This window comes from Mixophyes fleayi, chromosome 5 (assembly GCF_038048845.1).
Source record: "Mixophyes fleayi isolate aMixFle1 chromosome 5, aMixFle1.hap1, whole genome shotgun sequence".
NCBI classification, from domain to species: domain Eukaryota; kingdom Metazoa; phylum Chordata; class Amphibia; order Anura; family Limnodynastidae; genus Mixophyes; species Mixophyes fleayi.
In genome coordinates, this window is record NC_134406.1 from 178,641,215 (window position 1) to 178,713,303 (window position 72,089).

Genomic DNA, 72,089 nt, shown 5'->3' on the forward strand with positions numbered 1-72,089 from the left:
TGGTGATGGTGAAGGGCACAGAGGTGGTGATGGTGATGGGCACAGAGGTGGTGATGGTGATGGGCACAGAGGTGGTGATGGTGATTGGCACAGAGGTGGTGATGGTGATGCGCACAGAGGTGATGGTGAAAGGGCACATGTGATATTGTGAAGGGGCAAAAGTGACAATGAAGGGGCACAGTGTGATGATAGAGGGACAAAAGTGACAAGAGCACATACTTGGATTTATGCATATTATTTTTGCAAACAACTTAAGTAAGTATTTCTGCCCTGACTTCAATATTTATTAAGTTGTTTTGACCCAACTACTTAAAAAAACGGGACTGCTTGGTAATTATTTAGGGGTGCCTTTTTCTGCAGCAGGGTGGCCTTGCTCTTTTCACATGTTAGGTACGCCCCCAAAGATGCAAGCCATGCCCACAGAGTGCTGTAGAAGGAATAATTCATTTGTTCGTTCTGAAATGCAGGCAAAGAGCGTGGTAATTCAGGAGGCAAAGCATTTTCCTCTATCATCATACCAATTTTAAATAGGTGGCTTTGTTTGTATTCAAATGTGGTTCAGGCTGCTTTCCTGCGAAAATGCTTCTGGGATGGGTACCGTATTCCCTGGCACCACCTGCGTAGTGGGTAGGTTTAGCGTGTCCTCCTTATGTTTGCAGATGGTAGAGCCTGCATAAGGGTCCTTGCTGAGACATCCCTGGCCCCAGCCACTATAAAAACATATCATGTGGCATGGTTTCGTTGGGTAATGTTCCAGGCAAGACACCCCTCCAACTCCTCTAACACTGCTGATGGTATGATTGAGTTCTTGTGGGAATGTTATCAGGAAGAAATCTCTAAAGCCACTGTGGCCTCCACCTTAGCAGGAATCTCTTTTATGGCCAAAGTTTTAAGTCCAAGGTTATTCAGACCCGACTAAAGCATTTATCATAAACAAAGCCCTCAAGGGTTGGGCCAAACTCCACCCCACCATGGCCGACAGTCGTAGGAAAATTGACCACACCATACTATCCCGACTAATAGCAGCCTTGACGGACATTACCAGGGATACCTACAAAGCTTTGCTCTTCAGCGTGGCCTTTTCTATAGCTTTTCACGGAGCTCTTAGAGTTAGTGAACTGGTTGCAAGCTAGAGAATCATTAGGTACCGCACTGTTAACCAAGCATACTATATGTGTACCATCTATGGTCAAGTGTAAGATAGCCAGCTCCAAAACAGATCAGGGGGTAAATGTATCAAAGTGCGATTTTGCAACTCCAGCGATTTTCTCGGGAGAGTTGAAACTCGCATATGTATGAAGCTGAGATTTCATGCAAAATCGCCAGAGTTCTGCTTCTGTCAAAATCGCTATTTGCAAAATCGCCAGAGATCAAACTCCCGACTGTTTGCCACTGCAGCTATACAAGTCTCCAATGTATGAAGCTGCGAGTAAGCAAACTCAGGAGAGTTTGCTTCAAAACACGCCAGATACAACACGCTGCTTGATAGCAGCGTGTTGTCCAAACACATCACTGTTACAGTGTTAAAATGTTAAAGAATAGATAAAAGTTGAAAAAAAACAAACCGTGAGGTCCCCCCGCTATTCCAGCTTAACCCTAGTGCTGCCTGACTAGTGCTGGCCCCGTGAAAATCGGGGAAAAATTTTGCGTGGGGTCCCCCCGATTTTCACTTTACCAGCACTAGGCAAACCAGCCAGGGTTGGCGGCACTATAGCAGTGGGACACACGGCAGGGGTCCCCCTGCCATAATGACTAACCAACCCTGGACTGTTCAGCGCTGGGCTGGATTCCCTAGGGAGTGGGGTCCGCCGAAAAAAAATGACCGCCCCCCCCTAGAAAGAACCAGCCCAGTGCTGATAGCTGTATTTACTGTATTACAGCTTACGCAAGTAGCGTAGCGCATGCGCAATGAGCTACGTTACTTGCGTAAGCTCTATTTACAGTATTAGGTGATTCACCCACTAGCGTGGGAAAATCACATAATACAGTAGTTTGAGCTTGCGCAATAAACGTAAGTTTATTGAGTACCGGACCTCCTACTAGGTAGGAGGTGTTAGCGGCGGCTCCACAGTTTTTTTATTTTTCTACAATCAAGATTAAAGTGTCGTGGGATTTACAAATATGGAGCCCTCCTGGCCGAAGCAATGAAGACTGCAATCAACAAGGGGCCCATTCTGGGCGAAGTACAGAAGATATTGCCCAAGCATTAACTTTTGGAAGTATAAATATTCTGGGACTGGGGTAAGCACGGACTATTGGAAGGTATAATTACTATGGGACTGGGGCAAACAAGGAGACTTTGGACAAGAAAGAAGACATCTTTGGTGAGTATTTGGGGTGTTTTTATTTTAATTAAATAGATGTGGTGTAAATGAGGGTGGTTAGTGTGTTTATTGTGGGTTTTTTATTTTTAATAAATGTATGTGGTGTTTACTAGGGTGCTGTTGTTTATTTAACATTTTTTTGTGTGGAACTACAGGTCCCAGCAAGCCAGAGATGTCAGGGCATGTTGGCACTTGTGGTTCTCCAAGTGCCAACATGCCCTGGCTGCCGTGGGTATGCTGGTGCTTGTAGTTATACAAGCAGCAGCATGGCCACACTGTTTTTGGCAACCTGGCTGGCTGGGACTTGTAGTTCCACAAAACAAAATGGCGTCCGTTTCTTATTTTTACTCTTTTGCACCGTTATTACCCTACTACCCACAGCCCAGGGGTAGTAGGAAGAGCCCTAGTGCTATCAGCACTGGGCTGGTTCTTTCTAGGGGGGGGCCCGCTCATTTTTTCGGCGGACCCCACTCCCTAGGGAATCCAGCCCAGCGCTGAACAGTCTAGGGTTGGTTTGTCATTATGGCAGGGGGACCCCTGCCTTGTGTCCCACTGCTATAGTGCCGCCAACCCTGGCTGGTTTGCCTAGTGCTAGTAAAGTGAAAATCGGGGGGACCCCACGCAAAATTTTTCCCTGATTTTCACGGGACCAGCACTAGTCAGGTAGCACTAGGGTTAAGCATGAATAGAGGAGGGACCTCACGGGTTTTTTTTTTTTGCACTTTGATCTATTCTTTACCATTTTGATGCTCCGGCAGCTGTATGATAGGTCAGTGTAACAGTGATGTGTTTACAACTCACTGTTACAACACAGGAGAGTTTGCCAAACACAGGGGAGTTAGCTAAACTCGGGAGTGTTTACATTGCACAAAATCGCAACCAGCGATTTTGAACATCAGTGTCAAAATCGCAGCTTGATACATTTCAGGTTTTTTTTTCAAAACTCGCGGTTTGCCACGATTTAAACACGCTGGCAAACTCGCACTTTGATACATTTACCCCCAGGTGGGTATGGGCAGTTGGATAATATTGAAAGCACAAAATAATAAAAACTTCTGCCCAGTAGCTTTGTGCCTTGGTCTCGTTAAAGTTCGCTCCCAGAGTTCCATATGGTTGATTCACAAGGATGGCTCCCAGCTAACCAGGTTTCAATTTAACGCCCTTTTGAAATGAACCCTGGGATGCATAGGTTTGGACCTGTCATTATATGGCACTCATTTCTTTAGAATTGGAGCACCAACTGCTGTGGCTGCCAGGGGAGCTTCAACTCCAGAGATTCAATCACTAGGGCGTTGGAAATCCAACGCATATAAGAGGTATATAAGGCCTGATGTATAAGTTTTCTTTTTTGTTTTCTGCTACTATTTCCTTCCTATGGCAGCGACCCAAGGCTCCTCTGCCTGCCGTTTTTAGTGGGGGCATGAAGGGATTTTTCCCATTTTCCCCTGGGATAAAGGCCTGATTGGTGATGTGCCTCCCAGGATTTATGGGGTTTTACCTTTGTTTGGGCCAACGTTAATTTTCTTTTCCTATTCTGCCTTACGGGTAGTTTTCTATTGTCATTAGTTATACGACACAGGGCTTAGTTTAATTGTATTTATATATCTTTTGTCCTAGGCATGCCTTTCAAATGGACACAAGTATGGGTAATTGGGCATTCTTATGTTTTCTAACATAAGATAGATAAAATAGCCTCTTCCCCCCCTCCCCGTCCATCTGAATGCTGTGCGGCGGCCGTGACAGGTATGGTCAGCGGTCGTCGCAAAGTTTTAGAGTATTTTAGAATATTGTGGCGCCCTCCAGAGCCCGGTGCCCTAGGCAAGTGCCTAACCTTGCCTAATGGGAGCGCCGGGCCTGGTCGGCTAAGCACAAGTTAGCCAACAATTGTTCTGCTTTCCCTACCCCCATAAACATCAAGTGGGTAAGGAGGAGGGATATGAGGGGGTCAGCTCTTATGCCCATCTTGACCCAGGAGATAATTTCCCACACTATCCCAGATATCCTAACTAATCATCTTGGTGAAAATTATGTGGGAGCATTTACAGCACTGGAGCTCATTAGTCAGATACGGGAGGGTCTGCTTCAAATTCACGGAACTTGGCCAACAAACGAGATTTGCTGGTCAAATATTATTCCACAACTTCCATGCAGATCTGATATCCCCCCCATAGTAAATGGATCATGTACTCAAGAAGGCCAACAAAGCTATAGGAAGGGTAATAGAGAACTTAGGCGGTTCTGTTATAGATCACCCTCTATTAGTGATGACCCCACCCCACCTTTTCAGAAAAGACACCTGACAGAGGAAGGCATGTGGTTTTTCATTGAGCAGTTATTTTGGAGCTGAGGGCAGTTGTTAGGAAGGTTGGTGGCGGGCTGTGATCCTCGCAAATCTCAGCTTGTGTTGGTAGGAGAGTATCGCATTCAGCAGCCGGAGTGAATATGGTGCTGGTTATCCATGTCACGAGTCACTACCCCCTTCAAAGCCACCAGACTCTTGGGACTCTTATGAGGAGGCCCCCCTTGGATTGCTGAAGGTCGCACGTTTTGTCAAGTCCAGAGGGGGAGTAGTCACTTTGCTGACTTATTTTAGCATCGGCCAATAGATAAGGTTTACTCTTGGTTGGTGGTACAATAGTCTGACCTTTCTACTGTTATTGGTTTTGCAGGTGTAGCTGGCTGCCCTGCTCTCTCCGCCACCTTTGGTTTGGTTTTAGAGTCAATAAACTGTGTCCTTTTTCCAACTTACAGACGTATCATGTCTTTATTTATTATGCTTTATGCTATGTAGGCTATTATCTTTGTGAGGTGGGTTTTGAAGGTCAACATCAATACTATACATTTTATTGACAATGGTTTGGTAGTTTCTAATTAAATTGAAAATGGATATAAAGCACAGGTCCGGCATTACCATTAGGCAGCTTAGGCAGTTGCCTAGGGTGCCGGACATTTGGGGGTCCACTGAGGAATGGTGCCGCTCCAGACTATAGGGTGCGCTGTTTGGACACAGAAGTGCACAGAGGGGAACTGACATGTGATCGGCTCCCCTCTAACTATTCAGTGATCAGCTACAGGTAAGTAAGGAAAAATTAATATAATTGGTGGGAAGTTAATGTTGAGGGTTAGACAATGGGAAATAATTAAGAGGGGAATAATGATCTTAATGGGGTACTTTTTGATGAAAAAATAAAAAAATCAATAAAATCATTATTTATTTAACTCATTGTAGCAAGCACTTGTGCCCACAGGGTGATCTGTAAAGTACAAAGAATGCATGCAAAAGGAGAATCCATCAGACATGTCCAACGAGGAATTGTAGTCGTTGGTGATTAAAAATTAATTTAATGCGTACTTACCTACTTTTGAATAATTATTTTAGGGAGATTGTGCAAGTAACACCTAAGCGCAGCACACTTCCGTTTGTTCTACTCTATCCAAAGTGTGTGTTCACCCATGGGCATATCTAGTGCCACCTAGGGGTGTGTCCAGCACCACCACATGGAACATATAGTACTGTGTACAGAATGCAGCTAGAGGGGGTTTGTGTATGAGTGGAATGTTATTTTTTATTTTACTGTAAAGTTATAGCAGCAGCAGTGATAGCCAAGCACCCATTTCTAATCAGTGAAATTATTGTAATGCTGCTTGATTAATAATATGGTCTCTCATGCAGAAGGATGGGGTTCCAATCATTTGTGATAGTGGGGTATATAATTAGAGCAAAGGAAAAGAATCTCTGGATAAAATTCTGATGTGATTCCTGGACTCCTGCTCACTGCAACCCCTGGCTACCTTCAATCGTTTCTGACCTCTGGAACTACCAGAAACTCCTTCCACTGATATCCCTAGATAACTTCCTCTTGTGATACCCGGACTCATGCCTTTGTGAAACTGTTTACCTTCAATCGTTCCTGACCTCTGGAACTACCACAAACTCCTTCCATTGGTCCTCTGGACTTCCTTTAGACTACTCATTCTGGAGCTTCCATCCTCCCCCTTAGACCCTTCTGAACTTACTTCCTCTGATATCCTGAACTTACCTGGAACATATCTTAACAGACTGATCTTCACAGAACTTGTCAGCAGTGTATATCCATCTTCCAGCCTTACTTCTTCATGGACTGAGAAATTTTTACTCCCTGGTATTGTAGTCATTGATGCTTTATTTACATTTGTTTTATATTGTTGCTATCATTGTTGTGTTACATTGTCTTTAGATGCTTCATGTATCCATCTCTCAACTTTTCTTCCTTATTCTACAGGTTTTTATTGGGTAACTAATTTAATCCATTCCATATCCTACTTTCTCTCATGAGGTTTTTCTTCTCTCCCCCTTGATCCCCTTCCTAGTCCCCCTGCGCTCATCACCCACTCATTTGCTAGTCCATCCTATCCTCCTCTATGGTTCCTCTCTCTACTCCCTCAGTCTTTCACCATGGCTCCTTGCACCCATTCAATACCCATCCTCACTCCTTGAGGCCATCAAACAATGACATCTTGTTCTCCATCACAAGTCTGCCACCCCTACTACTCCACTGTCCTCTCTCTCCCTCCAGCCACCACCTCTTGTGCTCCTTCCACGCCACTATGGTTAACAAAGTCCATTCTCTTATATTTTTATTTCAACCCTAAACCTGCCCCCTGGATCCCATCCCCTCTCACCTCCTTTTCTCCCTCTACCTCATTGTCTGCTCCCACCTTGCTCACCTTTTCAATCTGTCCCTCTCCACTGGCATCTTCCCCTCATCCTTTAAACATGCTCTTGTTTCACACATTCTTTAAAAAACTAATCTTGACTCCCTTCTCTCTCTCTCGGTGGTAATCATATCAATTTAATTACAATTTAAAGCGGCAATGTCGGGACCCGATTTAAACAGTGTCCCTGCGGGGTCCCGACATTGCCGTTTTAAATTGAAAGGCATGAAGGACGCACCAACGTCACACAGTGCTGCCGGACACCTGGACAGTCGGAAGGAGTTGCTGTCATCCTTCTGCTGCCATCGGAGATCTGCACAGTCGTATTTCAGATAAGTCTGTCATTCTACCTGTCGTTTTTTCATTCCATCGTTTTTTTTATTGTAGGTGTCTTCTGTGTCTGTCATCAGCAACGCAAGCCGTACCCCACCCCTCTGTCTAACTGCTGCCCCATCGCTCTTCTACCCTTTGCCTCCAAAATACTTGAGCGGTTTGACTACAACCGTCTCAGCAGCTTCCTCTCTGACAACTCTCTACCTGATCCTCTGCAATCTGGCATCCACCCCCTTTATTCCACAGAAACTGCCTTTACCAAAGTCACCAATGATCTTCTCATGGCCAAATGCAGGGGCCACTTCACTCTGCTTATCCTCCTGCCTTTCTGACACCGTACTTTTACGGTCCACCTCCTACCTGGCCAACCGCTTCTTCCGTTTCTACTTTTCGTTCCTCCTCCCCCCCATCCATTATTCACCATTATTCACCATTATTTAACCCAAAGGGTTTTGTCTTTATTCCGCTGCTCTTTTCTCCCTTGTACACCTCCCTTGGGGAACTCATCAGTTCTTTTGCTCTCCAGTACCAGCTCTATGCCGACAACTTCGCCCATATCAGACCCTTTCTCTACCAGGATGTCAGCAAAACATTTGTCTGCTCACTGACCATTTCTCATTTCGACTATTGCAACAGTTTTCCTTACTGGCCTCTCTTGCTCCCATATCACTCCTCTTCTATCTATGCTTAATGCTGCAGCTAGACTCTTCTCCCTCTCTCCACACCTGCCTCCCCTCTCTGCTAAGCCATACACTGACTCCCCTTCCCCTACATAATCCTCTTCAAACTCCTCAACCTTATGTACAAGGCCTGCTCCAACTCCACTGCTCCCTACACCTCCAATCTCATCACCATACATACTCCCTCTCGCCCACTCCATTCAGCCAATGACCATCGCCTTTCCCACCCTCTGGTAATCACATCTCACTTCTGCATAAAAAATGTCTCCTGTGTTGCCCCCCACCACTGGAATGATCTCCCTTATTCTGTCAGACTATTCCCTATCCTATATAGCTTCAAATTGTCATTGAAAACCCACCTGTTTATAAAAGCCTGCCAGTCCTTCACTTAACCATTTCACCTTGTAGTATAGCTCACCCTCTTTTATCCTCCATGTCTCCCACTCTTGCTTCTGGCAATCAGAACTCCTTACATTGGCTCACTCCAAGGTGTCAACCATTTGTTTGCCCTTTCCCTTTAGATTATAAGCTCTTGTCAACAGGACCATCTTCCTTGCTGTTCTCATTACCTATGACTTTTGCTGACCAGCTACACTACGCACCTCCTCCTTGAGCTCTCTGCCCATTGACTCTACTCCTCAATTCTCTTTGCACTGCTTTCAGTGGCTCCCACGCTAATGGGCACAGATTTCCGCCTGTGCTGAATATACCACTTGTACCCTAGTAGCTGTGTTGAGTTGTAGTGTTACGTGTCTACTGTATTGTACTGTTATTGCATGTACTGTCTTGTTGTTTGCACTTTGTATGACGCTGTGTACTTCATGTGGCACCCTATAAATAATGGTTAATATTAATAATATATATTGCTGCGATAAACAGTTTATTGTGTTGATAGGGCTTGATAAACAGCCCTTAAATTCTTTATCAAAAATCTCTCTAGCAAACCTTCACAAATAAATTTTGTACTGTTAATAACTTTTAAAAAATAAATAAAAACAAAAATCTAGAAAAAACAATGAACATTTACTTACCAGTATATGCACATACTGGCTAGCAGGCCTGTGCTACCCTACGTCATCATGTATGCAAGCTGCAGTTTGAGAAGCACAATGGGGATCTGAGAGGTTAGCCTAACTTCGTGGGAGGTCTCTCAAAATTCCAGGAAAGTAAGCAACTATGACACAGACAGATATACTGACACAGACCGACATACAGACACGCACAGGAGAGCGGTGGCCATTTTGTTGCAGATAATCTTTTCTGGAAAGTATCTCAGTGTAAATAGAGGAAATATACTGTATACAGTATAGATCTAGAGCTGAAATTTGCTATTACATCTGTGTGTAGGACAACCTCACTAGCCATTTATCCTAGGAAACACTGGGAAGAGGAACATGTAATGACTACAATTATATGCTGAAGAGCAGTGGCCATTTTCATGTGGCACAGATCTTCATCCTGCTAAATATGTTACTGAATCTCATTGTTGTATTCTATATGTATGTAGTAGGACAATCTGGGGTCAATTATCTAGAGGAAACACTAGTAAATACTGTATAACAAATGTATAACAAAACCTGTCCCCGTTTATGGGGATGGCAGTCATTTTCTTGTAGTACTGAAGGTCCAGTGAGGATCAGGGAGATTAGCCTGCTTCCCAACATTAAGAATCCCAAAACCTGGGACAAAAATAAGCCCTGCCCCCTTGCCTCCCACTCTTTGACCACAAATGGGCAAATTTGGTCAAAACTCCACCTACTTTCCCGTTAAGACCAACCCCTTTTGCAGGATGCATATTGGAACAGTTGGAAGGTATGGAGGTCTCCGAATGTTTTGGAAGTCTTCCAGAAATTCTGGAAGAGCAGACATCTATGGTTTAATGTATGCTCAGGGGTAAGGTAGCAACTTGTGAACATGGTACAGCGACACCATGCCCCATGTTTCCAATAAGGAATGTAGAAATAGCAACCTTTGATGTTCTGTTGGATAATAATGCTTATGACAATTTCCTCTCATAAGGTTTAGTACAAACTGCTGTGTGATTGCTATTGTGGGCCAGGTCTATATACAGCCACATAGAATAGAACTATATAAAGTGAATGTGCACTGCTGAGTGTTGAAGATTACAGAACCAGAGACAGCCCTGCTTTCTCTCAGTGCAGTGGATTTGGAGGTTTGAAAAAGAATTGAATTATGGATCTGCTGCACATCCACACCTTCTTAGTCTCATATACTTGGGAAGAAGTGTGTGCCTTGACCCACAAAAACTGGGTTTTCATAAGAAACAAAATGTATATTGGTATGCTAAAGTACACCCAATTAGTTCTTTTGAGATCAGTCAATCTTTGGATCATATAATATTTTGCTGGGAAAAGACCCTTAAATGTTATATATTTTATTTGATAATAATACCTGATGATTTCTACATTGCTCATTTATGCAACATGTGCTTAAACATGCTTTTCTCATAACCGAAAATACATGATATAATAAACTAGAGTTTATAGAGGACTAAATGTTTTAGGTAGATTGGTGTTTGGCAGATTACATACCTGTCATGGATTGTCTATCCTCTAAACAACAACACCCTACCCTGGACAACTTAATGTACTACCAAATTCTCCATGTCAGACATTTCCAGTTCCGGTTACCAGATGATAATCACTGATGGTCAAATAGCTCTTTCCGTCCTCCTGAAGGAAATAAATACAATTGTCATGCAGGGTGGTTTAAAAGCCTGTTGAGATAGCCAAGTAATGTTTCTTTGGAAATCCTCCAGTAGGCACTCGTGATGGTTATATCATGGTTCTTGTACTGAAGATGTTCAACAGTTGACCTGCACACAAGCGCACACACATACTCTTACAAACACCTTCAATTACATCACAAAGTACTGCAAGAATCAATAAATAGATATTTTATGCACATGATCATATTCAAGACATTAATTTGAGTACTTGGTCATATACATCATTTTTTTTCTTTACAAATCACAAAATAGACAATAAGGCAGATAGACCAAACTACAAATATGACAACGGAGTTTAGTAGACTGCAAGACATCACATACAAACTCTCTATTACCACTGGACCTGCCACATACGGTATATCACAGTTTTTATGTTTGCTCTAAACACATCAGCTCCAAGCACAAGAACAGATTTGCACTATCACACTAGTTTATAACAGTAAATAAATACTTAAGTGATGCACTATATAATGAACTGTGCTACAGTCGGAATATACCTCAATCGCTAGTATGGCCTAAACAAAGCTTTTTTGTGAGGGTGGTGTGGGGGTTCTACAATCTGGCACATAATTTATCACCTATCCTATTTGTTAAATGCTGCCCAGCACAGATTTTGCACCATATAATGTTTATTTACTATATAAGTGCGCTTTCAGTTTTTCTACCTATACATGTTAAGATTAGTATGTATTGATATTGGGCAAACTACATAGAATGGCATTATTCATTTTTTAAACCTTGGTTACTTATTATTAGCATTATATGCATTTTACATCTCAGTAGCTTCTATGGCATTTGTAACATCTAAGCAGCTTTTTTCTAGTAATGCTACTGCTGGGAACATGACAGACTAGACACAAAAGTAAGTAGTCACTGGTTGGTAAACAGAATTCAGCCAGATGGTTTTAGGGGCTAAATTAATGATACTAAATAAGTATAGTTATGACAAATCAGATTAGTCACTCATGGCTTTTTAAGCACCCAATTTGTACATAGTTCCCATGCACACAAAGGGCTAGATTTACGAAGCTGTGGGTTTGAAAAAGTGGGGATGTTGAAAGCTAGAATCTGATTGGTTGCTATAGGCAACATCCCCACTTTTTCAAACCCGCAGCTTAGTAAATCTAGCCCAAAGAGTTATTATACAAATATCTCAGAAGGGCATGTTATATTTAGCTAATATGAATAGGAGATTTCATACCACACACCACTGCATCCATACACTTATCCGCAGTAATTATCTTTAGCATCAGAAAACAGATAATAAAGTGCACCACCTATTATTGTCTTTTTCTCAAATTAGAAAAGTATATTCTGTACTTTAGACTTAGGAAATTTCTGTCCCCTTCACCTTATATCTTTAATCACAGTTTTTAAAAATGATTTTATCCCCTAAACACTGCAATCAGTTTCTCTCCTTGACTTATTTCAAGTACTTTAAAATGCAATGTTATTACTGTATTACAAGGAATACCTTATCTTGTGCTGTTTATAAAGATATTAGAAGTCACTCGGAGTTCTGTTACCATATGAAGACACTCATCCAGCAGCCTGATAGCTGGTCACAGAACTGCTTGTTGACTTCAAACATCCTTTTAATGTACAGTACAGGATTCATTATAATTATATTTGATAGGTTGCTCAGTGCAAGGACTGTACAAACGTTTTATAAGTACACATGAAGTAGAATTAACACCACAAAAAGTATGTTGCTTGTTCTATTATTTTATTTTACAAGCTCCCTAAAGGCTCTAATTATGTGGTTGATTCACTAATAGCAATCATCCAAAATTGTATGTATTCTCTGTTCTAGGTCACTGTATCTCTAGAGCCTGAGGCTCCATCTCCTCGCACAATATTGCTATGCTAGTGATTTAATCTCCCTATATACTCCCCAACATATTCTTATCTTGAATATCCATTTGTACATAAAAATATTGGTTCAAACACCATTTTGTATGGTGTTACTGAATGTCCCCTTACCAATTACTGTAAATACATATCAATAGTAGAACAAGACTGACTGACGATAAATGACGATGCCGCACAGCTTTCAGTGACAATATTGGTGAGCTGAGTTCAAAATGAAAATATTAACCAATGTATAAAAATATTGGCATAGAAAAGAGGTCTGCAACCTGCTTGAATAAATGGTAATTGTAATGTAGAATATAACTCCAAAGCTACCAGTTGTGTCATAGAAAGTGGGACTGAACACAGTAGAGGCAGCCAATGTGTAGTTCAACCAAAATTCATGAATGATTTTCATTAGTTCATTATGAAAGTGACACCACTAGTCAAACAGGACAGTTCTGACATGAAGTCCCTGTTTTCTGTGACGTTGCATTATACCATTGTAAAACACAGCATTGTGTCCTGTTTATCTATGAAGTGAAAGAGAGGAGAGCACAAGTTATTCTCCACCCAGATAGCAGAACCACTAACACCACTTTTGGCTGCAGGTTGCAGATCCCTTGCATAAAACAATGTATTTAGATCACATTCTTGACATCACTGCCTTCTATGATGTCTACAATCATCACTGTTTATAGCATGGATTTTATTCACACAATATCAAAGGCCAAGATTTACTCAGCTCTATTGAATTAGAGCAAATAATATCACATTTCCTAGATCAGAAATAGACATTATTTTCCCTGAGTTATCACCTTACTAATGTTAACAAGAAATGTAGTCAGAGTAATGCCATATTATCAGCAGATACCCCGATATGATTGCAATCTCAGCTTTTTTGTGATAATGTAGAATTACAGAACAGAAGCTATAGGGATTAGCTTGCTTATTTCTCCCTTTTGCAGCATGAATTGAAAGCAGCTGAGAAAACTTCAGCAAATTTAACCCATATACAGTACAAACCGAAAATAAATCTGTAACAAAATTGTTAAATAGCAAAGGACAATAATTAAATAATAACTATAGGCAAAAATTAAGTGTGTATATATATATATATATATATATATATATATATATATATATATATATTTATGTACACTAACATTTTATCTTTTCATGAACAGTCTGCTTGTTGCTGTGAATGGCAGCTTCTTCCACTTTGCAAGGACGCCTATTTCATGAGAGCCTTAGTGAAACAGTGGGAAACCACAACCCTGCTATTTTGTTTCTCAGCAGTTATTATACTTGCACAATAGGGGAAGAATAGTGGAACTTTGGGCCACAATGTCAGATGAAGTGGTATAACTGTCTCACAATCCACATATCAAACTGCAGAATTAAGATAACTCTGTTCGTAAGTTGGTATAATGAAGATTATTCCCCTTTATTTTCTATGAGGTGGACATACAGTCCAAAAATTCATGGCAGACACACTGACAAAAGCCATATACCATTAGTATAACAAGGCTGGAAGGGACAAGGCTCACAAAGACAACCCCAAGGGTTACCTTTTTTGAAACTAGCAAATATATCCCCAGAGGCAGGGAACTGAAGTAGAGTAATCCAAGCAACCAAACAAAGACACGCACTGAGGTTTGGCAGATCAGTGACGTGCAGTTCCACACTGTCCAGTTTTGAGGCATTGAGACTGGGTCATATGTGGACGGCCTGTAGAACTCTACCACAGGGGTAGCATTGAGAGCTGGAGAACTGTCTCTCTGTACTTCCATAATAGTGATCACAAGGCAGTTAGTAGAACTATGGGATGGGGTGACCAGAGTTGACAGACGTTTTGGGGTTAGCAGCAACTCCGTAGGATTGTCTCCAGAGCACTTTCCTCTCCCACCACATGTCAGGTTAAGTAAGATATTGTTGTCATCAGGGAGACTACTGACTTCATCTTCAGGTAGTCGGGTCTCAAACCTACAGAATGGGCATACAATGACACACTGCGGGGACTCCACGCAGTCCACAAGTTTGTAAAGGCATTTGGCACATACTCTGTGACAACAGCCCAAGACTTTTGGTTTCCTTTGTCTTAGATTGTATCGGTTATAACATATCTTACATTCCAACTCATCAGAGTTCAGGTTTGGAGACTCAGATGTATCTTCACTTATATGCCCAGTCATTATGTCTGCAGGGGGGCCCTTCAGAAACTTGCCAAAAATAAACAGCACTCATATAATGATCATCAAAGGCTATGAGTCCTGCGAACGTCTTTCATAGTAGATAGAGACACAATGGAACACAAGCAATCGGACAGCTGGAATCTTCATTACTTAGCACTGTCTTTCTCTTTCAGTCTTTGACATATTCTTCAATCTGCACCATCTTCAGCTGTCATTACTTTGCAGGATTCTGCAACACAGGATTTCACATTGTTATATTCATGTCTAAAGCTAGGAAATCTAACTGGATGGAATTTCTGGCCCTTTCTATGCAGCACAATGACAGTACAACAATTGTGTTTACTATACAGAAAGGACTGAATGACATTTCTGCCAAAGCCAAATAGCTCAGCTCTGTGCTAAATATGCAGCAAATAGAATGAATCATTCATGCAGTTCTTAACCAGAAATGGAGATATTATATTAAAAATTCTACTAAATATGACCTATACTGACTTAAAGACTCAGTAAATGATTAGCAGGCGTTAGTCCATTTAAAGCTGTTCATCTTTTCATCCAATGTGGGTAAATTTGTGTAATTGCCACAAAGGTAAGGCCATTGTGAAAGCACTACCTATTTTTCAGTTTTTGCCCAGTATACTATTTGCCAAGTATGATGGGTAGATCTGTCTGGACCTGTGTGGGTAGGGTGTTCCTTATGCAATGTGGAATATCCCTAGTCATGTGCTAGAATAGGCACAGATATGCAAAAACAAGATTTATGGGTCTATTTATTAAATAGTGGTGATATGAAAGATTTTATCAAATGGCAGTGATATGAAAAGAGTTCTCAATGCTATTTATCAATAAAATGTCATCAGGGCAGCTGAACGATGCTCAGTATTGCTCCAGCAATACTGGCTGGCAGAGCTAAGACTGAACTTATCACTTTGCCAGGCTAGACTTTCAGGTCTACTTTCCATAAAAAAGATTAAAATGAGCTAATAAAGTTATAATAAAGCATTTTTTCATGTGAAGAGAGTCTGCTATCGCTATCCTCAGATGGCGAAAGCTATAGGAAGACAGCTACGGTACTTGTGTCACTTCTGTTCATGATAAATAGGCTACCTCATGCTTTGTATCGGGTAGCTTCACCGGAGGCCCTCAGCGATGGCTATAGGGGTATATTTAACAATAACCGTTTTTTTGGCACAATCATTTTCATTCCTTATCGCAATGATAAGGAATGAAGGATCATGAGCATTTATTAAAAGTGCTCTGCCAGAACAGCAGTCATGATAAACGGCTGTCCCGGCAAACACCTATCTCTTATCTCTTCTATGGTCAATATCGCAAACTGATAGTCACTTGTGATAGCCACCGAAGGGGAGAGTGTCACTCACCGGACTGTTAGTGCCTCTAGGTTGGGACATGGGTCTCTCTCGCTCCTGCCGGCGCCTCTCCTGAGCCGCGGCCGTCTGCCATCTTGACTAAGATTGCGCATGTGCAGAAACCCTGAACTGTTAATACCTCGCCTCTAGTCTCATTGGTTAATTAATCACCTGTCAGTACTTAAGGCACCTGTTGCCCTATTACCTTTGCCTGTTCTTGGTTCTCATTGCTTGAGACTCTGAGGTGTTTCCTGTTTCTGCTCGTGTTATCCGTTTGCTCTGGACAAGTCTTCTCTCCACATCGGTAGTAGAACTTACTCGCTGCAGACTACTCTCGCTACCTCCGTTACCTGCCTGCTCCTGAACAAGTCTCCTCTCCACATCGGTAGTAGAACTTACCCGCTGCAGACTACTCTCGCTACCTCCATTACCTGCCTGCTTCTGGACAAGTCTCCTCTCCACATCGGTAGTAGAACTTACTCGCTGCAGACTACTCTCCCTACCTCCGTTACCTGCCTGCTTCTGGACAAGTCTCCTCTCCACATCGGTAGTAGAACTTACCCGCTGCAGACTACTCTCGCTACCTCCGTTACCTGCCTGTTTCTGGACAAGTCTCCTCTCCACATCGGTAGTAGAACTTACTCGCTGCAGACTACTCTCGCTACCTCCGTTACCTGCCTGCTTCTGGACAAGTCTCCTCTCCACATCGGTAGTAGAACTTACCCGCTGCAGACTACTCTCGCTACCTCCGTTACCTGCCTGTTTCTGGACAAGTCTCCTCTCCACATTGGTAGTAGAACTTACCCGCTGCAGACTACTCTTGCTACCTCTGTTACCTGCCTGCTCCTGGACAAGTCTCCTCTATACATCAGTGGTACAACTTGCCTATTGCAGACCACTCACGTTATTCTGTTACACACCTGCGCTGGACAAGTCTTCCCTTCACATCAGTGGTACAACTTGCCAATTGCAGACCACTCACACTATTCTGTTACACACCTGCGCTGGACAAGTCTTCTCTACATATCCGTGGTGAAACTTACCAGCTGTAGACCATTCATGTTTCCTTGTGATATAGCTACTACTCTGTATGGTACCTATTAGCGGGACTAAAGTCTACAAGTGCCTCTGTATTGTAGCTGCAAGTCGCTGACTCTTCTACTATATTGTTCATTGGTCTTTGCCTAACAGTATCCAGTTATCAAGTACTGGCCTGCTATATGCTACCTGCGTGCTAAGGCACTTGGACTCTTTTTCCTCATTTTATCCTGTTTACTAAACTGCTGTACCATCACAGTTCCACGGTGCCAAGACTCAGCATTTATACTATTGACATTCCTTTCCTCTATTCTACTGTATGGTTCCACTGAGTCACCACACTACCCAGAGGTCCGCACTTCTGGTAAGTGTAGCTACACCTGGTGAATTCTGGGTAAAACTCCTAGTGCCCGTGACAGAGAGCAGGTAAGATGCGGTGAGGGATCCGAAGATCCCTCTAATACAAAGCTCTCCCAATAGGTTTCATTGACTAATGCCATCTTCAGATGGTGTTAGCCATCGGACATAAGTTCTGAAAATCTTTGATTTTTGGAACTTGTTAAATCATGCAAAATAGCTATTTCCAAAGAAACCTATGGGGACTGCTTTTGTGGTCGAAATCAGTGGGAAAGCAGCAGATATCTACGATATCTGCTGTGATCCTTTAATTACAAAAAGATGGGATATGCCTAATCCACCAAAAACAGCAGTTTTAGGGGGATTAGGATCTTGTTAAAAAGACCCCATAGTCTTTACCCACCAGGGGGCTTTGATAAATAGGGAGAAGCCATAAATCCTGTGAAAACTCCAATTTTCGTTAGATTTTCTTATTTTTACAAATAGACCCCTTCAGGTAAAACTATTTATCTAGGACAGAGATAGCAGACTCTCTACACATGAAAAAATCCTTTATTGTCTAAAAAAAGCATTTTTTTCATGAATGAAATTATGAAAATAAATATCGCTGCCAGCCAGTATGGCAATGCTCAGCTGCCCTGAATAAAATTTATTGATAAATAGCAATAGATAGTCAATGGAAAATCTTTCAGACCCCTAATAGACCCTTAGGGGTCTATTTATCATTATTGGGCTACACTGCAGATCTTTGGCTTTTCTTCTATTGATAAATAGACCCCTTAATTTTTGTACAATGGAATATGTACTCTGCAAGTAGTGTATATTACACACAATTATTTAACAGGAACCAGCTAAGCTCTATATGTGTGCCAAATGACATGATTTAGATCACCTTGGAGTTATACGTACCAATGATTGAAAAAGGTATTAGCTGCTAACAGGGTTATATCCTTCATAGATAACGCCATCTCTGGATGGCATTAACTATGATAGAGACCGGGGAATCAGTGAAGAGGCAGCATACCTGTTCCTGGTTCCTCCTTTGCTGGATATTTTCTCCTCAAATCTTTCCTGTCTTTACTCAGTGCAGAGTAAAGAAAGTTCACACACAACAGAATGGTTAGTGCTTAGAAAGTTGCTGATTTAACCATTTCAGTACTGGCATATTTTAAAAGCACTGAATTCTTATATATCATTTTTATATAATAATTTTTAACATTTTATTTTATTATTTATCATGTTTAATAGAATTTTACTACATCTCTGCTCTAACCCCTATCTTAGTCTTTTTTCTCCTATGTTGTTTTAACCATCTACCCACCATAGTCCCGCCACCCACCCCAACCTTAAATTCTTCCCTATGGAACTGAGAGACAAGGCATTGAGTACTCATTTACTTTTTTGTCTAAATAATAATTCGTCAAGCACAAAGCCATGACTTGATTCATACATTAATTACAAGCAAATTACAATGGCACATAAAGAAGTCAGGAAAATTATAAGGCAGAAATAGCATTAAGCAACAAAGAAAAGTGCAAGTTATACATCTTTAGCGAAAATTAGCAAATTTGCACCTGGATAAATCATGTTACAATGCAAGGGGTACAAATTGATTTATTTTTTTGCATGCAAGGAAATTACTGTCTGTTTTTTTCATGTAGCACACAAATACTTGATAGCTTTATTTTTACACTGAAATTTAAGTTGATCTAGGACATGCCATACCCCAACTATAAATCTGTCCCTACATTTAAAATTTACCTCCCCCTCTAAAGCACCATGGTTTTGCCAAGGTGCAATTTGCTCCGAACTCAAAATCAGGCCATAAGGGCCTCATTAAGAGTCGGACGCAAAGTCCATTTCAGGGGCATTGTGCACATTTCCACTGACACACATGCGCAGTAAGCATCAGTTCCGTCTGCTTTTCAGATGCAGTGTACACTTGCGACAGCAGAATGAAAAAGTGCAGCAGGAATTAGGTGGCGCAAGTAGTTAGCTAGCTGCAGGAACTGGTCGCAGCTCAGTAGGTTATTACAAGTGGGATACAACTGAGGTTGCTTGTCACTCGTAATACCCTACCAAGCTGCGGCACACTCCTGCTCTTGCATGTACGTCTTAGGCGCACATTGCGTCTGACTCTAAATGAGGCCCTTAATGTGAGAGTTGGCAAAAATGGTTGTTGGATAAATTCACTGTATCAATCACCCCCAAAATGTCCTGTACTAATTATAACTACAGATACAATTTATTCTAAGAAAGGCATCCAATCTATTTTTAAACTTTGTTAGTGAATTTGCCATCACCACCTCACAACACTTCAATTACTTTGTCATTTACCTATACAAGCACTTTATTATGGGCTTGAAGAAACGATTGTAGTGCTATGAAGTAGAAAGTATTTAGCACACTGAGTTCATTAGCTGAATAGGATTTTATTTTACATGAGTGCCATTTATTTCTTTACTTAAGATATGTTTACATAGCACTGTTTGTACATATTGCTTCTATTTGCACATTCTAGGACTACAGGATAAACCTGACATGCAATTCACAGGAACAAAATACCTCTGTGAGTTTAATGTTACAAAAAAAAATATGTCTGTATTCTTCAATTTCTCAGATTTAATTCATACTTTAATAATTAATGAGATGAGAGTATAAAAGTGAAATTAGGCAGTGATTTAACCTGAGTTCATAACTCTGGTTGGTGTCAAACGGGCATTTTAAATTTTGTTGTTTTTCAATCTTTAGAAGCACTCTTGCCTAAAGTTTATAGCGCTTTTATTACAACTGGAAAAGTGCAGCAGTTTTAAATCTCAGTTTATAATTGGAGCTTTCTACACTCTTGGGCCTATTTATTAATATTCAGCAATAGGACTAATGTTCAATCTCTGCTTATCTCACTGATAGAAAACCTCCAATGTATCAATGTATCAATAAACCCTTGCCGAAGCAGCTGAGTTACAAGCAGTGATAAGAGTCAAGCTGCTTCTTCGCCAGCCAATACGAGGAGTTCTGCTAGCAGCTTGTGGATTCATGCTAAAGATGCTCAAGCTCGGTTTTCTGAAAACTGAACCCTCCCGAACTTAGGGGATCCGAGTGGGCTCACGAGCCAGCTCGGTACTTTCGCGCGTCCTTGGATCTGAATCGAGGTAAAACTTCATCTTGCGCTGTCGGATCTCACGGGTTTTGGATTCCATAAGTATCTCCCTCCCCAGGAGATCCAGTGCCATTGCTCCCACAGAAATAGGGGTAGCAGTGTTATTGTCACTCTCCAGTGACATTGCTCAGTGTCATTGCTCACACAGAAACAGGGGTAGCAGCGTTCTTGTCACTCTCCAGTCCCCAGTGCCAATGCTCAGTGCCATTGCTCATACAGAAACAGGAGGGGTAGCAGTGTTCTTGCCACTTCACAAAAATTGACTGGAAATGACTGGAAATTAATGTTATTGAGGTTAATAATAATGTAGGAACAAAAAAAGGCAAATTATGTGATTTTAGCAAAAAGAAATAGGGATTTTAGAAAAAAAAAAGGGATCCAAAACCAAAACCAAAACACACGAGGACGGTTTTGCCAAAATCAAAACCAAAACACGAAGTTAATCCAGATCCAAAACCACAACCATAACACGGGGTTCAGTGAACATCTCTAGTTCATGCATGCATAGTGAAAGTGGAGGCTCCGCCTTGGACTTCCTGTTCCATTTGCTAAAGAAAACTTTTTTTTAAAACAAAAATGTATATATATATATATATCTATAATATAAATGTCTAGTGGCGTGTGTTAGTCTGTCTGTGTGTGTGCGTGTGTGTGTGGAAAAAATAAAACCAAGCTGCAGCGCCAACTGCTGGGCAGAGTTATACACTGACCTACTAAATTCTTAGTGTGTGTGGAAAAAAAAATTCAGAAAGGGCTGAAATTTGGTATACTGAGATGTTTTTAATTTGTTAATTTAATTTGTTAATTGTTAAAAGTGTTTATAAAGATTTAAAATATATATATATATATATTTCTTGAAGGAGAAGTGACAGTTGGGAGTGGTTGGTGGCTGCCGTGGGTGACAGTGGGGAGTGGTTTGTGGTTGAGGCCTGGGCTATGGCCCAAATGCATGACAAGAACCTTTTTAACACCTTAAGTAGCTTGATTTGACTAGAATGCATGAGTATCATGCACGGGTTAACTTGTATATATATATTTGGCGCTGCAGCTTGGTTTTATTTTTTCCACACACACACAGACAGACTTACACACGCCACTAGACATTTATATTATAGATATATATATATACATGAAATATTTTGCAGGCATTTCAGTGTGAAGGAAATGCTTTATTTAAATAAATTAATCAATGATTTTTCTCAGGATGGCAATAGTGATAGGAGGACAGCAGTGTTACATGTACCACCGCTGTCCTTATTAAATTGGCTTCAACATGCTATGCGGACAGACTCAGTCAAAACTGTCAATGGCAGGGAGGGCTTGATGGAGAAACCCTAACCCCGGCGAAAAACAATCATTTTTGTTGGAGATGAAGCTTTTCTCTAATTAATAAATAGGCCAGTCTGCATGACATGGTCTCCTCAAATATAAATCCTTTCATTGGATAGCATTTTATTGAGTGCTTTGGGCACGTCTAAAATGCTGAAGTTAATGTTTTAATAAATTATTCAGCATTTAGTACACTGCTTTGCCATCTTCTAGCTTCTATGTCAGTGATGGGTTACAGGTGGCCCTATGGCCTCATGCGGCCCGCGGAGCCTTTATCTGCGGACCCCAGCTCTTTCCTGTTTTATTGTCAGATTTGATTGTCATAGCTTGTGACACTTGTTTTAAACGTCTGCTTATATGTTATTACAGATAGATGTCTCTTTCTTAGATGAATTGTTTTGTTTAACTCATTACTGAAATTAAGGGTAATATTCTGCCCTTTTGAAGGTTAAAACGCCTTGAGGTTTATTAGGTTTCACATCACTGTTCTATAGTATACTCATAGAAATTAATCATTTCAATTTGGAGTGATTAGATGCTGCACTTTGAACATGGCGCGGAAGTGGTCATGTGACATCACCATCGTAAATTACCTCCTATGTCCTTTCCTATTGGTACATATTACCGCCATCGCTGAAACAGTTAAATGTTAGGTCAGTCAATGAAACATGTAATGTCAAAAGAAAAATGTTAATTATTGGCATTATTAACTATCAGAGGGTGACAGAGGCATAAGGAAAAATATCTTATCATCACACAAATTACATAGAACTTGATAACTGTTCAGGAATAAAAATACAGATATTGAGTCGTGAAATTTGAGATACTGTCACTGAAGATAAATTGATTATCTTAATACACACATTTGTTTTTGTTTTTTTTTCAGACAATTTATATTTTTTATTTATATCTTATAACAAATGATAGAATAGCAATTCATTGGTAAGGGCCACCATGTACAGCCCAATTGTGAAAAAATCACATGTACACATAGGGGTTTGACAGGAAAAGTGGGCACCCATCAGCTGTGGCAGGAGTACTTTAAAAACCCCACTAATGCATTTTAACATTTGCTTTGTAAAAGCTGTCTGTAATCAAATGCAAATATATCATACTTGCCCACGCTTTCGGAATTTCTGTGAGATTCCTGAATTCCGCTGGCCATTCTCCCACAACCTGTCAACTTCCTAGTGAAGTGGGTAGGATGGAAGCCTCCATGATGCGATTATTGGTGAATCGCTTCATTAAGGCTCTTCCCATGCAGAACAAATGATGTATTCGCACATTGCATTGTGGGGGTGGGGCCAAAATTATACGTTTCACAGCGCCCTGCCCCCTCCATAGTCAGACCCCATCTCCCTTTCGGAATTTTCCAGAGGTGGAACATTAAACAAATATTTAAGTATGAAATATATTGCACAGACTACCAGGCATGTAGCACTGGCTCTCACTTAGCACATCTCTCTCTCTCTTTCTCTTCTCCCACTCAAACCAGGAACTAACATTTGCTTTTAATTATTATTATTGTTTAATTATATAGCATGAATCATATTACACTGTCCTGTACAAAGAATATGTAGTCTGAGAAAATGTAGTAGGTTTTGCCTCTCAGGTTTGTTTGCCATTAATCAGACTCTTTAAGCCCTTTAAACACTGGCATCAAAAATCATGCTGTAACTAGAGTTGTTGAATGCCAGTAAAAGCATATAAAAGTTGTATGCAACTTACTTGTTCCAATGACCTTATACCCATGTGCTTCTGTGGTTGAGAGTGTTTGCACTATGGCAGCATATGTTGGATGTTGACAGCCCTATTTTATGTATGATTGACTATAGAGCAGGCAATGGGATTAATATTGTATCCTACAATGACCCCTCTCCCCCCGCCCCACAACTGCAAGTGCTGGTTACCATTGTTGGCACGCACATGTGGTCTCAATGGAATGACACCAGTGGGCGCCCAGCCAACTCTGACATGTACTCATCCAAAAAAGAAAATTGGAAATATGACCTGCCAGTGTTTATCACAGATGGTGGTCATAGAGGAAACTCTGGGTTAATTTAGGCAGAAATTTATAACAATGGTACTTTACCCATGCAAGGCTGGAAATGAACATTTTCCTCCAGTTTCTTTTCTTCAAAATGTTTCAGATGTGCTACTGAGATAATTAAACTGTTTCCCAATCCTTCAGCCTTAGAAGTGAGAAACAGCCTTCGATGTTCTGCCTGGTTATGAGACCAGTTTCAACATGTCAACAATACCAAATTCACAAGAATACATACCATAATTTTTAGCTAAAAAGTGGAACTTCCCAAGGTAGAACACTGTACACCGCTGCTAAGGGATGGTGCACTTCCTGACATGGCAATGTCAAACTGTGAAGAGGGTGTGCCAGCCTGGACTGAGTGAGCCTCCAACCTCTACTCTCCCATTCTTTCCATTCTCCCTTGTAATGTTGGTCACAACTCTCCCCTCATGAACGGGAACATAATGCTTCTCAACCCTCCCACCCCAAACCCTCCAACTACGATCAGTACCCAGTATCTTATAAATGGTATCCTCTTCCTCGACAAGCAATCAGCTCAATCCCAACACCCTCTCTTCATTTGATACCACAAATGAAGTGATTACTCCTAATCTAAAAAAACTAAATTCTGACCCAAATTTCCTCTCAAATTACCGTCCCATCTCCCAGCTCCCATGCCCCTCCAAGCTTCTAGAGAGAATCGTCTAAATTTGTCTCATGTTTTCTTTCTCCAAACACCTATTTGATCCTCTTTAGTGAGGCTTTCATTCGCAGCACTCCACAGAGACTCCATTAACTAAGGTTGTCAATGATTTAATCACTGCTAAAACTAAAGTTCATTACTCTATTCTAATTCTCCTGGATCTCTCTGCTGCATTTGACACTTTTGACCACTCTCTTCTCATACAAAAGCTACAATCTCTAGGTGTTCAAGACACTGTCCTATCCTGGTTCTCATCCTACCTATCTAATTGCTCTTTCAGTGTTAATTTCACTGGACCCATCTTTGCTCAGCTTCCCTTATCAGTTGGAGTAGCACAAGGCTCAGTACTAGGTCCTCTGCTGTTTTCGAACTATACCACTTCTCCTGGAAAACTAATAAGCTCCTTTGGATTTCAGTATCATCTCTACGTGGATGATACACAGATATATCTATCCTCTCCTGATCTTTCGCCATCTGTGTTGTCCCACCTTATTGACTTTCTTTTTGCCATTTCATCTTGGATGGCCTCTCGCCAAATCAAACTCTATCTTTTAAAAACTAAGCTAATAATATTCCCACCCGCCAACAAAAGTTATCTACCTGACATTTCTATTTCTGTTGATAACATGACCATAAATCCCACCCTGCAAGCTTGCTGCCTAGGTATAATCTTTGACTTAGAACTATTCTTTGTTCCCCACATCGACTCTATTTAAATTATGCTGCATACATCTAAAAACCATTTCCAGAATACACACATATCTCACACACTGCAAAAACTCTCATTCATGAACTTATCATCTCCCGCATTGACTATTGCAATTCCCTCCTTACTGGTCTTCCCCAAATCAGTGACAAAAGAATGCCAATTACAATCATGGCAATATGGAGAAAATCTAGACTCACCATAAAAAAGACACACCACATGTCTGACACCCTTGCTATACATTCTGACTGCAGCAAATGCTGACAGTTGCAATTAACGTCACTTCAAAAGTCGTCAGTAAGATATCCGGTTTTAAAGCGGCAATGCCAGGACCCGCCGCCTGTATAATCTAGAACCTTTTATCGTAATTGTAATTGTAACCATAACCCTTACCCTAATCCTAACATTAACCCTAACCCATAGATTTGATTATAGAGGCTGCGGGTCCTGGCACTGCCGCTTTAAAACTGGAGATCTCACGGTCGCCTTTTGCAGCGACGTCAATTGCTACTGCCGGCATTTCCTGCTGTTGGAATGTATAGCAGGGGTGTCTTTTTTATGGTAAGTCTAGAATTTGTCCATATCGCCATCATTGTAATCGGCATTCTTTTGTTGCTACAGGCAGTATCGGCATTGTGGTAATCGCAATTATGACTACCACCGGTGTTTGAGTTTATCTTGTATGCATGCCTCCTAACTATCCCTATTAAAGCATGCAGTCAGGATTTGAGATGACTGTCCTTTGGATGCTGAATTTTGTCCTGATTTTAGGACAGCTGGGGTATGTGTGCCACTAATGGCCACCCTTTCAATGCTGTGCATATGAGTGGTAAGTGTGTTCAGCCTTGAAGAGGTGATTTAATGGGAGAGGAAGGCGGATAGGAGTGAAGTGCTGTTCAACCCCAGGGGACGTGGCACTCCACAAAGTGATGTGACCACAACACCATGTATCGTAACCATGCCCAAAACCCCGAGTTATACGGTCACATCATTTCCGTTGCCGCTAAAATAGGAAAAAGTCCTTGTCGTTCTCTTAGAGCTCATTTTATTTTTATTCTAATTGGACTATTTCAGGATTGAGGAAAACGAGATTCAATATGGATTTAAGAGACTTATAAAGTGGTAAATAAAATACTTTGGGGCTATTTATTTTAATTAAAATACTAAAACATTTGGTGTTTGTTTTTAAAGGTATTAGGTACTCTTGCGGGCCCTGTCTTCCAGGGCATGAGGGTACTTGTAGTTTTCAAACAGTGGACACACCGCCCAAGGGTTGCCAAGTAGAGCCCCACTGCTATTTAGGCTGATTTGGCCTTGGTGTATGTGTGTGGGGAGGGGGAGGGGTGACCTTAATGTTTATTTGTGGGCAAGATTTCTGTAGGGAATTCTGCCCTATGGTAATCTGGCAGTGGCTGGTTGTCCCCCGCTTTAGCTATGGGCCTGGTGCTGGTAAGAGTTTATTTATTTATTCTATTTTTATTATGGCAGTAATCATTAAGTTGATTATGATGATTGCCATAACTTTACATCAGCAGTAGCAACAGACGTTCAGAGCATATCATGATGCAGTCACATATTTGCAGTATATTTTGAGTATTTTAGGATACGCACAACTCTACATACATATGTACATCTATGCAAAGATAAAGGATGACTAAGTCCAAGGCGCAAACCAATGTATCAAATAAGGGAAGTAAGGCAACCTGTAGCAAACAATATAGGAAACACCAATCCCTATCAGATATATATACACAAACAGCAAATTTGCAAACAGGCGCCAATCATCTACAAATCCACAACATTCAATAATAAAAAGTCCAGAAACAAAATAGGTATATATGAATAAAATGGAAGTCCTACGTTCCAAAGGGTACAGATGCTGAATCTTCTAATAAAGTCCCAAGTACTTCAGTATTCCTCGTAGGTCATACATAAGAGAGAGAAAATGGAAAAAATAAGAAAAAAATAGTGCAATCCACATATATCTCAAGATGTAGATGGAGGAGAAGTAATCCGTATGTACTCCGGGCAGTAATGAATAAACAGGAACACCTCACGTGATGACGGGTTAAACTTAACCCCTCAGGGTTGCGCACTCACCAAATAGTATGGTAAAACAAGCTTGTATCAAAGATGTGATTCTTCACATTCGTCGGTCCTTTAATACATAGTTTCACTCGATAATGCCGGACAGATAGTGTAGTCAAACCAAACCCATATCCAAGATGTAGTTCTTAGCAAACATCGATCCGCTAGCTAGTGGGTGGTTATTACTGGCAAAACTGAGTTTTGCAGTGAGTTTCCCGGGACTTGGCTCGCTACATTTATCTACCATCAGACACACTTTTTGCCCTTCTGAGCACGGTAAGGGTCCATCTATCCCTACTTATCAGGTCCCGTCTGACGTTTATTTGTCTGTTTGTTTTTATTGTTTTTTAATAAATCACCCATACGTTGTCACACTATGGAGCATTTTTTCTTTTATTGGAGTCCGGTTTAACCGAGGGAAACTCTGCATTAGCGGATCGATGTTTGCTAAGAACTACATCTTGGATATGGGTTTGGTTTGACTACACTATCTGTCCGGCATTATCGAGTGAAACTATGTATTAGAGGACCGACGAATGTGAAGAATCCCATCTTTGATACAAGCTTGTTTTACCATACTATTTGGTGAGAGCGCAACCCTGAGGGGTTAAGTTTAACCCGTCATCACGTGAGGTGTTCCTGTTTATTCATTACTGCCCGGAGTACATAGGGATTACTTCTCCTCCATCTGCATCTTGAGATATATGTGGATTGCACTATGTTTTTCTTCTTTTTTCCTTTCTTTCTCTCTTATGTATGACCTACGAGGAATACTGAAGTACTTGGGACTTCATTAGAAGATTCAGCATCTGTGCCCTTTGGAACGTAGGACTTCCATTGTATTCATATATACCTATTTTGTTTCTGGACTTTTTATTATTGAATGTTATGGATTTGTAGATGATTGGCGCCTGTTTGCAAATTTGCTGTTTGTGTATATGTACATCTATGTTTAGGATGCAAAATTGTGATCTATTCTACTTCTATTAATGTCACCCAGTGTTGGAAACAATGTATGTTTCTTTGTGAAAATGTTAACATTAAAATAAAACAAGAAATTCATATACTTCTGTTCGTGAAGAGAGCATAGTCCAAGCTTTTACATTTTACAACTGAACCGAGTTTTTATGGAAATGCATAGCACACACAGTACATGTTTTTTCATTATGGAAATAGCTTGATTTGCACCAAAAATTGTAAGATGGCAGTCTCATGCTGTGCACCTGATTTAACTGCAGGTTGCACAATCCACATGGGGGACATTAGTACAGCTCTTAATGCTTTAAGTGTCATATTTTACATCACTTGATGACCATGATTAACAGAATAAAAAAAAGCAAGAAAACAAACCCACAGCAAAATGTTCATACTACCTTTATTACTACAGTTACTATGACCCACACAAGTAGAGCCAACCTCTAATAATAGAGCCAACCCCTAATAATGTATACATATTGGCATCCCTATAATAGCTACACGTTGCAGAATAAAATGTGGGGTATATTTTGTGTGTTGAAAAAAGGAGACTGATGCAGGATGAGTACTGTGCCAGCTTGCATAGTGTTCTGTAAATTGCCAGAAAAGTGGGCACACGCATATGCATGCAGAGTTGCATGATTCTGTTATATGTGGGACAGGAGTGGTCTAACATAGGTAGAATACAGTAAGGCAATGAATGCGCAATTGCAAACAGATGTAGAGTGACAAGGATGCATATGTGCCGTGAAAGCCGTATAATTTACGGGTGTTCAGGGGCAGGTGCAAATAGTGGATGCAAAACAAAAACAGTTGTATTGGCAGAACCTTTTGGTGTTTGTAAGGTGTCAGCGGTGTTGTATAGGGATGTTAGTCCACACAGTGTTAAACTTAACCAAGCTGTTGACTTTTTTGAGAACAGGAGCAACATAAGTAATGCAGATATACACAGGGCTAATGGCTGTAGCAGTTGTAACAGTTATAGAATGCAGTTAGGGCCATAGGGTCATACAGCAGGGTCATAGGGTCATACAGCAGCAGGATGCAACAGGACCAACAGAGAGAGTGTGATAGAGGAGACAGCATATAGAGTGCACATGTCTCCAACAAGTTGTTGTCAGCTCTTGTCCATACTTGCTAACTGGTCTCACGGACTTGGTATGTTTGTTTAGGCTGCTATTTATGACTTCTAATTCTGCACAATGTCATGGACTACCACGGCAACCACAGTCTCATGGCACATGATGTAGTGACGGAGAGGCTTTGGAACGCCCATCTGAGCTATGTCTGCACTGTGTATTGTAAGTACTGTGTACTGTAAACCTGTATCTTTGTAACTGGAAGCCATATTTTGCAACCTCCGTAGAGTTTTTGAAAAGAAGATTATAATTTGTAGAAGGACAGCTATGAAAAACTTAAAGATGTATTCTTAAAAGGTACTTAACTTGCTATTTAATGGGGGAAAAACCTTTTATGTTGGATTGTTGCTTTAATATGAGTTTCAATGCAACTCATGACAGCAAGTGAAGGCTACTTTTAAAACCCTGGTTGCATCAAAATATTTATCCTTATGTGGCTGGAGGATTTGGCAGCAGCAGGGTGTACCTTGCCAAAGAGGTTGCCAAAGGTAGGATGTGAGCTGATCACATGACAGCCGATAACTGAAAGTTGTGCCCATGTTCTCATTACTGACACCTCCAAGGTGGTGTAAACATAATTTCCAATTAAAAGATAAATAATATTGTAAACACTGGCTAAGAAGCACAATATCCATTCATTGAAAATCATTATATTACATTGTTTTGCAAAATGCATTTTTGCATTTTTACATAGTTGCATAATCTTTGGACCTCCAGTCTGTGATCTCCCAAGATACAAGTATGGGGGCGTGGCAATACTGAATTGCGTCAACAATGCCCCGCCCTTTCCTCGTCCAAAGAAAATGGTGTGAGACGGAGTTTGGCGTTCAGGAGTCTCCTGAATATTCTGAGAAAGTAGCAGGTATGATTTCATATGGTATGTTGCATTGCGTCCATACCCATCAAGATACAGTCATCATATTTAGCAAATAGGTGCTCATAGCATAATCAATGCCATTTTGTAGTGTCCTTATGAACACAGGTGTAATCATAGAAAAATAGATGCATGAAATCGTAATGGGAGATGTAGTTTTTTCTTACTTGTAACTGACCTCCTATATCTGATATTTCATTTGGATAAGCAAGCTGAATCACAGCTCTAAACAATTTTTCCTTGTAGTTTCTGAAAAGTGTTGCAAGTTTTTTTTACAATACCAAATTACCATGATGGCCTCAACAGTGCATATCAAATCAGTGCAAACATTTAAAAAGTCAAAATCGGGATAAAAAACCCATGCCCCTGATCCGAACAAATTATACCAGATCCACTGCTTTCATTGTAAGACAATCAAATTCCATTCACTTGCATTTTCCATACCGCCACTTTTGAATTTCCACCTCGACCACTGAGCAAATCCATACCCATTTTCCGGTAAACCACAACCTGTTCAAGTGCTGAGAATTAGGACAGACCCACTAAAAGCAATAATATTACTACACTATTGTGGGAAAAAACAAGACAAATAGAATAATATTTGTTAATGTTCTGTACTTTAACTACGTTGATGTTAGTGACAGCTGTTCTGGTTAAAGTGAAGAACAACTTATTAGTAAAACATTGTAACTTCTTTTTATTCCCTTGTTGTAGAGCACCTACGGTCCCAATACTGACTACATATTGCAGTAATCGTCTTCTGATGTGAGACCAAATATTGAAATAAATGTAAACCCACTCACAGGCAGGGCAATGTCTTAAATTTAATGAACAGGGTTCCCTTGTAAGATGTGTTTATGTTTTGCCTGAAGCTAATGGTTTGTGATGCAACCACTGGGTTTGAGTTGTCATGAGTTGCATTGAAGCTTGGTTTGAACTGGCAGTATTTTAAGTGAAAACAGCAAACTTTCAGATTAATTAAGGTACTGGTCCAAAAGAGTTAGAAAGCAGGCCTTATTTCACTAAAAAAGGGGCATTTTATAACAGCAGAATATGTAGGCACACAGACTATTTAATTGTCTTCCTTTACAAAACCTGCAAATATGTCTGCCCTCAACTAATATAGATGATGCACAATTCACTTGGTAGCCATCTTCTTCCAGTTGCAGTTTTTATGAACCTGGATATGTAGCCTGCTAACTACCCAATTAATATTATTATTATTATTATTATGATTTATTTGTAGGCGCTGCGGATACAAGGTATCCGCAGCGCCATACACAGTACAAACAGTAGACTATACAGGGTGAAACAGTACAGAAAAATAAACAAAAATACCAATACTTCAGAAACTCTACACAGGCTAATACAATAGCACGGAGTAGAAGAACAGGTGAGGAGACAGGAGGGAAGATGACCCTGCTCATGTGAGCTTATATCCTAAGGGAGGGTAGACAGAACAGGCACAAGGGGAGCCAGAAGAGGCAAAGGGAGAGAAGGAAGAGCGAGTGGAGGAGGTGAGGTGGTTAAGTAGATGGTTGTTAGGCTTTACGGAAGAGGTGAGTTTACAGTGCACGTTTGAAAGAGCACAAAGTAGGAGAGAGACGGATGGAACGAGGAAGGTCATTCCAGTGAAGGGGGCAGCACGGGAAAAGTCCTGGATTCTGGAGTGGGAAGAGGTGATGAGAGTGGAGGAGAGGCGGCGATCATTGGCTGAGCACAGGGAGCGGGCAGGAGTGTGAATGGAGAGGAGGTTAGAGATGTAGGGGGCAGTAGAGTGGGAGAGAGCCTTGTAAGTGGTGGTGAGGAGTTTGAAAAGGATTCTGTAGGGGAAGGGAAGCCAGTGTAAGGCGAAGCAGAGAGGGGAGGTCGAGGAGGAGCGGCTTGAGAGAAAGATGAGTCTAGCGGCCACATTGAGTATAGAGCGGAGGGGGGAGAGATTGGAGTGGGGAAGGCCAGTGAGGAGGTTGCAATAATCCAGGCGGGAGATGATGAGTGCGTGGATGATAGTTTTGGTGGCGTCCTGAGAGAGAAAGGGACGGGTGCGGGCGATGTTGCGCAGTTGGAAGCGACAGGCATGGGCAAGGGAATGAATGTGAGGAGCAAAAGAGAGAGAGGAGTCGAGGGTGACACCCAGGCAGCAGAGTTGGTTAACAGAGGAGATGGTGGTGTTATTGACGACAATAGAGAGGTCATGGTGGGATGGGAGTCTGGGCGGAGGAAAGACAATGAGTTCCGTTTTAGAGATATTGATTTTGAGAAAGCGAGCAGACATCCAGGAGGAGATGGCGTATAGGCAGTCAGATACCAGAGAGAGGAGGGTGGAAGAAAGATCAGGAGAAGAGATGTAGAGTTGAATGTCATCAGCAAAAAGGTGATACTGAAGACCGAAGGAGGAGATGAGAGCACCAAGGGAGGAAGTATAGAGCGAGAAGAGTAATGGGTCGAGAACAGAGCTTTGCGGGACTCCTACAGGGAGAGGGTAGGGGGAGGAAGAAGAACCAGACGTGGATACGGAGAAGGAGCGGTTGGCGAGGTATGAGGTGAACCAGGCATGGACAAATCCAGAGAGACCGAGAGAGAGAAGAGTTTGCAGCAGGAGAGGGTGGTCCACGGTGTCAAAGGTTGCGGAGAGGTTGAGGAGGATGAGTAGGGAGAAGTGACCCTTGGACTTGGCCAATAGGAGGTCATTAGTAACCTTGGCCAGGGCAGTTTCGGTGGAGTGTTGGGGACGGTAGCCGGATTGGAGAGGGTCGAGGAGGGAACAGTCAGATAGGTGTCTGGCGAGGCGGCTGCAGACAATCCGCTCAAGTAATTTGGAGGCATAGGGGAGTAGTGAGACAGGGCGATAATTAGCGAGAGAGGAGGGGTCAAGATTGGGTTTTTTGAGGATGGGAGAGAAGAGCGTGTTTAAAAGAGGAGGGGACTACACCAGTGATAAGTTGAATAGGTGTACGAGGTAAGAACAGGCAGTGGGAGAGAGAGAGAGAAGGAGGTGAGAGGGGATGGGGTCGAGAGGACAGGTAGAGGGTGGGGAGGAAAGAATAAGGGAGCGAACTTCTTCACCTGTTGTGGGGCAAAAGGAGCACCAACGTTGATTGTTGGGAGGAGGAGAAGCAATGAGTGTGGTGGGAGAAGGGGAGGAGGAGATGTTCAGTCTGATGGCCACAATTTTGGAAGAGAAAAAGGTCAGAAGTCAGAAGCGGAGAGGGAAGGCGGGACGGGGGGGAGAGAGTAGGGAGTTGAAGGTGGCAAAGAGGCGGGGGGATTGGAGGACTGAGAAGAAATGAGGGACTTAGAGAAGGATTGTTTAGTGAGGGAGAGGGCAGAGCAGAAAGAGGAGAGGATGAATTTAAAGTGAAGGAAGTCAGCCAGGGAACGAGATTTTCTCCAGAGACGTTCAGCAGTGCGAGAGCACTTTTGGAGGAAGCGGGTGATTCTGGAGTGCCATGGTTGGGGAATAAGTAGTGGAGGCCAGGGCGACAGCGTCAAGGGCACTAGTTGTAGAGAGAGGACGCCTGGTCAGGACAGGTCAAGGAGGGAAGGGGTGATAGGAGAGATTCAAGAGAGTGGGAGAAAGAGGTAGGGTCAATAGCATCAAGGTTGCGCCTAGTGAGGGTGGCTTTAGGTGGGACGGGAGCAGGGGAGGAGGACAGCGTGAAGGAGAGGAGATGGTGCTCAGAGAGTGGGAAGGGAGAGTTGGAGAAGTCAGAGAGATCACAGAGATGGGAGAGGACAAGATCAAGGGAGTGACCAAGGCAGTGGGTGGGTGAGGAGGTCCACTGAGTAACGCCTAGAGAGGAGGAAAGAGCGAGAAGTTTGAACAGTTATCAATGGGGATATTAAAGTCACCAAGTATGATGGAGGGGAGGTCAGAGGAAAAATAGTGGGGGAGCCAGGCAGCGAAGTTGTCGAGGAAATGGGAGGTGGGGCCTGGGGGACGGTAGATGATGGAGACACGGAGGTGGATAGGGGAGAAGAGATGGATGGAGTGAACTTCAAAGAAGGAGAAGGAGAGGGAAGGTAAAGTAGGAATGACCCGAAAAGTGCAGTTAGGAGACAGGAGGAGGCCCACTCCACCTCCTGGACGATCATCCGGTCTGGTGGAGTGGGTGAAGGAGGCCCCCATAGGAGAGGGCAGCAGGTGAGGCAGTGTCAGAAGAAGTAAGCCAGGTTTCAGTGATGGCAAGAAGAGTTAGAGAGTTGGAGATGAAGAGGTCATGGATGGAGGATAGTTTGTTACGGATGGACCTGGAGTTCCAGAGGGCACATGAGAAAGGGAGGTAGGGAGCAGGGGAGATGCGGATGAGATTTTTAGGGTTGATGAAGCGAGGGGGAGGGTGAGAGGCGGGGCAGTGAGAGTTGGGCCAGAGAAAGGGGCAGGGGGAGAGGATAGGTATAGGAAAGGAGCGGGGTGGCACGGTATAGAGCAGGAATGATGGGAGTGGCAAAAACAATAAGAGAAGCAGCAAAAATTATAATACAGTAAAAATTGAAATACAGTGCAGGTGAAATGCAGCAAAAATTAGAATAAGGTAAAAATTAAAATACAGTGTAGATGAAATGGGATGAAATAAAAAGCACATAAAATTAAAAGAACTGCAAGTAAACTTAAAATAGAATACAAACAATGAGATAAAATAGAATACAAAACAATACGTTAAAATTAAACTGGAGTAAAATAAGCTAAGATGAACTACTGGTAAATGCACAGTGAAAAGCACAAAATGAAAATGGTAGTAGAAGTAACGGAGGGCTGCAGAGAGCCGGTACCAGGTGTGGAGGAAGAGGAGCAGGAGACACATATTTTATGGTTCCTCAGTGCGATACTCTTCAGTGTCTAAATACTGTTAACAACTAGGCTTTCCCTGCTGACTTCGTTTTTTGACTCCCTGTCCTGACCTTGGCTATTCCTCTGACTACATTTCCACTTGCCTACAATGACCTGAAGTCAACTCATCTAACTCATCTAACCTGTCAGCAATCCAGACCTTGAAAACCCAGAAGCACTACCCAGTGGGATCAGTTTTCAGTGTGGTTGTATATAATCTTTGCCATAGGCATATAAATAAGTAATGGGCCCCATGTTTAAGATTTTTACTTTACCTAATTCCATGATTTTTTGCTGACAACCCTGTAAATATGCTGCCTGCATATTTACGGTGCTCTCTTTGGATGTAGTCATTATGGCGGTGGGTCTCACTGCTCTGGGTCATGGGCCCTTTACATATCAGGAAAAGACTACAACTAGTCAGATAGTGCTAGTGATAAGACAATACAACTGCACTCTCTTTTCATGGCATAGCCCCCTGTCCAATCAAATTGAAGGTGTGGCAAGGATGTGTATCATTATGAGAAACTGTTGCTGCTCCTAAGCATGAGACATAACTGATAGCTAATAGTGTAAATAACATATTATTTTCTTTTCAAACATTTAGGTCTCTAAGCTTTTAACAGAGAACCAAATAAGGTGTGAGGAATTGTCCATTAATTCTATCTGATGTGGACATTCTTCTGGCTACAAATACTTAAGATTCAATCATGCTGGCTAATAGCAGAGGTATTGCCACAGTCAGAGCAGCCCATTCAGTTGTCATGAACCCCAGCTTAAGCATGGGGCTGATGCATGCACAGTGGAGAGGTTCACTACAGTCAGATCAAAATATATAATTGGCTTTAATCTCGGATCCACTGCACGCACCAGTCTCCACACATACCCAGAACAGTAGAACAGGGGTTTTCAGTGTAAGTAGATATATCAGACCCCCAAATTTGGGGATTCTACATTTCCACACCATTTCATAAACTGTATAGTAAAACTGTAAAATGCTTTAAATGGCTCATGCCTCTTTTTTGACCACCATACCTACTGCTAAATGTGTTCCGTAGCATCCAATGTTCCACATTCTCTGACCCTGAAAGGGGTGGGGCATTGTGGTGTGTGTGGTGCAGAACACTCAGTGTTTCTTCAAGCCATGTAAGGAAAGGGCCACTAAACCTAACATACAAGTTGCCTTATATAATATTGAATAGCTACATGGCCTTTTCAGGTGTATATGCCTATGTACACAGTGCGGATTAAAGGTGCCCCCTGTAGGCAATGGGCCATCACCTGGTCATCTGGCCATTAGCTGGTCACTTGAAGCCTGAGGTGCTATGTGCCCCCGGTGCAGCCTGAGCCGATGGTGCCCGTAAATGCACTAGTGATGGAGCACATGCACAGAGGAAGGCACTTAGCACAGAGGCGCTTTTGATTTTAAGCGGCAACACATTTCATTTGCCCTAGCCTTTTGGCCGGGTGCAAGGACAATTTTTACATTTCTGGTCGAAAGGCTGGAGCCTTCATGGCACTTATTTATTTTACACACTGAACTTCACCGCCACTTTTCCCGTTTTTTGTGTTTGTGTGTTTTTGTCATAATTTTGTGGGGCGGAATGTAGGACCATTATGGGCCACCACCCTCCCCACATTTGTTGGATGTCTCTCCTTATGGGGGGCTAAAGACTTCAGTCTTAGGGGAAGGCTTCAGCTGACCCCTGGGGAAAGGGGCCCACCCGTGCCTTACAGTGGCAGTGGCAGTGGCAGTGGGCCTGAAGACCCTCGACCTACTAATAGGCCTTTTAGCTCTGGAAGTTGGGGATATCAAGAGGCTCTTCCTAACTTCGGTAAGAGGGCCTGAAGACCCTTGTCCCTCTCTGGGACCTTTTGGCTCTTGGAGGATGAGGAGGAACGGGCTCCTTCTCCTTATGCAGAGGACCCAAACGAACAAGCCCCAAGTACAGTGTGAGCACTGCATATAAAGAAGCTACTAAGAAAATTCAGATATATGTAAAAGTTTCCATGTCTGCTAATTACATTAGCTATGTAGCTGTTCATGTAATCATTTAGATACAATAGAAGAAACACTACTATCCAGGGCTCTACACATTTTAATTATTGTTGTTTTCTAATAAACAAATGATTTTATATTGAGAAATGGTCACTGTCAATAGATTTATGACCAGATAGCCCACTGTGCATAGATAAAATATTCCTCCACAGTCACAAACACACGCAATTGAAACACAAATATATTGTGAATGTTCTTACTGGCTTTTTATATACTTGTATTTGAGACTGCAGCTATCATCTGGGTTTACGGGTCCAATGAACAATAACAGTGCTTAGAATGTAAAAAAACCCACATTATTATATAGACATTAAAGTAAAACAGTGGAACCCAATACCTAAAGAACAAAACAACACAATTGTATTTACATTGTGTGAGTGCTCTTGGCTTCCTCTGGGTAATGTAGAGTGATGTGTGCATGTTCCTGCATAGTTATGAATCTTTACACACTCAGCATGCACCAGAGGGGATATAGTGCTTGTTGTGCATCCTCAGTTATACTGAGGTTTACAACTGCATTTATTTTCATGTATGTTCAATGTGAGACAAATCAGACTTAAACGGAGGTTTCTCATCAATGATTTTGCAGGAAATGTGCACAAACAACTGGAAAAATAACATCTACCTGCCAATTACATATCTTTACAGACAAAGTCCAAAAAGCACACAAAAATGGTCAAAAAATTGTTGGTAATTCACAAAGCTATAAATGATGAGCTCTTTTGAAGATGTAAGTAATCTGTTCTGCAAGCTGTATGAGATTGAGAATTTCTTCAGTCCCACATGCTCAGCTTGATAAATGAAAACAGCAATATTCCCACATATAAGATGTGTTTATTGTATTTCTTTAATTAGTAAGATAAGTACCTTTTAATCATGCATATTTTTCATAGCTATCCTACAAATCATTATTATTTTGTTTGCCATTTTTGGTTGGCAAACAAAAATGGCTGCCAGATACAGACACAGTCTGTTATGTAATGGCAGACGGGGTTGAAAGGAATATGTCACATTATAGGCAGAACTAAGACGTGCCTTCCAAGGCCTCTCTGCTCTCAACATCATGTGTCATGTGACTGTGGTTGCTATGATAGTACAGAATCATCAAATGAATAATAGCATCTTGAAAAATAAACAATGGGAGATGAAAAATGCCAAATTTCTTCTTAAAGCCTGCCACAGTGATTTATGGCAGGTTTTGGGAAAAGGACTTCCATTTACATTCTATATTAATCCAAAATAAGTGTTCTGCACACACAGCTTTGACCCATTTTTCTACACACATCACCACTACAGACTCGGCAGTTATTGTTATTCTACTGTATCATGGATTATATGTTTAGGAGGCAACAGAAAATAAAGTATGACTCCTTGTTGTGCAAGTTACTTCAGAGAGTGATAAAAAGGGGCATTATTTGTTCATTACCAATGTTAGTTCTGCATTAATTATGCAGAATTAAATTGAATTACATTATCATAGATTAAAAAGAAATATTTAGATTTTTGAAGTAAAGTTGATTATAAACAATAGCCATCAGGATGTTTATATTGGTCCTAAATTATGTTGGATTTTTCTGAGCAGATATGCACTATAAATGTCCTTTAAAAATGATACACTGCCACATATTCTACTACTGCCAAAGGTAGAATTACTGCAACTATTACTGCAGTTATCACATACTTGCCAACTTTTATAACCTGTCCTCTGGGAGATACCGGAGGACAGGTCATGTGACGGGGTAGGAGGGGGGTGTGTGAAATTGTTGCATCACCATAGCTCCACCTCTACTAGAAAATGCCAAAATCCGCAGCATTGAATAGAGGGGGTGGGGCTTAATGATGTGATTGCACTATAAAGCCCCCAAAGTATGGTGACGTGACAACATCACCACACCCCCTTCCACAAGGATGGGGGAGATTGCCTGCTCTCCCGGGGAGTCTGGGAGGCCTCCCCGTCCGGAGCCTCCTGGAAGCATAGACAAGTATGAGTTATCATTAGATTCAGATTGGAAGTAAACAGGGTTGTTCACTTTAAGACAACTGCTCCTCAGCAAAACATTCACTCCATGCACAGTAATCCAGGACCCTCTCGGTTACTTGAAGCCAGGGAGTCGGACTGATGAATTTGGCTCAAGCACACTACAGGCCTTCCAGTGCTTTATGTACAATTGTAGGCTCTTTAATTTCCATAAAGTGTGATTATTATCATTTATTTATATAGCACCATCATATTATGCAGTGCTGTACAAACAAAATGAATTATTCACATCAGTCCCTGCCCCTTGGAGCCTACAGTCTAAATTCCTTAATATGGTCCATATTGTCAGAAGCCATTTGAACATACATATTCCACACAGACAGGGCATTGGTCTGAATCAAAATCATGACCCCAATGCTCTTAGGCAGCAATTCTATGCACTGTGCCACCAATTGTAGGACTATGGGCAGACATTTCCCCCCAGTGTTGAGACCCTCTGTCAGAGGCAAAAAGTAAAAGGGAGGGGTAAGAAGTGGAAGCCACTTTAAGGCTCATATGTCTCACATAAGAAATTCCTGATTGTTGCCACCAGAGATTTTTGGTTCAATTCCAACCAGGGCCCTAGCTATGTGAAGTTTGTATGTACCCCCTATGTTTGCACTGAGTAATATGTAGGTGCTATATCAATAATTCTTAATTATAAATAACAATTCTCAGAACACAGACTTTTTCACATAGCATGAATTAATAAACCTGGTGGAAATATGACCTTGGGCCTATTATTATTATCGTAGATTTATAATGCACCACAGTACTCCGCAGCAATGTTTTAGTTTATTTTGCATCAACATTAAGGTCAGTTTAATGAACTTCATGATAATGATTTCTTGTTTTCAGTCACAAAAAATGAATGCAGATATTCGGAAAGCAAAAATCTAAATCTGTCCTATAAACAATGTATGTATGATACAGTAACACATATTGAGTACATTTTACTAATATATCAATGCAAACTGACATACCTTTTAAGAAAGGACACTATCCAAACTAAAAACATAGATGAAATGATATAACATAAGTAGAAATTGAAATGTAGAAATTCATTAGCTACTTCCACAGATACTGTGATTTTTTTCATAGATGGGTCCTGACCTATCGGAGCTGCTGCATAAAGTAATGTAGTTCACTGAGAGGACACTTGTTGAAAGCTGATCTAGGATATTAGTAGAAGTTAGTTCATCCAGACTCTGACCAATGATTAATTAGATCAAACATTTGCACGTAAATACAAAGCAAAGTCTGTATTACTTAATATTTAACATATAAAGCAAAGGAGCAGGCTTTATTAAAGAAGATGTACATGCCACTGCTGCATTTACCTCTAAGAATCAGTCTAAATATCAAGGTAGTTTTCTTATGTTACAATGTCAGTTTAATAATGTAACAAGTGGAAATAGAGAGGCAGCTTTTTTTCCAATACAAAGTCCACAATAAATTACACCACACAATAACACAATTAATACAAATGTGTGACATACAAAATCTTATTGGTCTATTTATGAACAATCGCAAATTGCAAACATTAACTATAATTTCTGATCTCAATAATAAAAAATGACAATTTATTAAAAATGATTAGCTTGGACAGCGACTCCGATAGTAGCCTATGCTGGTGAATAATCTATAATAAAGTGATTGCGATTGAATCTGCAATGGGGGGGAGGCACAAAGCCCCCCTGGGAGGGATTCGAAGATCCCTCTCCAGCTATGCTCTCCCCGTAGGATAGAAAGGCTAACGCCATCTGCAGATGGCATTAGTTGTTGAGGTCAACCTTCAAATTTCGGAGCTTGATAAATAGGGCAAAATCGCAGTCTTCTATGGAGACTTGTGGCTAGATTTACTAAGCTGCGGGTTTGAAAAAGCGGGGCTGTTGCCTATAGCAACCAATCAGATTCTAGCTGTCATTTTGTAGAAAGTACTAAATAAATGAAAGCTAGAATCTGATTGGTTGCTATAGGCAACATCCCCATTTTTTCAAACCCGCAGCTTAGTAAATCTAGCCCCTGATTTGCTATTGATGAGGCTGGGAAAAACTGCAGCTTTTATGGGATTTAAACCTCTTCAGAGGTTCATAAATAGGCCCCATAATCAAGTCACAAAGCTACAAATGTAAAGACATGACACCAAAATTGTGTTCTAACATTAATTTAAAAAAACACAAAGGGGCATATTCAATTGTTGACGGGTTCCGCCGCGGAAAAACTAATACCGTTAATACGGTAATCTCTTGCTGAATTTCAGCTCGCAGTGAAATCCAGCGAGTAAATTACCGTATTAACGTTTTTTCCGCGCACGATTACTGTAATAACGGAAATCGTGCGCGGACCGCGGGTTTTTTCGGCAATCCCGCCGACAATTGAATATGCCCCAAAATGTACTTAAATGATGGATTAGCGAGAAACAATAGCTGTTTCTTTATTGATGCAATATTGTTATGCCTTGATAAAGCACCTCGTTTTTACCAAATTGGTGTTCTTTGACCCCCATTCCATTCTGCTCTGTGAATCCCACTACAGTCCACTTTAATTTTATATAGCAAGATGCTTTAAACCTTGACATGCTCAACTGAGTTTTAATGAGCATTAAAAAAGTTTACTTTTGACAGAGTGAGAGTGAGAGTGACACTTTCTTTTAGACTTTCCTTTACAAATGTATTTCAGCTCTTCGTGTTCTTCATTTAAAATAAATTTTTTGCAACAAAAATAAATGTATACCATCACCTCACTGATACACATAAATAACACAAGATACATACATAAATAACAGGAGATTAATATAAAGAATATATTAATTAGCAGAAGCATTGTGCAAATGATCCTCAAGGATGTTTTTAAATTGAAAGGGACCAGCAATGCATAACAAATAATAGCTTACCAAGATATAATTCATGAAACAAATAACCCATATTTGTATATCCACAGCCAATTCCAGGAGGGGAGTAATTATCTCCAAGGTCAAGGGTTTGTTGGAATGAAAACCATCTTCCATTCCATTCTATTAACATATGTTCTGAGACCTGAGAGATGCTTTTAAAGTAAAATGCTTTGGCAAGCGACTTGCTAACATCCTGTAACCACTGCAAACCATCTTAATTCTTTGTGGAAGTATGGAATATTTTATGGCTGTGCAAACCTTTACCATTCTCCTCCATTCAAAACAGGATGATCTTCCAAAATAATAATGCTATGTGCTTCTTTATGGCTACAGAAAACTAATCTTATACCTAATTTAATTCTGAGTCTGTCCATTATAAAGTACACACTGCCCTTTGTGAACATCTATAGACTTTTCAAGACTGTAACTTCATGGAGAAAATGTCATTTGTGTACTAATGGTAGCATATGATATCACATTGCAGTTGAAACTTTTAATTTGTCTTCTAGGTCACTTGGAAGATGAGTCTGAGTAAGAAGAAAGGGGTGAAGAAGGGGTAACGTAGATGGGGTCAACCCATTCAATAGGTACTGGAACCTATCCTCAACATAATTTATATTTATAGATACACACAGATTTTAGGATGTTTTATTGATTATTTACTGTAGATCATCATTATCATCATCATCATCATTTATTTATATAGCGCCAACATATTCTGTAGCGCTTTACAATTGGGGACAAACACAGTACACTAATAAAGAAAAAGGGGTAAAACAAACAAAGAGGTGAGAAGGCCCTGCTTGCAAGCTTACAATCTATAGGACAATAGGAGTTTGATACAAGAGGTTAAGTCTACATTTTGCATTTAGGCCCAGCCAGAATGCAAAGGGAAAAGTGACTCATAAGCTAAATGATCCTGTCACACAACAATGTTGGTCAGGGGGTAGTTGTCTTGTGTGAAATTGTGTAACGGGTGATAATAGGGTAATCTAGTGAGGTTAAGAGGGTGGTTGAGGAATATTATAAGCTTGTCTGAAGAGGTGGGTTTTCAGAGAAAGCTTGAAAGTTTGTAGACCAGAGGAAAGTCTTATTGTGCGAGGGAGAGAATTAATTTACAGAAAATAGATACAATGTACTGCATATCCATTTTGTTGATTTAGTACTTTCTCTCTTCGTGATCAATATCTTTGTAGTATTTCTAAACAATACATAGCCTAGGTACCATGTAGCGGATCGACAATACAGACTTTGCTGCATGGATGGACTGTGCTGCATGGATGGACTGTGCTGCATGGATGGACTTTGCTGCATGGATGAACTGTACTACATGGATGGACTGTGCTGCATGGATGGACTGTACTACATGGATGGATTGTACTGCATGGATGGACTGTGCTGCATGGATGGACTTTGCTGCATGGATGGACTTTTCTGCATGGATGGACTGTGCTGCATGGGTGAACTGTGCTGCATGGATGGACTGTACTACATGGATGGACTGTGCTGCATGGTTGGACTGTACTACATGGATGGACTGTGCTGCATGGTTGGACTGTGCTGCATGGTTGGACTGTACTACATGGATGGACTGTGCTGCATGGATGGACTGTACTGCATGGATGGACTGTGCTGCATGGTTGGACTGTACTACATGGATGGACTGTACTGCATGGATGGACTGTGCTGCATGGTTGGACTGTGCTGCATGGTTGGACTGTGCTGCATGAATGGACTGCTGCATGGATGGACTGTACTGCATAGATGGAATTTGCTGCATGGAACTCACAGGTCACCTCCACTAAGTTACTCAAGCTAGGAAGCTGCTGACAGTAATCAGATACAGGCTGAGGATGCCAGTTCATGTACAAGACCACACTAATCCAAGGTCAGGGGTGGGCAGCATAAATACAAAAATGGATAACAAATCCAATGGTCAGGGTCACAAGCAAACAAACATAGTCAAAATAAATGGCTGGTACACAATAATACAATCAGTTAAATCAGCAGCTCAGCACATGAAAGATAAAAGCCTCTATTAGTCAAGGTGCCACTGAGCCGTAACGTATAATTCTAGCGCCTAGGGTGGAAAGACAAACGCCGCCCCCCTAGCCCTCAATTTTAACCAAATGAACCCAAAATATTCCTAAATTGCGCCCCCTTCAGCTTTGCGCCCTTGTCGATCGCCCCTGTCGCACAGCCCTACTTACGGCCCTGAGGTGCCAAGCAGATTAAATAGAGGGACATTGACTTAAAAGGGATGCATCTGAACACACACACTATTGTCACATAGCACGCCTAATCAGGAACAGCTATATAGCAAGTGCCTCTTTGAGCATGCGTATAGAGCAGTGGAGACAACTGGTCATACAAGAGACAAGGCACAGAGGAGCACCAGAGACAATGTGACCATAAGGATAGGGTTGTTACAAGGACGAGCTTAAATACCAGAACTGTGATTGGAAGGGTAAGGCTTAATATCCTTCCCTTTGGCAGGAGGCCTAGATAAAATTCCCACTTCATAGGCTAGGTAGTGGATATCTATTATTTTTGCTGTAGGCCTGGATACTACAGCATTCTTATAGAGTCAGATAAGAGAAAAGTTAAGATTTACTCCCAAATTACAATGAAATGTGAAAATAATGCTTCCCAAATCCACATATACACACGTTTGTTTACGCATTTATACCTTTAAATAAATGACTGTCAAATGCTACAATTTAAAAAAAATAAAGTTTAATAAAGTGCAGACTAATATGCCTGGTAATCATCAACATTCATCAGCATTTATTTATATAGCGCCAGCAAATTCCATAGCGCTTTACAATTGGAGACATACATTAAAAACACAGCAATATTGGGTAATACAGACAAAGAGGTGAGAAGGCCCTGCTCACAAGCTTATAATCTATGAGAATAAATGCAATCTCATTTGATGACCAGTATACAATGCATTGTGTCACATCTGGTGACAATCTAGAGCACATTAAGTGTACAAAAATATCCATTCTTGTGGTTAGTGTAGAAAACAGACTCTAGATTCAGATTCTGGTTTCTTGAGGGTAGTTGACAGTAGACAGTGTTCACCCCCACCAGAATGTGCTATTGTGCTTCTATTGTCTTATTTATAGGCCATTTCAGTCCTTCATTCTGTTCTTCTATTCTTCTTTTTTCACTACTGCAGAGCTACCATCTGAGGAATGCTCTCTGATATGGATAATCAATTCACACAAAATGGAAGTTGAATTAAAGCTGGTTATCTATAATATAAATGCTTAGTGGCATGTGTTAGTCTGTCTGTGTGTGTGTATGTGTGTGCGCGCGTGTGTGTGTGTGTGAAAAAAATAAAACCAAGCTGCAGCGCCACCTGCTGGGCGGAGTTATACACTGACCTACTAAATTCTCAGTGTGTGTGGAAAAAAAATTCAGAAAGGGCTGAAATTTGGTATACTGAGATGTTTTTAATTTGTTAATTTTATTTATTAATTGTTAAAAGTGTTTATAAAGATTTAAAAAAAATATATATATATTTCTTGAAGGAGAAGTGACAGTTGGGAGTGGTTGGTGGTTGCCAGGGGTGACAGTGGGGAGTGGTTGGTGGTTGCCGGGGGTGACAGAGTGAGAGGAGTGTGATACTCAGGACCGCTGAGAGAGATCCCTGTGTCTGGATAGACATCTGGATAGATGTGGCGATGAAAATGAAGGATGAGGTGATGGAGAAGAATGATGAGGTGGTGACATGTGGACAAAACCACGTTAAAAAAGGGCGCTTACATCGGGAAGTAACGCTCTTCCCCTGAGGAGGCCTGGGCTATGGCCCAAATGAATGACAAGAACCTTTTTAACACCTTAAGTAGCTTGATTTGACTAGAATGCATGAGTATCATGCACGGGTTAACTTGTAAATAATAAGATGCGTAAGAGTTAAACAAGCTACAGTGCATATATATTGACAAATTAAGGTTTTCTGTTTTTCAGACAACGTTGCTTGAGGTGTGGTGAAACTTGTCTAAAGTATAATGCATAGCGTAGTGTATTTAAAACGTGCCCTCCGCTGATAATATCATGGAACAGGGAAGCTGTGGTACAGTAAGTTAATGTCTAATAAGATATGGCAAGGTCTACTTGGTTGTCTGCCTATATCTGGGGGATGTGGGAGATGTTGAGAGACCCTGATTTGTGGATTGATATCATTGGTCTAAGATTTTATGTGATGCTTTGTCTACGTATTAATTTTGTGGTTTTATGGCATAAAATGCTTGCAAAAGTAATGTGAAATTACCATTGTTCTATTTGAATTGAATGGTCTGTATTGTGAATACATAATAAATTGAGAATATTCTGAAGAGACTTCGTTTTTTGGATTATTTCTGAAAATGTCCATAACACTCTTGAACTTGAAGGTGGAATTATGCACATCTTAAACAACAATAGATAACACAGAAATTACACAAAAATTAAGGTTGGGCCAGCTGTAGCTGGTGTATACGAAAGTGTTCTCTTAGGGTCAAGACCTAGCATCATCGATACCACCCTACATTGATAAACATCATCACTATGCCATACATCTTAGATGATATTCGTATTTTCTTGTCAGGTTGGAGGGGGTGATGCGTGGGATGTGGTCACTATAGCTATGTTGTCGCTATGGAATCACTATGGGATGTTGTCACTATAGCAGGGCAGATAAGGAGCTCAATAGAGCATAGGTATGTGATATTATCCAGCTCATTTCGAATATTTTTTTTCTTGTGCACTGTTATTTTTTTTCTATTTTGCAGCTCTGAAATATTTAGCTGATATTGGCAATTGTCAGTGAAACTTGGTAACAAGGACAAAAAAAGAAATCACAGTGATGTAAACTTGTCCTTAGGACATACATCACGTCTGGTCTTTTCTAATTAGTACACACTTCCTAGTCACGAACTGAGAATAACAGGAATCCAAGAGCAACTGCAAAACCTTGTTTTATTTCAATTAATTATATACAAATAAAGCAGCTTTATCTTAATAAAACAACAAGCTTCTGCATAGCACATCAGTTGGTCTGCAACTCTCAATGCATCCTGTGTCCTGTGCAGCTATTTTTATTTAACTAGTATAATAAATGTCCTCTGATCCAAGATGACCTTTAGATCTAAAATAGATTATTGGCTGGTTGCATGAATGAAAACTGTAGTGCAACACCACCTCCTACAGACTTTGTGTAATGACAGAAGTCAGACAATACACGCCTGGCCAATCATTTGAAATGTATTTTGTTGCTCAGGATCAAGTTTGACTATTTAGGCATAATATCCCAGTCCTAGCTGAAAAGGAGGTCAAACTTAATTAGCTTCAGGTTTTTTTGAGACTAGCTGTAAAATATTTTATAGACATTCACATACTGTTTACAACAATATTTTTAGCAGGCCAAATACACTGAAAGAAAATATACAAGCCCATTATGGGATATTAATATAATACACATCTTATTTGGGTTATTTAAAAAGTAGTTAAATTGTATGTGTTATTAACAGTAAGTAGTGTGAATGTAAATAAATCCCCCGGGGAAGTGTGAAAGTGAAAACTTCACTTTCTCAAGTATTTAAAATATTAAATGAATGCTTATGCATTTGTAATGAATGCCCTGCATTAACAGATTAGTCAGATTATCCCAGTAACAATCTCTGTCTTCAGAGTGTTGTAGTAACCATTTTAAATTGCAATTTTAATTACGCAATTTGATAATAGCTGCTGTTGATATGTGTTTTAATTGAAAATTAATCAATAATTTACTATGAAATGCCCCATTTTTTTTTACCAATTTACCACCTCTCTTGGCTTTGCCACATAGTTCATTTACTATATACAGTAGTTCTATGCTGGTATTCTTAATCAGTCTTCCAAAAGAATATGCTTAGCTCCTAGATTTTAGTGGTGTGCAGATGTAGAACTATATAGTTGGAATAAAAATTGACTGCCTAAACAAATGATAAACTGACATATTGCAAAATGTATGTATATATATTTGTAGGTTCATTGAGTTTTCTCCAACTATCAGAATGATGAAAATGACACATGGGGGTAAATGTATCAAGCTGAGAGTTCTCTGGCAGGTTTGAAAAACCAATCAGATTCTAGCTATCATTTATTTAATGCATTCTACAAAATGAAAGCTAGAATCTGATTGGTTGCTATAGGCAACATCTCCACTTTTCATACCCGCTGGAAAACTCTCAGCTTGATGCGTTTACCCCATGGAGTTTCCAAGCATGGTATTGCTAGACTCCACCTATTCAAAATGACAGAGGGTAGTGTTGTAGTAGGGTATAGTAACTGGCTTTCTTTCTACTGGTGACAGGCATTAACTATTTACTATGTTCCCCATAAACAGGCCCAATCTTCTTACATATCATTAATAATAAAGTGGATTATACAGTGTATAAAATGAAGGCAAAACAAACATAACTTTTGTTGTAGTCTATCTGTTTCCTGTTTAGTTTATACCACAAAATAATGTGCTTTGTAAGATGGTTTATTTATATATAAATAGGTATATGGACTGATGTGAATGATAAAAACATTCTCTGCAAAGCGCTGCATAAGTTGTCATTAATTAAAAGTTAAGAACAATAATAATAATAATAATAATAATAATAATAATAATAATATATGTAGCATATTATCATGTAATGCACAGGAGGAATATAATTAGCAATTATATTGTTTTAGAATTTTGTTGATGGTAAATTTATTGAAGATTGGACTCATGTCATCATGACTCATGAAGTCATGTTTTGGACAGAACCAATATTCATATAGGTGCAGCCTATTAATTCACTAGTAACCACAGGAGACATCACTGGGATACTTTAGGTCAAATATTTATGAAGCACTGGTTCCTAGTGAATTGTTAGGCTGAACTGTCATAACTATTCGTTAAGCTAAAAAACTGCACACAATGGCTGCCTCAATAGTGTGTTGGTGATGTGCACTTTAAAATGCATATAGGGCTTGGGTTACCACATAGGTGTACAGAGGTCCATGCAAAAATGCAGGTCTGGCCTTATTTCATATGGTTCTCTGTATGTAGGAAAGGTTATTTTTTATAAGCAGAATAAGATGGGTGAGTGGTTTTGCATCATCTGATGGGAGGATCTGGGTGTACTGGAGGTATCCTTTGCTGGGTGCAGACTAGGATGAGATTATTTAAATGATATTAAAGACAAGGAGAGGGTGCATTTAGGGGGAACTGTTTGGGTACTTGAGAGGTGCTCGCAATCAGGACATGCCTGTATTTACACCTTCCAGGTGCACTTTATTTGGGAAGATGCATTTTGACAAATTTAATTGTAGAACTACAGTGCCAGCATGCACATGTCCCCACTGCATACTGTCACTTGTAGTGTCACAAATGGGCAAAACAAGTGTTGCCTTGATGATAAATGTAACAGTAGTGCCCTGTTTCACATAGTAAATAATAGCAGTGCCCTCGTTCTTATAAAAAATAATAATATTGCCCCATTTCATATAACTAATAATAGAAATAGTGGTCTATGTCATCTACATTTTGTTTCATTTCTCCATATGAATTACAGTGGATCAAGGAAAGTTAATTTTAGGTATTAATTATGAAGCCAACCTTTTGAAAAACCAAAATCACCACCTTCATTTGTTAATTTAGTTATGTTTACTTGGGGTCACTGATTGCTATTGCATTTGGTGGTTCTTTTTTTTTTTTGTGGTTGAACAAGTAATGTTTCAATTTTCTCAATTCGGCGGACAATTATACTTTAACATTCATCACTTCTTAGATACTTTATTCCCCCTGTATCCTCACAGCCCCACAAATAGATATTTTTACCCATATCTTTGTTAAGCTCTAACTATATAATACATCCATTACTTTTACATGAACCCATTCTTTTCAACATATCTTTTCCTTTAACAATTTCATCATCTTTTCCTTCCTCCAGTCCACCTTCTATTTCCATGTCTCCCCCACTTCTTTCCTCAATCCTTTCATTCCTTCCTTTAACCATTATCGCATGTCCATTTCCTATTTCTACCCACCACATTCCCACCTCACTGTCTGAAACACACTGATTGTTTATCCCTACAGCTATGCAAACATTCATCTTATTTTCCATTACACTACTCTTATTCAATAACTTATTTGACATCTTAATTTGTAATTGTGCAATTTGCTATGTTTCATCATTCCCCATAGCAGTCTACACCATTACTGTGTTATTCCTAATCTCTCCGCTCACCCACCATCTACAGACCCCTGCTCATGTATAACACCACCCTGGACGTCTGGATCCAGAACTTGCAAGCACCGCACCATGGCTACGGACAGCTATGTATACAAATAATTGCTGTGATTTCAGCAAAACCAATGTCCAAGGGACCCTAACTCAGCAATATTTACATTGAACATATCTTCCAAAGCACTGAGTACGTAGACTGTGCAAAGTTCTAACTCCATATCCTGTAGATGTAATCTTATATTAATGTAAAGTGGAACTAGTTGGTTACATCATACACAATTGCATAACTATTTCACTTTTCCCTAGCGACTTATAAGCTCATTATGAACAGTCCACTAATAAGAGTCCCCAAGGAGTGTGTGAAGCAGAAGAAATGGTGCTGTGGAGATTGAAGCAGATGGGGATATTAGAGTAGGACTGTATGTAATCCACATTTACTACTCAGTGTTTCACGCTCCCATCTGCTTTCCATTTTCCGCCATTGTTGTTTGATTATTTTGTGCATTCCTATTCAAATGAAATGTTTCTTATGTTGGCACAACAAATCATGTGTAAAAATACGATTGTCAAGCTAGACTAAATATCCATTGAACCTGGAATTGTGTCTCCAGAGCTTGGAAAACCTCTAGAGAAGGCAGACGGCTGCATCATCATTATTTTCACTATTTTTACACTATATGCCACATTATGTTCATTCTGAATGCTCATGTCTCCATAATCTAACATAAAGCAAGTAGATTATGCAGCTAAATCTATTTTAGCCAGACAAAATTAAAAAGACGTTCACAGGTGGGGGATACAATGGACATTTATTGCACCCAGTTAAGTGCAGACACACATGTTGTTATTAGTGCTATTCGTTTGTTTCTTTTTCCATTAATATATGAAAGCTTTGTGTACAATGTGATATAGTACACATATTTGTCAACATCTGAATACAGTTTCCAGGGACACGATTCTGCATTCAAATGAATATACATACGTCAATAATTATATTTTCTAGGAAAATGTAGATCACTTTGCTTTTTAAAAGGGAATGACCAGTGGACACAATGGCGATACAATTTTAATGTATTCTGAATTCTCCCCTTCAATAAATCGTATACACTGGTTAGAACAGAAACAGATATTGAGTATTTTGTCTGCATAAAGTACAAGTAATGTGATATTGTGTTAACCTTAACACAGGCATAAATAGGAACACATTTTTCTTTAGGGAAATATTTTAACAACTGCGTGTATCCCTTAAAATGTTCAAATACAGTTAAGCAACATGAACATAAATTCAATATGAATGTGAACTAATCACAAAGTTAAAAATATATGGTCAATGAATCACTTATATTAGTGGCAGCTTAGTGATTGCCCCCCTAAGGGAATAACCTTCTTGTACATTTATTATGTGGAAGGCTTTTGCCTATCTCTTCTGAAGATGTTACTATTATGCTTGTTACATCTTCATTTAACATGCGAAGGACCTCCTGCTCAAATTTACAGATTTGCCAGCCATCATAGAGGCGAGACCAGATACTAGAGGGGGAGTGGTCAGCCCACAAAGGACAGCTAGCACCATAGTGTACTATATAAAGAATGCAGTTTGTATATAAAGAGTACACAGTCTTGACCTGCCCCTTAGATTGGGCAGAACAGTCACCAAAAATAGGGCTTGTCCCACTAGACCAAGTTTGGCTAACCTGTGGCACTCCAGGTGTTGTGAAACTACAAGCCCCAGCATGCTTTGCCAATATATAGCAGCTTATTGCTGGAAGGGTATGCTGGGACAACACCTGGAGTGCCACAGGTTAGCGAAGCCTGCACTAGACTCAGAACATTTGACAGACTGTCCTACCTGTTCTTGTTACTTTTACCACCTGTGGCTGCTGGTTTCTTTAGTTGCAGCATGTCTGGATCCTGGACTGTTGGGGGCCCTTTTGGAAAATATAATGGGTACATTTAGAAAATTCCAACTAGCCCCTGCGTAAAATCAATAGGACCCACAATTAATACTTAGGTCTTCCTCCAGCCCCAACATTAAAGTAATGGTATTCCCATTTAATAAACCTATTTCCCTCCATCCAGACAGCCCCTGCAATAAATTAATTGCATTTACGTATAATAAATATACCTATTTCCCGCAACCGTCACTACCATTAAATAATTCATATTCACATTTAATAAATAGAACTCATGCTCCTCAAACTCAGCCCCACATTCAATTAATAGCCCCCAAACCACCCCATCTTAAATTATTAGTCCCCATTATAAATTTAAATTGCCCCACTTTCATCCTACAAACAAAATAGCACCTATGATTGAGCCACCACCTACCACACACACATTACATTGCCACAAGCCCACTGTGCCATCACACACACATTACTCTGCCCCTTCATCACCATGCTGTGCCTCCTTATGATCACACTGTGCCCTCCATGCTGCTTTTGCCCCCCCCCTTCTCCTGGCCCCCTTTATCACCCTGTGTCATACTGCTTTTGCTCCCTCCTTCTCCTGTGCCATGCTGCTTTGGCCCCCCTTCACCCTGTGCCATGCTGCTTTGGCCCCCTTCACCCTGTGCCATGCTGCTTTGGCCCCCCTTCACTCTGTGCCATACTGCTTTGGCCCTCTTCACATTCTGCCATGTTGCTTTGCCCCCCCCTTTCACACTCTGCCATGCTGCTTTGGCACCCCTTTCACACTCTGCCAAGATGCTTTGGCCCCCCTTTCACACTCTGCCATACTGTCTGTGCTCCCCCTTTTCACACTTTGCCATGCTCCCCCTTTTCACTCTCTGCCATGCTTCCACTTTTCACTCTCTACCATGCTCTCCCTTTTCCCTCTCTGCCATGCCCCCCTTCACTCTGCCGTGCTCCCCTTTCACTCTGCCGTGCTCCCCTTTCACTCTGACGTGCTCCACCCTTGCTTCCGTTCCTTCACTTACCTTTTCTATCGACTTCTTTCTTCTCTTCTGTCTTCTTCCCGACTCCTCTCTGCGGCGCTCCTCACTGAATGTCGGGCGTGATGACGTCACGCCCATCATTCAGTACAAACGGAGCAGAGAGGAGTCGGTGAGCACCGCAGTCACTTGAGTATTTTTTTTTTTTTACGTTTTCCGCTCTCCCCACCAATGAAGAGAGTTGGGGCCTACTGGGATAGCACCTACTTTTGTGCAAGGCTGCAGTAAATTAATAGCCCCTTATAGTGGAGATGTACACAGGGGGATCCCCGCCATTAGGGGTACCCCAAGAAGACACCAGAGAGGAGTGGCTGCATAGTGGCTGCTACAAGACACAGCATCTTGTAAGCAGGAGGAGCCCTTGAGACAGGAGGGAGAAGCACTCCCTCTAGTAAGAGATACCAAGAAGTAGATGTGTGGTAAGGAGTCATGTGGAACAGATAATATATTGCAGGTGGAGAATCCCTGGATACAGGGAAGGAGAAAGCAGAAGCAGCCTGATAACTTTATACAGCGGGGGCAAAGTAAACAGTTCCAGCATGGCCTCTAAGAAATGTCCCTGAAGTATGGGAAGTATGAGAGTGACAGAGTCCCTGGATCTTGGGACATTATTTATATTTACGCATGGGGAAAGAGGGGAATGTCGAAAGTATCAGTATGGTGAGAGGAGAAGAGGATTCCTGGTGTAGGGATGATGTGCACGGGAAGAGAGGCTCTGGTGAAGGAGATGAAGTGTAAGAAGCTGTGACCTGCAGTGCTGTGGAACTACTGTGCTCAGAAACACCGAGTATGTAACTGTCATCCATATGTATCTGCAACTATTATGACAAAGTGTGTGCAGGAGGAGTTGGCTTTAAGGGAGCATATTTTATTGCAACCATCATGATTTGTGCTGGTGGAGAAGCATTTAATCTCTTTAATTTGAACTGAGATGGCCTTGCGTCCAATATTTATTCAAACAGCTTCCACTGTTTTACCACTGGTGTCCATTCCACATAACCTGTGCTAAGCCCTCTGGTTGCGGATTACACACTCACGCCATATTTAGAATGTAAGCTCTCTAATGTATGTCCCTATTTTATGTATGTACTGTTTTCCCTATTGTACGCCGCTGCGGAACACTGTGGCGTCTTACAAATCTACGATAATTATAATAATATTTAGAGCTGAACAGGACAGCAACAGGGAAAGGGGCTACAACACTACAACTTGACGCCCCAAGTAAGTGTTTGTGCAGCATCAGTATGGTTTCACATTCTGATGCCTGCAGAATACAAAATGACTTTATATTTGAACATCCTCTGAGGTGGAGGAAACCAGGTAAGGGGTGTTACAAACCTATTAGCAGCCTGTACTTTAAGGCAATGAAATGACCCACTACCAGATCCTGCCAGCTCTTGAAAACGTATGGAGGAGAGGCATACAAAGTAGCAAGTATGAGTTATACGGAGGTAAAACTGGGAGTAGAAGTAATGACTACTTCTGACTGCTTGAGGAAATATCTTGTATACAGTATAGATCTAGAGCTGAACCTTGCTCTTATATTCTGTGTGCAGGACAATCTCACTAGCCAATCATCCTGAGGTAACACTCCCCAGAAGACTAATGACTACATCTGTGTGCTGGAGATTGGCACACTTTTTTTGTAGCACAGATCTGTTTCCTGCTAGATGAAAATGTTACTTAATTTCATATATGGTATATTCCTATGGGCCAATTCAATTAGCTTTGAGGTTCTGTAGTAACCTCGTGGATATGTTACTGCACAATGTTCCAAGTAATAATCTTCACTCGTTTGTGTTTGCACCTCATAGAAGTGTGAGCAGAAATGAACAGTGTTTTCATTACTATAATTGTGGTATTTGTGGAAAGAAATATAGTGAGGTTACTACGGAACCTTGCGGCTATTTGATTTGGCTCATATATGTAGGACAATTTGAGAGGTCAGTTATCTAAAGGAAACACTAGAGGAAAATGATCTCTAATAAGTTTACAGAAACACCTGGCAGCCATTTTTTTTTAGCACCCAGCAGGATTCTGGAGATGAGTCTACCATCGATGGAGTCTGGCAGGTAGGCAACTATGGGTCTTTGCGCATATCTGTGTCTAGAAAGGTTAAAATGTTATAAAATATTTCAACCTCTGTTCTAATGACTTTCTGCAGTTGGCAAACACTTTTTCAGTGTTTTACACTTACTAGCTGCTGTTACAAGCCCAAATAGCTGAGTTCCCATTTAATGAAGACTGTGACTTAAGGTGCCCATGTACACACACACACAATATTTTTTTTATGATGCAACCATATTAAATAATATACTCATGGTCACTAAGAGGATGTTCATGTCTACCCATAGACTGGGCTCTCAGGCTTAGCAAAAGCTGGTGCTGCACAGGCACCTAAGTGTGTGTGATGCGCAGACCAATTGGAAGCTAGTAGTACACTTAGTAACCTCACCCCGTTTCCCTCCCACCTTTAATCCACCTTGGATAGGGCCATTTGAAAAAAAAAAAAAAATGCTGGGCCCCCAAGGCAGGCCTGAGCCCAAATACTTTTTAGCTCCTCCAGCACCCCATTTCCATTTCATGGTACCTGAAAACAAGTGTATTTGTGTGTATTTGCAAACAAGTACATTTAGAAGTGTGTTTGGGCAGATTAACCAATCATAATTAAGCAATCTACACAATAAATCAAATTTAACAAATTTAGATCATTCTGTACAAATGTTTTACTGACATTATCATTCTATTAAAATTCACAGCCAACAAAGACCAACAACAGAGCAAAATGAGGGGTGGAGACAGGGCCCGCGTGCGAGCCCTTATTGTCCTTACTGGCACATTGTTAGGGAGCACTGCATGGAAATGTTCGACTAGTACTTTCATTTTCTAGTGTGTAGAGAATCTGATTGGTAACTTCTCTCTGCCCTATCTACTGTTACAGAGGTTAATATCATTTTTATCTGATATTTCCCATACTTACCTAGGGATTCCCGGGAGGCTCCCGAATTTTGGGGAGTCCAGAGTGGATAAACCTTCCGCATTCGCCGAAATTCACGGCGTTGAATGGCGGGTGTGGTGCTTAATCGCGCCATTTAGCGGGGCTATGGTGGCGCGGCAATGTCACCACGCCCCCTCCTATCCCCTGTCACATGACAATTTTAAAAGTTGGCATGTAGGATATTTCCAATTAAGCATAGTATGTAGCAACACGAATAATACATTGCAAATCTGTTAAATATATACTTTTTAATGTTGTTAACGTTAATCAGCTGTATCTGTAAACACTGCAAGAAAATACAACATATGGGTTAAGCGCTTAACACATTTTCCCCATCTTGGAAATATAAAAAAAATGGTGAAGACTGATTATGCACAGCAGACGTAACACCACACACCTCAGTGTGTTACAATACTGTGTGCTGTGTCTGTATCCAAGCAAATATCACAAATGATCTATAGAGACTACATAGCAGGGTTATGGGACCTACTCTATATAGGGAGTAACACAGATGTGATTGTTTTTTCACCTGCTAATTCCCATTGCTCTAAATCTGACTTACAGTAAGAAACAGCACAGCTTATACTATTAAATAGGCAAGGAGAAAAGAGGTACATGGGCACCACCATAGAGGAAATATATTTGTTTTTCCCTGTTATCTCTTGTTCAAAGAACTTACTAATCTTTTCTGCTGTGTTTTACAATACCTAATAACGCTGACATTTATTTTCTATTAAAAAAATCAAATCAATAAAGCAGGAGCTGCAATAATGGGAAAGTATTATAAGTTAAATATTAGTAAAACTTGGCTCTCCTGAGTGTACTGGACATTCCTACAAGCTAAATATATTTATAGAAATCAGTATTAAAATTAAACACATTTGTCTAGAAAAATAAATTTGAAAGATCAAAATTCATAATGCATTGCCAGAATATAAATTATTTTGTTGGCTTATTATGTTGTTCACTTATAGAGTAAAAGTTAGAAGAAACCTCTGCAAGCTCATCTGACCACAGTGAGGTGATGACATATTAAAGACAACAACAACAACAAAAACAATAATAATAATATATTATTATAATAATATAGTAGTAATATTAGTAATATGATAATACTAAAGTGACTTAGAGACATATTAAAGAACAAAGTAAATATAAAAATAACAATATCAACGTGACTTAAGTGACTTAGTGAATCATTCTACAAAATAATAATAAAAATAATAATAATATGATAACACTACTAAAGAGGCTTAGTGACCTATTAAATAACTAAATAAAAATAATAATAATATCACATTGACTTAAGTGACTTATAGAAAATATTAATTATAATAATTTTCTCCTACTATTATACTTTAAATCCATCTTTTTTACTTTGATTCCCAATTATGCACCAGTCAAGATGTTACTGTCCTTATCTCACATAACAGAAAAACCCTTCTGAATGGCAGGAAATCCCATGCACAGACCCTAAATACTTGGTAATCTGCCTTTGTCAGGTTTATTGCACTGCATAATAAAACGCATCTAATATCACAAATCATTTAAACCTCCCTTTGTGTTCTGTATTATTAATGCAACAATCTTTCAGAGAGTGTGGCAGTACAGAGCAGACAGACCTTCCTTTGTTCAAGGTAACGTTAATCTGTAGAACAAAATCTTGTCTAAATTCAAATTTCCATAAACAGCTTCTCTCTAAGGTGTAATGACAGGCACCAAACAGCACTAATGCCATTCCAACAGTATATTTTCTCTTAAAGCATATAATGTTTTTTCCCCTCACTTTGTAATTTTGTGTTCAGCTATCCTTTTATCCTGGGACGTTATTGCACTGTGACATATAAGATGAAAACCACCTATACATTTGATTTCTTTGTGATCCATTCACTTAGCTGTACCTGCCTGGCTTGAGCTGCACTATCTTAAGAAACCATTGGTGCAGTATAAGCTGCCTGCAATGACAAAGCTTGGATCCACAGGGAGCCACTTTGCAAACAGTACACAGAGGTAATGAGGCACCGCCATAGAGTGGCCTGCAATACAGCCACAGGTATTAAAATAAAAGAAGGCTGCTTTCATTTACCTGGGGCTATGGCTGGAAAATTGTACAGATCTGCTTCTGCTCCTCCTCCTCTCCCTGTGTTCTCCCCATCAGCATCTGAGAAGTGAAGCTTTGTTACTACTACATAGCAGACTGGGCAGCTCCTGGAAGTCACTATAGCAACAGACCGCCTAAAGACTCACTCACTCTGCAGCTCTAAACTGGTACAGCAGCTTTAACCCCTCCCGAGTTCATTCAAGAATTCCCATTGAGTAAGGAATGGAGGTTGCAGGTGGAGCTAATATCTCGGAGGCAACTTGGATTGGTCATAAGATGCAGAGCTGCTGTGTGATGATGATGCTATTAATAGGAATCAGGGACATAGGATTCCATCCAATAAAGAGTAATTTGCAATTCAATGCTACAATGTCATTACAAACTTGAATCCATTGATATGTGAAGAGTTTTAGCCCGTTTCATGACCAGACTACTTCTTACATTTTATAGAGCTACCATTTTTTCTGCGATTAACTTTTTTATTCCTTTGTCTAAACAAGTACATTTTATATAGTTAGTACAGATAGCTCTTTGAAGCATATGAGAGTATATATTGTTCCGACACACAGCAGAACTATCTATACATTTGTTCTTGTCTTTCTCTTGCAAGTAGGACAGGTGACAAGTTAATAACATAGATATATATCCGTCACCTCCCCTTTATGCCTTAGGGGCTGATTTAGAGTGGAACGCAAATATAAGCGTAGCTTGCATTCCAAGATGAGAGTAGAAGCTGCCTCCAGGTCTGAATTAGTAGTGGGACTCAACAAGTGTCTGAGAATCATTTGCAAACCTCTAATTACAAGTAGCTTGCTAGTTTGGGTGTTCCTCCTTCTCCTCCTCATCTGTAACAGGTGTTAGGGGAGACAACATCACACAAACCGCAATCCCCTTCCCGACACCCCAGGTACTCACCCGATCCTGAGGGACCACTATGAGACACACCATGCTCTCATGCATGGCAGTTTGGGAACCACACCTTGCGTCCGATCACCCTAGTGTGTCCACCGTTGCTGGAGCCTGGTAGGCCTAATGGGATCATACTTACCTGCTACTCGCCGGATGCTCAACTTGCCTAGGCATCTTCAGCTGGCGTCTTCTCCTCTTCTGCGCGCTTGTCCCCGTTGTCTTCTTGGCAGGGGGGGGGTATTAGCCCTTACAGGGCTCCTCGCGGACGATCTCTTCTTTTGCTTGATCTCGGCATCTTCTGTCTTCTTGTGGCAGGTTATTTCCTAGCCTTACAAGGGCTCCCTATCACATCCGCCGCCGCCCCCGTCCCTGCCATCTTCTTCTTGTCTGGACGTCCCATAATATTCTCTTCACACCGCTCTGCCGTCAGACGACTGTCAAAATGGCAGCGCCCAGCGGCTTATTTAACTGCGGGTACACCGTCGTCACACAACATTGTTGCAACAATGTGCAGTGACGCGGTGAGCCTTGATTGGCTCACTGCAGCACCAAAAATGCAGACAGGGAAGCTGAACCCTGATTGGCTCAGCAGCCCACCATTACCAGTGCTGGGACTTGCAAAGGAAATAGAAAGGAACTCACCGCCACTGGAATACAGGAATGGTGAGTCGTCTTCTCTGTCTTCTTTCCTCTTCTCTTTCATCTTTTGCTCTCTTCCTGAGCACGGCAGCGAAGCACATTTCCACATCATCCACTACGTAAACCTGCCCCTGACCATTTGCAAATAAAACCTCTTCTAATTGTGAATCAGGTCCTTATTGTGTTTGTGATCAAACTGAAAGTCAAACAACCTGTATGGTGGGGGTGGTCACATTTGCACTCCATCTATCTCACTGGAAGGTTCAGACATGCAATAATTTTGGTTGCTTGTCCGAGGTTCCTGTTGCTCGGGGACTATTTAATAAAGCCCACTACAAAGTCCTCTGATGGGGTGCACATGTGAAATGAATAACATCCAACCCCTAGGATATGGGCTAATGCGCATTCACGGAATTAATTATATGACACCCCAATTATATCACATGCCAATTTAAAAATTATTTATGTAAACAAGGGAAAGGTAAGTGCCCTTGTTTTGTTGGCATAAACCAACCATAAAGACTGCTGTACAAATTGTCCAAGCTGCTGGACGAAGTGCCCATGTGAATAATATTTGCAATCATGAATCAAAAGATATTGATAGGACAGGGGACAGGCCAGGGTCAAACGCAGCATTTCTAGGGAGGGGTTTCCAAATCCTTGGCTTCAGAAAAAAATAATAATACAATTCTAAACCCACAATGTCTATAAATGTAATAATGTATGTTAAAAAAAAGAATGCGGCATAAAGTAAGCTGTAGATTAAAAAATCGAAATGAATATAAATAAATCAAACTTGACATATTACCAAATTAATATAATGTAATACCTTGTAAATAAATATAACAAAAAGAATAATAATCCCCTTCATATCCAACCAAATAAAAATAGTGCAATCAGTGTTACAGTTACAGCTTCAGAATTTCACAAATAATTTAATTTTACTGCTTTTCATTTCCCTAAAGTCACAGAAACATAGCCAAACATAACAAGCATGCAGTCATGGCCAAAGATTTTGAGAATGACACAAATATTAGTTTCACAAAGTCTGCTGCCTCAGTTTTTATGATGGCAATTTGCATACACTCCAGAATGTCATGAAAAGTGATCAGATGAATTGAAATTCAGTCTTTGCCATGACAATGAACTTTATCCCAAAAACAACATTTCCACTGCATTTCAGCCCTACCACAAAAGGACCAGCTGACATCAGGTCAGTGATTCTCTCGGTAACACAGGTGATAGTGTTGACGAGGACAAGGCTGGAGATCACTCTGTCATGCTGATTGAGTTAGAATAACAGACTGGAAGCTTTAAAAGGACAGTGGTGCTTGAAATCATTGTTCTTCCTCTGTTAACCATGGTTATCTGCAGTCACCATTGTTTTGTACAAAAAGGGCTTCACAGGCAAGGATATTTCTGCTAGTAAGATTGCACCTAAATCAACCATTTATCGGGTTATCAAAAACTTCAAGGAGAGAGGTCCAATAGTTGTGAAGAAGGCTTCAGGGCTCTCAAGAACGTCCAGCAAACACCAGGACCATCTCCTAAAGTTGATTCAGCTGCGGGATCGGGGCACCTTCAGTGCAGAGCTTGCTCAGGAATGGCAGCAGGCAGCTGTGAGTGCATCTGCACGCACATTGAGGCAAAGACTTTTGGAGGATGGCCGGATGTCAAGAAGGCCAGCAGAGAAGCACTTCTCTAAAGCAAAAACATCAAGGACAGACTGATATTCTGCAAAAGGTACAGCTACTGGACTGCTGACGACTGAGGTAGATGGTAGAAGGTAAGTGTGGAGGGAGGGTGGGTGATAATCATTTTAATAGTGAATGTAAAATGTTAGTTTTTTTGTGTTTGGCAATTTATTTGATGCTAGAGACTATTTAATTTAATAAGGGGTCATAGTAATGAGTATTAATTTAAGGTAGTGTGGTGGCATTATTTAATTAATGCTATGGTTGTTGGTTTGAGGGCTATTCGTTCAATGTGGAGCTGCGTTAAAGGAGAAGGAGGGCTATTTATTAATTGCGAATACCAGTATTTTAATATTGGGGCTGTTCAGGGGGAAATAGGTGTATTTATTAAATGTGAGTACAGTTATTTATTATCAGGACATGTCAGGGGAAGTAAGTCTATCTATTAATTTTGAATGCTATTAATTTAATGTTCGTATTAATTTGGGGGAAATAGGTCTATTTATCAAATGTAAATGCTAGTTAATGTCAGAAATGGTAGAGAAGCAATAGATCTAATAAGTAAATAGGTTCTGATTCATTAGGGGAGGCATACTGAGCTCAATGTGCATTTTTACAAAAATAACCTCACGTAAATCAAGTTTGTGAACGCCCGAATTAATCAAGGGCCGGATGTGAAGATACGTATGGTGTTGAATACGGATGTAGGTCTGCTCTGCTCTACAAGTCAGAACACTGCAGGATTTGTCCATTACATATGACGAATATAAATTCTCAAAAGCACACACTGAAAAATAATAAAATAATGGCACCTGATAATAATATAGTAATTAATTACACAATGTGTCTTTTTCCCAATGAAATACATTTATTAGGATGTAATTAATGTCTATTGTACATAAAATACATTTTCACAGTTGCTTCTGATTGCAAACACTAGCAGTCTGCACTTAGACTAGGCTTTAAACTGCATAGGTCACATATCGATTTCCATGAACTTAATCCTTTAATGGAAAGTATTACTTATAACTTAACACCAAGAATAAACACACGGACACAGATGTAGCTTGGCAAAAGGTAATTGTTTATTTTAGTTAAATGGAGTAACTAGAATTGGCGGCGAGAGCAGAGCAGTCAGCAGCCAAAACACAAAGCCAAAGAGTGGAAGGTGATACCATTACCCACTGGTCCCAGGAGTAAACTCCTTTACGATTGACTGGTGTTAAATTTGGGCTAATGAGGCGACTAGACCCCTCCTGGACTTGACATTGGCGCCCGCTCAAAGCCTGCCAAGGGGTCCTTCACTCAGAAGGGCCATGAGTCATGATACTTCGGAAGGGGCATTGACCCCAGCCATACCGGTAACACGCTCTGCTTATTAACCGCTGACTGCCTACTCTCCTGAGACTTCTAAAAATCACAGCCCGCCACTACAATGACCTAACTGCCTTGCCCAACTTTGCAAAAATTTGCTCGATAGAAATAACTATTCCTTCATTGTTCAAATGGACACCGTCTTGCCTAAACAGGTGACACTGCTCCATCCTTATTAAAGGGTGAGCAGTAACGCACCCCCTAGCCCCCTTATGACTAGCGCTATGGATATGTTCAATTTCCTCATGATAATGCCCATCTTTTGGTTAGGAACCTGTCACAAACTTACTTGCTTTCATGCTGCTGATTTTCCTGTCTCTGTGTACAGCAGCACTTCCTGGTTTGGGTGGTCGTGGCTGGGAGGCGGCTTTTACTATCCACAGACTATATTAAGCTCACCTGTACTCTACAGCCTTGTCAGAGCAACAAGTTACCTCTTACCTGTTCCTGGCTCCTGTGGTTCGTGGATTGCTGAGTCTTCCAGTTTCCTGTGTCTTCCTGTGTTCTGATCTCTGCTTGTTAGACTATCCTGGCTCTCCAACCCTTGAATACCGACCTGGCTTGCTGACTTCCCCTTTACTCTTGAGACCCGTGTACCGACCCCGGCCTGATTGACTCCGAGTTGCCTCCTGATTCTGCCTGCCTCCATTCCTGTGTACCGACCCGGCTTGATTGACTCCGCATCTTCCGCTCCACTCCGCTGCACTACATCTTGGGGCAAACCTGAGGACCGCGACCTGCGACTCCTGGCAGCGAAGCCCACCCCGCTTTGCGGCGGTTCTTGGTGAACACCGGGGAGATCATTAGACTCCGCACCTCAGGTAAGCCAGCGCTAATCAAGATTAGTAATAGTAATCCAGTATCTGTTACAGAACCTGAGTTCTCTAAGTGATTCGAGGAATAATATTTAACCAAATCAAATTGATTGTAGCCCATCTCGACCGTATGATCCTTAGATCTTCCCTTATAGCAACGAGCAGGCCTAGTGCCTTACCAGCTCCTAGGTATTTCCTTCCCAGATGAATCACTAGTATATCAGGTGACCCTTGTTTATTAATCTCGTCTTCAATTAATGGGATAAGGGACTCCCATTTTAATCTCCTCTTCCCTACCCACCTGATGTCAACTGGCAAGGGGAAGGAACTCCAGTCTTTAGCTAAATGATGTCTGGCTGCCCAGTACACAAAGGAATGGCCCATGATACAAGTCTTGATCTTCGAGGGTTGACAACTAGGGCAAATGAGATAAAGCTCTTAATATGATTGTAGCACAGAAATATACAAAAGTAGGGGAGGGCTGGGGGGGTGAAGCATGGTAGCCCAAACAAAGGTAAAAACTCATAAGAACTCTGGAGGCGCACCACTAATCAGGACTTTATCCAAGGAAAGAATGGGAGAAAATCCCTTTGTGCCCCCTCTAAAAGCGACGAGCAGCCAAGCTCTGGGCTACCAGCCAAGTGAAAGGATATTTACTTTTGGGGCCTAATGTATCTTTTGTAAGCTGCGGATTTCCAAAGACCTAGTTGTTTAATAGCCTCTGTAGGAGCCCCCATTTCGGCTGCAGCAGTAGCTGGTCCAATTCTGAATGAGTGGGTGCCGTATAAATTAGTATTATAACCAACCCTGGCCAGGGATAACTTCATCAGCGCGTTGAATTGAAATTTCGTCAGGAGGGAGCCATCAGCATGAACCAACCATTTGTCTCCCACCTGAGGACGTACCCTTGCACATCTTGCACAAAGGGCCACTGGACATGTAGTCTGGTCGTTCCGGGCCGGTAAAAACAACAATTGGCCCTTCCCGACTTGGTCAGTCTTGCACTTAACAACTTTACAATAAACATGAGTATCAGTGATCACAAACAACTTTACAATAAACATGAGTATCAGTGATCACAGTGTTCCTAGCTAGCAAAGCAGCGCCAACACTTTCCCTGGACTGAGTAACTAACTCGCATACTCGGAATGCTCCATGAAAAGCAAGAGAAAAAGCTACGCTAAAGAGAAGGGATTCGACTGAATCAGTTGCTACAACTGGCAATACACTAATGATTTGTTTAAGTATATTGCTATCAATGGGTCTTCTTTTATCTGGAACTGTGGGACTGATCTTTGCCCAGCCTTTAAGTGCTTTGGATATCAGGAATGATTTTGTGGGGTCAAACCTATTGTGTAACCGCGACATGAAAGAAATACCCCTTAGAATAGTGGACATGGAGGTTTTAGAAGCACCATTCTTATATTTGGACCACATAATTTCAAAAATGCCATCTTGTTGATGTTGAGGGGACCTCACTCTGTCGCCTACAAAATTTACCCATTGTAGCCAGGCTAAATGGTAAGCTCTCTTGGTGGTGCTGGCAAGGGATGATTCTGCGAGACCTCTTATGCCAGCTTGACCATCTGCCAAACATAAGAAGGACAAGGGGTACTGATTAGTTGCGCGTGAGGAACTAATTCTCTAAACCAATGCCAGTTGAATCACTAGAGGGAGTCAACTATTCCGTTCTCTGTACCAGGGACATGCCGAGTGCAAAACGTGATGTTGTGGGTGAGACACTGCAAAACTAGTTTCCGCAGCAAGTTCACTGCTGGCAACGAGGTGGCTGTTTGGCTGTTAATCACTAGTACCACCCCGAGGTTGTCACACCAAAAATCCACGTTTCCACCGCAGAACCTATGGGACTACAACTCCAGGGTGACTATTATGGGGAATAACTCTAAGACTAGCAAATTCCACACTAAATCATTGTCCTCCTAAGATGCCGGCCAATGGGCGGCTCACCAATCCCCTTGGAAAAAGGCCCCAAAACTGATGGCACCAGAGGCATCTGTGTGAAGCTTAAGGGTTGGACTGGAAATAACAGGGGCCGGCCATATACGAATCCCGTTAAAACTCTGAAGAAATATCAGCCAAATTCGCATATCTTGCTTTAACTCACTCGCAAGGTGGACTCTAGCGTGTGGCTTAACCAGACCGGCCGTGGCCAACTGAAGCTTCCTACAGAAAATTAAAGGAGCCTAGATGGGACTGAATGCAACAAAACGGCCTTGAAGGGCCTGAACGTACCTCTATTATTAAATCCGCTTCTTCACGTTATCCATAGGTAACCTGCAACACCCGGCAACCGTGTCGATCTCAATGCCCAAATAAGACAAGTGGGTTGTGGTACCCTCTATCTTATCATGAGCTATTGGTACACCCATATCTTTGAACAAAGCTTGAGCTGACAATAACTACCGAGCTATTGCCGACCTCGATGGCGTCGTTGACAGAGCGCCCCTGCGGGTGGGAAAGATGCTGAATTAGGCAGAATTTTACTTCGATCTTTTTAGGAACTGCGCCTACAAGGGAAATTACCAAATTGTCTAATGGGGCGATTTAAAAGGACCGACCATGTGTCCCAGCCCGACTTCCTTACGAACAATTTAAGGTTTTTTGATGCTGCCGTTCTTACCTCTCTACATGTGGGAATTCGAAAGCCTTCTTGAAACCCTTGTTGTAGGAAGTGGGACTGGGTGGCATTGGGGAATAACTTTATCCATCTGTTTAAAACTGGAATTTTAATGGGTGAAGGGGCCTTGCCCATATGCTCCGGGGTTACTGCGACCCCTGACCATGTTCTCTGAGCCCCTGGGGCAATCTTTCGCCGGGTGAGCCCCATGGCAGTTCGAGCATGCGTGTTGGTACTTGCATGAGTCCCCCCGAGAGCATGTGGTGGAGTTAAAGGCAAAACAGCGGTTCCTGGAAACCCGGAGAGGGCCACACCTCCCAGTCATCGGAAACTTGGTGTTCGCTGCTGTTTGGGTGTCATTCTTTGACCTGAAACCTTCCCCCTGAAACTCTCATTGTATCTACGCCATATTATCGGCCCCTCGCAGATGGTCATTTCTGTAATGAGGTGAAGGTAGCTCCATACGTCTACGTTGGCCTGTGGTCTGGTCACTAAATAGCATCCTGCAAACATACAGAAACCTATTAACCAGTTAGGGAAACAACGAAATGCCTCCAGACCTATACCTTCTTTGGAGCATGCTGCTATGGATTCTTTCCTGGCCTTTTCTGTGAGAGAGAACAAATCAAAATAATAGCCTTTACGAATCTTGTCCATAACGCTAGGGCGCAATGAAGTGAGCAGTACTGTGTTTTCGAATTTCACTAGGGATCCGCCTAACTTTACTGGACTAACCGTTTCCGGATCTGCCTCTCTATTTGAACTCTTCACCCCTCTAAAGTGCTTGTTTAAAATTCTTATTAGCTTCCGCGACCCCTGCTCTGAACCTGAAGAGCCCTCACTCGTTGTTGATCTAACTGGACTGAGTGTATGCGTTAACTGTGTGGTGTGACTTTCATGCTCACCTCCTTGCCCCGATTGGCATTCCGCGTTCACATCTTGCATTGCTGGAGCTGCTGCCACTGCTGGAGCCTGCAGATTCCCCTCCGACTACTCCTGACTGGGCCCAGGACCACCTTCAGTGTTGCCGGCAGCCTGTGAGACTGATAGTGAAGAAATATTTAGCATGTCACGCGCAACAGTCAACGCGGTAACTCCACTATCTTGCCTTGTAGTAATTGCCAACATCTGTGTGTTGGGTTGTGGCTGTTGCGGCTAGGAAATGGGCACTGTGAAACCTGGAGCTGGCAGGGGTCTTGGATTGTCCCTTGGTGGGGGGGAATGGATTGCTGAGGGTCGGAGAAAGGCTGAAACCTTCTTCCTATGGGCGGCCTTAGAGCAGGATCATAGAAAGGATGGGAGCTGGGGGGTGAATAGGGAGCAGACCAACTGGTCGCCACATTGGGTGAGTTTGGCCTGTTGTGAGGAGGGAAGGAACGGGGCCCGCTGTCCATCTCCAAGGGCCTTTGGGGGTTGTGGAAGATGGGTGGGGATAAAGGCCAGGACAATGATGGATCTGATGGCCTGAACGCTGACTGTGTGTTTTGGGCCAAGGAGGGATGTGACCCGTCGAGTGACACATTAGGGGCCTGCCGGAGTATGTGAGGTGAACCTGAACCACAGATTCCCCAAGTGATTATAGGGGAAGCCCGATCGAGGGGATAGGATGGGCCCAACATTTGTGACTCCATGCAAAAAAGGAGCCGGGAGTCATGAGGGGGGGGGGCTGCTGCTGCCAGGCAGTGTGAGGCCTTCAGTGTCTCACGGCCCATGGGGATGGGGGGGTCAAAAGAGAGGGACATAAATGGGGTGGGTGGATGGCAACCATGGCCACTCAGGGTGTTCGTATGGATTAATGGGCTGGGGGGGTGAAGGGGGTGTGCACCTTGCAAAGATCTTTGCGGCCGAGGGGTGGTGGAGGGAAAGAATTGGGACTGTCCCCTGAAAAGTGGATGCGAGTAGTAAGAGGAGGGGAGTGGGGGGAGTGGTAGTTCAAATAATCCTCCAATCAGCCCAGGCACCCATGTTGATGTTGTCAGCCTCCCCCAGCTGCCTGATAGATCCCCTCTCCCCTCTGCCTGCAGTGCAGCTTGTTTAGTGCTTGGCTCGCTACTTGGATCTGCTAAGTTTGGTTGTGCTCGGTTTTTGGGGGAACCGAGCCTGAGCAACTCCATACTATATTTATCTATAGATTTTTCTATATAGCTATATATATATATATATATATATATATATATATATATATATATATAATATATATATATATATATATATACATCTCTCTCCCTCTCTCTCTCTCTCTCTCTCTCTATATATATACATATATATATATTTATATATACGTGCCAAAGTCAAGTTTGAATAGGACAGCTAAATAGGGGGCTGTGGAGGGGCGGTCAGCAGGTTCAGCTGAGTGCCCTACTTCCAGCTGTCTGTTAATGGAGCCCATAGAGATCAGGCAGGTAGAGGCATCCCATTGTCAGGCAATGGGACGTGCTGATTTCAAAGAAGAAGGCGTCTGTCCCTGCAAGTGGAAGGGAGGAGCAGAGTCGGGATCTAACACAGGGCCATCCACATTGTGTTGCTATCAGGAGGAACTCTTTGGGGTCTATGAGAAATTCTACTACTCTGATGTGCCAAAATCTAGGTAAGTGATATACCATATACCATGGTAGTGCTGGTCGAATGGAACAACCTCAAACAACCTTCATGGGACACCTGCAAGTGCTTGAGTTTCGGATCGGGTTGTACAATGACTTTCGTACATGACTGCACCCCTCACTGTTGCTGTCAACCACTGCCAGCCTCAGACCCAACCTACTTCGTCAGCATAGGGAGTCCCACCAGGGGAGTCACCAGCCACCACCCTATAACCACCACTGTTGAGCATTGTACATACTGATGACAATGGGACAGAGATTGACTAGAGGGCGGTGGAAAGGGGGGAATTTAGACAGGCCCAATGGACTGACTTGTCCCTAGAAAAGTTGCGCAGAGCAGCAAAAAGGGTTGATGAGGACCGTAGAGGAGATCAGATAAAATGGGAGAATGGGTTCTAGTACCAGGTTACTGCAGTGTACCCCAAAAAAATTACAAAAATGAAATATATAAAAACCAAAATAAAAATAATAATTAAAAAAACAAATTAATATGTTTCTAATCATTTAATATTTTTGTTAATTTTATTTTGCGCTTTTTTTATTTTAATAAATAAAATCTGCTCAGAGGGAAAGGTAACTGGGGCTGAGGGGATGAAAACTGGGGCAGGAAGAATGGAAATTGAGGCAGGAGGAATGACAATTGAGACTGGGGGAAGGAAACTGGGGCTGGGGGATAGCATTTGGGTCAAGGTGAATGGAAACTGGGGCAAAGGGAATGGCAATTGGGACTGGGGGACAGAAACTGGGGCAGGGGGATGGAAACTGGGGCTTGTGGGCTTGAAATTAAGGCACTTTTAAAAAAAGAAAAACATTTTAGAATTGCAATCTTATCAAATGTTTAAAACATATCTTAACTCTATGGTGTACTTCACACATTTCCAAGCTCAGCAGAGTTCAGAAGTTAAGTGAAACTCTCTACAAAGGTTTATATTATGCTGAACACAGTAATAGCCAGAGGACTACTACTTTTTGGAGGAACATGCAGAACAAACACTTATTAAAACAATGATGTCAGACACCTGTGGAATGGCAAACTTTGCCTAGTGAAAGTCACATTTGGCAAATAAAGGCTTTCTGAGAACTACACTTTTATGTTGCAAAACAAAATAATTCATGTTAGACTACACTATAGCATCACGGTGCTTACATTCTTATGCAGTGGCCAGGGCTTGGCTCCGTGCCTCTTCATCAGATTCATGGGACACTGGGGAAAGGGAAAGTGGTAAACATTTAACAATTTTGCTCTCTTCACGGGCCTCCTCCTCTTCCTCCTCACGGGACTCCTCCTCTTCTTCCTCATCGGCCTTCTACTTGGGCTCCTCATGGGCCTCCACCTGACGACGTTTTCAGGTTCTGCGGCGTTGGTGTAGGCGTTCTGTATGAAGAAATATCACATCAGTTTATTTCGAAAGGTTATCCCTGTCTCACGTATACATAGATACATCAAGATAATGTTAGTTTTCAATGTGAAATACTCACTACCACACATGGACCTTCATTGGCCAAATAAGCGCACCTCTACACCACTTTCACATGAACTTGGCCTCCCGAGGTTTATATATTACTGTGCAAAAGTTTTAGGCAGGTGTTAAAAAAATGATATAAAGTAAGAATGCTTTCAAAAATAGAAGTGTTAATAGAATATTTTTGTCAATTAACAAAATAAAAAATGAATGAACAGAAGAGAAATCTAAAGGAAATCAATATTTGGTGTGTCTACCCTTTGCCTTCAAAACAACATCAATTCTTGTAGGTACATTTGCACAAACAAACAACAAAAATAAAAGCAAATAGATCCTATCTAATAAATACCACCGTAGATTTAAAATATATAATACAATTTATTTGTATAACCATTAATAGATATATAAAGCAAAAAATTTAAAAGAAAAGAAAATATCAAAACATACTCCACCAAACCATTAATCCGGATTAATTTTGGTCTTAGATTATGTTGAGATCACTTATAGTGCTCATATAGGGACAACAAAGTTTCATAAACTAATAATACATTGAATAATCCGGAATTTTTGATAATAAGAGATCAATAGATTAGCCCACAGTACAAGACACAATTGTATCTATTAAATTTCGCACATTCATTCTATGATATACACCACACTATTATGTGGATCACAATTCCTTTTTCAGTCACAATCATTCATATGATACAGCCGTCAGTATAACAACCTGGAGATACAGATCATCACTCTTCTGTAATTTAAACTTGTTCTCGCTCCGTTATATCGATCTTACCCCACTCCAAGCTTCGTAAAAAGGGGGAATTTGCAATATTGATGGTGGAATCCAACTGAAATTGTGATCTCTCCTTAAGCCAGTCAATCCGATCAGTAGAATTATAATTAAGTCCTGTGATCACGGTTCAAAGGAGTTCCATCTGACGTTTTTCTCCACTATTGATGGAGGAAACTACATATCAAAAGTGGAGAAGTGAGCTGAAAAGAAGGCTAACCAAACCATAGCCATCTCTGAAGAAACCACACATCAATAGTGGAGAAACGCATCAGTAAATCTCCATTTAATTATGATCACAAGACATATGATTCAACCAGCCTATCAGTGCACAAGGCATTCTACTTAAACCAGGAAGTGCTGTTTGCACATTGCCAGAGCAACTCCCATCCTTTAGATGAAGGTCTCATGTTCCTGACTGCAGTCAGGGCCATCTCTTCCATTGGGCACAATGGGCAGGTGCCC

General features: G+C 41.3%; 1 protein-coding gene across 2 annotated transcripts; it reads right to left on the bottom strand.

Annotated features, from left to right (window-relative positions):
• Window positions 1-13,763: 13,763 nt before the first annotated feature.
• RNF182 (ring finger protein 182) lies at window positions 13,764-58,842 on the bottom strand. 2 transcript variants are annotated; one of them, XM_075213098.1, is made up of 2 exons: window positions 58,688-58,842; window positions 13,764-15,056 (listed from the first exon to the last, which is right to left on the bottom strand). In XM_075213098.1, the coding sequence occupies exon 2, from the start codon at window positions 14,825-14,827 to the stop codon at window positions 14,087-14,089; it is 741 nt and encodes a 246-aa protein (XP_075069199.1). In that variant the 5' UTR covers window positions 14,828-15,056; window positions 58,688-58,842; the 3' UTR covers window positions 13,764-14,086. The 2 variants fall into 2 exon arrangements, with proteins under 2 accessions (XP_075069199.1, XP_075069200.1); XM_075213099.1 differs by lacking the exon at window positions 58,688-58,842 and adding an exon at window positions 40,483-40,603.
• Window positions 58,843-72,089: the final 13,247 nt, after the last annotated feature.

Bases quoted from the DNA above. Each gene is read 5' to 3' on its own strand.
- RNF182 (XM_075213098.1), bottom strand. From the start codon at position 14,827: ATGACTGGGCATATAAGTGAAGATACATCTGAGTCTCCAAACCTGAAC.